This window comes from Solanum lycopersicum, chromosome 2, assembly GCF_036512215.1.
Source record: "Solanum lycopersicum chromosome 2, SLM_r2.1".
NCBI lineage: Eukaryota > Viridiplantae > Streptophyta > Magnoliopsida > Solanales > Solanaceae > Solanum > Solanum lycopersicum.
Window position 1 is genome coordinate 40,330,984 of NC_090801.1, and position 65,041 is coordinate 40,396,024.

At 35.3% G+C, this 65,041-nt stretch overlaps 2 protein-coding genes and 1 long non-coding RNA gene across 4 annotated transcripts; 1 reads left to right on the top strand and 2 right to left on the bottom strand.

Moving 5' to 3' along the window:
• Nucleotides 1–42,084: 42,084 nt before the first annotated feature.
• LOC101249130 (uncharacterized) lies at nucleotides 42,085–45,681 on the bottom strand. 2 transcript variants are annotated; one of them, XR_011214538.1, is made up of 5 exons: nucleotides 45,409–45,652; nucleotides 44,490–44,724; nucleotides 42,559–44,005; nucleotides 42,377–42,467; nucleotides 42,085–42,279 (listed from the first exon to the last, which is right to left on the bottom strand). It is a non-coding gene; the product is annotated as an uncharacterized lncRNA (long non-coding RNA). The 2 variants fall into 2 exon arrangements; XR_002026792.3 differs by lacking the exon at nucleotides 42,559–44,005 and having other exon boundaries at nucleotides 42,377–42,422; nucleotides 45,409–45,681.
• A 1,285-nt stretch (nucleotides 45,682–46,966) lies between these two features.
• On the top strand, nucleotides 46,967–48,277 carry LOC101249413 (tetrahydroberberine oxidase-like). Its single transcript, XM_019212145.3, has one exon. It carries the CDS (start codon nucleotides 46,967–46,969, stop codon nucleotides 48,275–48,277), a length of 1,311 nt encoding a protein of 436 aa, XP_019067690.3.
• A 1-nt stretch (nucleotide 48,278) lies between these two features.
• Nucleotides 48,279–60,239, bottom strand: LOC101249691 (uncharacterized). The gene is made up of 9 exons (XM_004231607.5): nucleotides 60,043–60,239; nucleotides 58,718–58,777; nucleotides 58,509–58,644; nucleotides 56,679–57,958; nucleotides 54,749–56,250; nucleotides 53,452–53,582; nucleotides 52,590–53,359; nucleotides 49,998–50,110; nucleotides 48,279–48,872 (listed from the first exon to the last, which is right to left on the bottom strand). The coding sequence occupies exons 2-9, from the start codon at nucleotides 58,754–58,756 to the stop codon at nucleotides 48,581–48,583; spliced, it is 4,263 nt and encodes a 1,420-aa protein (XP_004231655.3). The 5' UTR covers nucleotides 58,757–58,777; nucleotides 60,043–60,239; the 3' UTR covers nucleotides 48,279–48,580.
• Between the last annotated feature and the right edge of the window lie 4,802 nt (nucleotides 60,240–65,041).

Consider the following 65,041-nt stretch of genomic DNA (forward strand, 5'->3'; position numbering starts at 1 on the left):
TTAATGATAAAATTTTTATGTTCTTTTAATCGTTAATCGAATGAATTTTAAAAATTCAAGCAGAGTAGAAAACCATAAAGGTTTTAATCTCCAGAAACCTCAAATACAGAAACTGTTAAATTTCTTAAGATTGTTATTCTTACAATAACTTGTATTTATAAAGTTAATAAACAGAAACAGAAATAAGATGAAACAGAAAATAATATAGAATACAAGAATTAATCCGAGTCCACAGAAACTACTGTGTGTCCTTAAGAAATTTAATCCTCTCACTGTACCCAAGGTTATGGATTAATTTCTCCCAAGATAAAACAGATTAAACCTGTTAAAGAAATAGCGGTACCTCAAACTTCTTTAACTTCAACGAACTTAAGAACAGCAACAAGTCACACAGACTCAGTCGATCGACACTTTGATTTTATTTGAGAGAAAAATAATTGCAGAGAAAGAAAAATTTTCAGTGTTTGAAAAATCAAAAATTGACTTCCTTTTATAGCCATTTTCAGCAAGGAACATGTCTGTTCAGTGAAATCTGTTCAGACCCATTTTATCCAGAAAGTTGTGTCTTTTGGAAAAAATAACAACTTTTCGAAAAAATGTGTCTGTTAGGAAAATAACTACTTTTTGGAAAGTAACGACTTTTCGGAAAAGTAACAACTTTTCAGAATATTACAAGAGATAATATTAACAGGATTTATTTGATTTAACAAAAACTGATTAAATAAATTTTGTCCAAAAAATTTATCAATCAATCCAAAGCCAAAGCCAAAGCCGAGCGACGACGACGGCGCGAGGGACATCTTCTTCTTATCTCTTTTAAGAAGTAATGGAAGTGTTCCTTCTATAAGGACAACAATTTCCATTTCTTTTGCCGATATGGGAGAAGTGATTTTTCATTTGTATTTTGCAAATGACTATTCATTTTCCCTCCAAAGTAGTTCCCTCACTTTTCATATTCTCTCTTTTCTTTTCCCATTCACACTTGCTAAAACCCAACAATTATAAAATACTTTTTTATTATAATTTTAAATTTATTTTACAGCAATAACGATAATATTTTAGTGTCACAAAGTAAAGTTCGTTAAAGTTATTTTGCGGTAAAGATAAAATTTAGAAATTTGATACAAAATTTTATCTAATTTTAATAATTATATTTATTTTAACGACATCAATACGTGTTTATAAGTTTATTATTACATATGATTTTCACATGTATAAATAGATATTAGAATTTTGATTATGATTAATAAAATTTAATGGAAACAAGAGATTTGGCTATACTTTATTTTTCTAGTTCTTGATTACAAAATGTAAGCATCTATTATTTTTGTTATCGATGAACGGTTAGATGAATTGTACCTTCTGAATTATATTTTTCTTGTTTTTCTTATTTATTTTATTCAAAAAGACGAGTAACCTATATATGAGTTAGTACTTCTCACTTTTTTTTCTTTACAAATTTATTACATAAATTAAAAATTATAAATATCATAATTTAAAAGAAAGATTAATAATGTAAGGGTAAAAGAAATGTTCAAAAAGATAATTCTAATAATAGAGGAAAATGTTTGATTTAATATTCAAATTATTTTTTGTGTTATTCAATATTTTTGGTGGTTAGAGGTTTTTTATAATTGTCTCAAGTCATTTATGACCTGTAAGTACTGACAATTAAGTCATTCGGTAATTCATTTGACTTTTATTCAAATTTTCCTGTTTTGGAGCTTCTGATGATCAAATATTTCACTTCGATTAAAACTTTAAGCAAACGACCCCAAAATGCAATTTTTGATGGTTCTGTTAATGAGCTCCCCATAGTCACGGGCTGCCGGGGCTCATAGTGTGCATGAAGTGCAACCTAAATCATCCTTGGAGCTCACAATACAGTAAAAGCAAATTATTTTTGAACAAATCATAGCAATCCGTATATTTAAATAATTTTTCTTTTCAGTTCTTAAATTTCATAAAATAGCTTACATTCCTCAAGAACCATATCTCTACAGTAAAAATCAATGGGTTTAAAGTATATATCACTTTTAAATCAAGAATATAAGAAAAGGATACATTTTCTCATTAAAAAAAAACAAAAACAAATTTCCAAAGTGAAAAATAACATACTTCCTCAGAGCCCCAAGTTTGATAAAATCCACCGTAATCAGTTTTAAATATTAAAAATTCATCTCCTTTCATTTTCGACTCCACCTGTGATCAAATATAGATGTCATGAGCATGAATACATATCAATCATAAGTAAATCATTCACTCGCAATACAATCGAATCAGATAACTATTAGGGTAAACATATGTTTCAGTATAGTCGTACTAACTTGAAACTCTAGCTAGTCCAAGTCCACGACCTCATGCCCACAATCACAATAATATCACAGTAAAAGCTCAAAAATAAACAATGAAGGCACACAATCACACAAAACCAACGGACACATATAAACTTAAGTTTTAAGACTCCTAAAAGCATTCTAAGAATCCTACAACGCAAGAACAGAGCTAAATCCAACCTAAGCTAAGGCCTTACAACATAAATTCTAGTTTGAAGTCTAGTGTCACGATCGAGGACTACCTCTAGACATAACACGATGTACAAGACTCCGAAAAGTATCATACAAGCCTCAAACATATCATAACGTAAGAGCAAGGGAAAAAATGCGGAAATTTAAAAACATTTCTTTATAATCGAAGTCCTTTATAAAATGAGAGAGTCTATGACACGAGTCTCAAACCATCTATAATACTTGGATTAAAACTCTTGAATACAACCTTAGAGACATATCATTTACATAAGTTTAAAACATAAAAAGAAAGACATAAAAAATATATGATCAAGTCCTCAAGTACGATTAGGACTCACCAATCTTCTTCTTCTTGATCTACTACGGTCCTAACTACGAGGATGGAATCTAATATCTCCAAACCCTACATTTACAGAAATTGTAGAAATATGGTTAGCACAAAATGTACTAAGAATGAAAGTTATGCATAAAAATACTTGAAACATGCATAAAAAGGATATTTTATTTTAAATCATGTTTTATGCCATTTTTTAACATCATCTTTGAAATATTTGGACAATGTAGCTCATAGACAACTCATGTACAATTCATCATAACATAAGAATATCAACATAATCACAAGCGTAGTCTCCAACATAAGCACAATACGTACTCCAATGTTTACAATAAATGGTTCACATATATAAATACATACCAAGATCATGTCATCATAATAGAGCTATCACATAATCAACCTAAGCTATACTTGTGCAATGCATAGATAGGATCCCATAATCCTATCTACACTAAGTATTGCTTTTAGGGAACCATAATCATGCATAACATGCCTTGACCTTATCGATAGCCGACACTCACAGACAAGGAGACATTCATGACATTCATGTTCATAATTTGTAATAAGTAAAGTCACTATTAGCAACAATCCATTTCATCCATATATAATTCATACATCTTCATAGCATAAGGAAATCACACCATAACCCCTTTATAAGTCTGCTAGTGCAATGTATAAATAAAGTCCCATACCCCCACTCACACTAAGTAAATCTCATTAAGAAGTCATAGGTATCATTCATGTTCACCATTCATATAAGCTACCTTTAGCTCAAAATCATCATGTCATAACATAACATAGCACAATCACCCTCAAAGACCACTTGTGCAATGCATGAATGAAGTCCCATACCCCAATCCACACTAAGTAGAACTTCTTAAGGAACATAGTACATATATCATGTTCTTATCATAATTCATATTCTTATCATATATGGAAATTTAGCCTTAACCGATATAGACCATGTGAGCAACATGGAATCCAATGTCTTAATCCCACACCGTAAGGAGGTGTCCTACTTGCCTAAGGTAGAACTACCATAATTAGCTTTTAGATGGATCCACTAGCTAATGACCTATGCGGGATTTCTACTAGAAACCTAAACTTTCTAGCGTAAAAGATCTCCATCTCATGAGATCACTTACATTGAAAAGCCGGACATTCTAGTATAAAAACTTCTATCTCATATTCATAGCCACTTGGTTCTAAGCATAATTCCTTTTATAGTTCATATTAAGTCTTTTCTTAAATTCGTATTTATGGAAAAAAATCACTATGCACTCAAACCAACATCAAATCATAGTAGCTCAAAGAATGACCTTTCAACCTTAAAATCATCATTATGTGAGTAATCACATCATATTCATAGTGTGTCCGTGAGAATAGTTTTTCATTCAACACACAATTCTATCATATTCATATACAGACCATACACAGTCATGTGTAAATTAAAGGGGCATATAAGAATTAGCCCTTCAACAATATCTTAGTCACATCATAGTCATATTCATGAATGGGGTGTGTGTGATTGCCCACTCAATGACACAACAACAACATTATCATCATAGACACTTCACTCTTCAATTGTTCATAAACATGCACGTAATATCACCATCATACATAATTCTCATTATTGCATTCAAGGACGATATACCATATAAATCAAAACATCTAGCATTCATTACATTAGACATGAACATATTCATAACTTAAGTAGTTCATTCATTGCATGTATAAGCTCATATTCTTATATTGTAGGTCATGTGGGTAAAGTCCTTCCACAATCATGTCATATGCAACTCAACATACATAATAGGATCTTTCTTGAAGCCTTGACAAACTTGGCTTATTCACTTTCCCTTAAATCCCTAGGAGTCATCTTCATGTTACAAGCCTTACTCTCGAGCAATGTCTCCCATGATCATCAAACATACCTAATTCTAAAGGTAATTTATCCACATGCCTCATACTTGATCAATGATAGTCATACAAGAGACATATAGCTCAATCTTAATACCACACAACCATGATCCCTCATATAAGACCTAATTAAGTTAATTCATATCATCAAGCTTTACTTATAAGAAATTAAGGTCTAGGTGATCTAGTCTAAGACAATTCATCCATAAGTCCACCAATCTTATAGGGTCACATCTAAACCCTCAATTTGACTTTTTCATGACATAACCCTACACTATATCAATTTCATCATAGGATATTAGGTTAATCAATTATACATGTACAATTATACTAAAATCATGAAATTACACCAATATTAACCGTTATTCACATAATTTGGTCAATATTAAAAAATTCCCACATCATGAAGTCAATTTAGTGAAATTTTCATCATAAAACAACAATGCTCCATCAATCCAATCTTAATTAAGCATAATAAACTATAACAGACCATAAATCAAAAATTGAAATCATTTAGAAGAAGACCCATGATGTAGATCGAAAACCCTACGTTTGAGGGAATTTGGAAATCTTAAAAACATAGTCTGAAGGTGCTCTTTGGGTGATATTATCACGACTGGGGAGCACCCCCTAGATGTAATCGGCATCATCGTCCTCGAAGAGGACTTGGACTAGCCGTTATCATTCGTCATAACATATCATAGGTCTGAAATACAGAAAATTAAAAACTTTGACATAGTGAAGTATACTTAGACTTCTTACTATCATATATGGAGTTTACATAGACTCTTCGCTTATGAAGTTTACATAGACTTCTCGTTTAAGCAATATAACAATCCATATGATATAGTCTAATAATTTGTCTCACATTAAACAATCTAATAGAGAATTACAATATTGGGCATAACCCTTAATTCAATACAATATGCCACATATAGGCTTACAACAATAGTCTCAAATGATAAAGGAAGGAACAAATGTCTTTAGACATAAACAACATCATAGCTAGAATAGAAGAATGGCAACATCCTTGGACTTGAGAACCTACCAATAACTTGGGAAATAAGTCCAAGTCTTCCTTCAAAGTGGCCACATACACTTCAATGGCCTGAACCTACATTGTTTGGGGAAAAGGGAAAGAATATGTGTTAGTACAAACCACATGTACTAAGTATAGAAACATATGCAAGTAAAACCATTGAAATCATGCATAAAAGGACATTTTGTTCAAAACCATGATAAGTCACTTTGAAAGCCTTTTATGTACATGCAAGAGCAAATACAAGTCAATAGACATAATATCGCTTAAGATAAGTTCATATCCAATACAAGACCAACATCATCATAAAGTCATATAAACATGATTAACATCATATTAAGGTCATATAAACATGAATAACTCCAACACAATGTCATAACAACAATTCATGTACAAAGCATATAAGACCCTTACTCACAATCCCATCCCAAGCTTACAAGTGCAATGATCATGTGAACCCCCATAACCCCACATAATCAAGAGAACATAAGCAATGCCTACATTTCATATATCTTCATATCATGCATATTCATCATCATATATATCAACTTAGACCAGTATCATGTTCATCAATGAAACCAACATCATATAGGATCATCAACATGTAAAGTCAACATAAGCATTTTATTCATATCATAAGTGCATAAGAACAACCTCTAGGACTCCTCTCAAGGTCAACTTGTGCAATGCATAGGTAAAGTCCCATACCCTTACCTAAACTAAGTAGAACCCCTTAAGTCACCCTAGTTAGTGTTCACTTTATTACTTTTAATCATTCATTTTACTTTCGGGAACAATCGCCTTAACCGATAGTAGACCATGTGAGCTAAACATGGAATCCGGTGTCATGAAACCCTACAGAGAAAGAAGGAGCTCTACTTGCCAAGGTAGAACTAAAACATGAACGTAGCATTCTAGGTCGCTCCACTAGTTAGAATTCCTATGTGGTCAACATAGTTAAGGAACTAGGATATATTTATTTAACATTCTACATTCCCATTAGCCTTGGAGTCTTCATCTCATGAGAATCATTGTGAACCTACCTTCCCACATTAGGAAGGGACACCTCTCATATCTAGTTTGCTCGATGCTACGCTAAAGTCCCTTTTGAAATGTCTTTAAGCCTTTCTTATTCATCATATCTTAATATATGCCATAGGAGACTAACCCCTTATATAATCATGTCATTAGCTCATTAGGTATTGCATGAGAATTTCCTTTCAGAACAACCCTTCATGTAGTGAGATAATCACATCATAGTCATATCATAATAAGGCACACAAGTGATTCATATTCAACCTTGTATCATCATACCCTTAACATGATCTCATAATTCAACATATTCATAATATGCCATTACGTTCATCATATCATCATCTTCCTTATCTATTCACATATAATACTTCAATTGAACATCATTATCAAGTATAAACCATCATCATTGAAGTAAAAAACTTATAATTATAAAGTCTTACCAAATAGCCTCCATAAGCCTACTTCAAGATCTTACCATCAATCAAACAATATTCATCCATCAATCCACATATTATAACCATCTAATAGTAATCTATATAAGAACTAAGTCAATTTCATTATCACTAATCAAATCAACCTCAATTCATAACCTAGAGTTAGAGAAAAGGGTTCAATAATGAATTCTTCCATAGAATTAGGTCAAAGACAAAGAACTGCAACAATTAACCCATAAACAATAGTGATATATCAATATAAACCAGAGGAATTCAATACAAAATCAATTTAAAATATCATTCACGAAATTGGATGAAAACCCCTGTTTTTGACATTATTGGAAACAAACTTTGAAGAGTCTCTTGGGGAAAGAGATTCCAAGAGTGAATAGCTTCCATACCTTAGGATTCCTTCAATAATGATGGATAAAAGATTGAGTATTGAATCCCTAGTGAATCTTGAAACTTGGTCTTCGATGGGGTCTTGGAATAGAGAGAGAAAGTAGAAAGAAGTTGGAGAGGATTGGGTTTGGGAAATAATGAGGTGTTGGGTTAGGTTAATGAAGGTTACTCTTATATAGTCCACCGACTAACTTAATTACCCCTTAACCCTTAATTAATTAAATAATTAATTAACCAACTAACATACTAAACTAAAAACTTACTAGTGAACTCGACCATCAAACAACGAACTCCCGTCTACGGGGCGTCGACCAAACCAGAGTGCCATACTGGAAGTCCGTGGTTTGATTCAGAGAGTCCCTTTTCTTCCACTTTGGGAAAATGTATAAGTCCCTAACCACGACCATCAATGACTCATAATTTGGTTCGTAGACTGCCACTGTCAATTGACAACTTTTAGGGTCAAATGCAAGGGTCCTCAAGAACCCCTAGGATGATCCTTGGGGAGTCATACTCAGACATTTTGACCCTAAACACACTCTTCTATATTTTTTACACCTTTTTACCAAATTTGACTAAATTTCGACTCTTAAAACCCCTTGAAACATGCCAAGGCACATTAGCTCACCTTTCACAATTATCCGAACGTCATGATCATTTCTTAAATGTTTTGACTCTAACACTTCTTAATTATTTCCAATACATTAATTTAGACTTAGAAACAATGTTGTAGAGTTCAGTTCATCATGTGAGTCTCTAGACTAAGTCATGGACTTTCGAATTGTTACAAATATCTTCCAAAATATGAAAAACATCCAAGCCTTAGGTTGATTTTCACAAGAAATTGGAGAAGAAGCTGCTCCTTGAACCCTAATTGACCTTGGTCTTGCTCCTTCAATGGATCTTTTAGAGAGAGAGAATATTTGGAGAGGAGGTTTCTAATTTTGAGTCTTTTGAAATAATGAGTTGTAAAAGGAGTTTAATACCTTTAAAAACCTTAAAATACCTTAATAAATCAATGGTAACCATCCCCCACCCCTAAAATAATTAATTAGAAATTTACCAAAATGACCTTCACTAGGAAGAGTCTTGGGTAACAAAGCAGTTTTGACTCACGTAACCCTACCCACGGATCGTGGGTGGGTCCACAGGTCATACTGTTTTCTCGTGGTTTGGTTCTACAACCTGTATTTGGGGTCCTTGACCTACAGACCACCCCCATAGGGTTTGGATGGACCTACGGGGCATGGGTCCCATCGGTAGGTCATAATATTTTGTACAACTTTTTGGTTTCTTGGGGTTTAGGCCTTAAGGTCCTCCTCAAGGACCCCTTGTTTGGTCCTTGGGGGTCGTACCTCGACGTTTACCCCAAAATCCATCAACATAAGCTTGGAAATACATCCTACACATTTAAACTCCATATCAAACTCACAAACAAACTCGTTAGGCTCTAGTTTCACCTATAAGTTTCTGTGGTGTTGCATTATCTCCCTCATAGGAACATTCGTCCTCAAATGAAACTTAAAACACTTTTCTAAAATTTAAGACTCAATACTAGCAACCCATCATGCATAAAACATCAAAATAATTCACATAACCGAGAAGGAATCATCACTCTGTCTCAATATACACAATGCAACACAAGTAAGTCTGCATTACATCTAATAACCCATTCATGCATGAGATTCTCATAATTAGTCATGTTCAAGGAGGAATCACCATCTCCTAGTCATAATATGCTTAACATACTTTCATGGAGCTCTTATGCAATAAGTTCTCTAAGGCATTTTTATTCAAGGAGGAATTTCTCAGCTCCTAACTAAAGCATGCTCATATATTCTTCTTATGAACAACACATAAGCAGATAACAACATTGCTAGCTAGGCACACCTTCTCTCCCCTGAGAGTAAGCCTATACCAACTCTTTTAAACTTCATTTGTCACAATAACATAGGAGAAATTATCTTTTGCAACTAAAATCAAGCTCAACACAACATTATGGGCTCAATATGCCAGCCATTTCATCAAAGCATAACAAAGTAAGCTCGTTAAATCTATCTCATGAAGTCAAATATACCAATATCAAACTAAATGCACATCAACATGAGGAACATAGATCATGAAAAAAATCATTTTTCTCATTTAAACATGAATTCATCATAAACATGCATAACACAAGGAGACCATCAAACACCAAATCACACATCACTCCATAACATAAAACAAGCCCAAAAAATGGAACTCTTGGTCTCAAGCTAGAGTGGGAATAGAAGGAAGGGATGAGGACAGCGGGACTCTTAATCAAATTTTCAACTTATAAGAATGATCTCCCCCTTAAGTGTAAGCCCCTTTTCTAAAACCTAAAATACTACTCTTTTTAAACAAACCCATAGCATCACTCAGACTTATTATAACCTTATCGGGCTCCAAAATCATTAGAGGTCTAATGACTATGTGCCCAAAGCCTATAAAGGTTAACAAGAGTAATTCGATGGGACAAGGGAATCATGTGACACATATAACATCTAATTAAACCTATGAATACTAAGGACAACATAAAAGTTCATCATGTTCAATTTATTAAGTCATAATGGACAAGTACTACCTGAATAGAAGTAAGTGTGAAACACATACCGGCAACAACATTAGGAGGACACTCTCTTGAACCTCTAGCTTGAAGAGCATCAGACCGAAATTTTTTTCGTCTCTCTTCCCCTAGCCATGAGTGTCAGACAATCTTTCATCTTGTGGTCACTTTCACCATAAAAATAACAACCCTTCATGTCATCCAAATACTTACCATATGTATTTTTCTAAACCTAACAAAATAGGCCTACTCATACAAGATTCATTACTACTCACTTCTTGAGTTTTAGGGCTAGATAATCTCTTCAACTTTCTCCCTTTCAAACCGTTGAGAATGAATCACAAGACGATCAATATTCATATCATTCTTAAGCATAAGCATACTACATTTCTCTGCTATCAAGTAGGATACACCCGACGCAAACTTACTCAACTTCATCCTAGGGTTGGCCATTATGGATGGAGCATATCTTGACAACTTAGTGAATACCTGACTATACTCCTTAACACTCATCATACCACGACGAAGGTTAATAAACTTAAGTATATTAGCTACCTATAATTGAACCCATTCTTAAATCTCTCCCATTCCAAGGGCACGTTTCCACAGGCCTCACTCCTTTCCATTGACTAAACCACATTAGAGAAACATCCTTCAATCGGTAAGCTACCAATTCCACCTTCTCTAATGGAGTTACTCCTACAAATTTTAACACCCTAGAGACCTCATCTATAAACTCTAGAGGATCTTCCTCCACCTTTGACCCATATAATTCCAGAATCTCTGTCCCGACTTAAGTCAACAATTGAAAACCACACCTAATCTTTTCATTAGACACATACTCCTTTACAGGGACAGTAGGAGCTTGGGGAGGAGCTTGAAGTAAAATTCTTGCTCCATATTATCTTCCTCATTCCCTTTAATGTAGGCCTTTGAAGTAGACATATCCTGAAAACCCTAGGGCAATATAGGATAAAGACCTAATAAAGTTGAACCCTATGTCATGAATTACAAAATGAAGAAGTAAAGTTTTCCTAATATTCGATAGTTTCCTATTTATAAATGTGTCACGCTTCACATTCATGAATAAGATTCAAATAGACATGGTTTGAGACATCCTAAAACCATCCCAAAAATTTATGCTCTGATACCATGTTTGTCACGAACCAAGGCTACCCCTAGATTTAACATGACATATAAGACTCCAAAAAGCCTAAAACAATCCTTACAACATATCATAACATAAGAGAAAGAGAAAAATGCTAAAAAAAATTAAAAAAACTTTTCTTTATGATCAAAGTCCTTTATATAATGAGAGACTCTATGACACTATGTATAAAGCCATCTATAATACTTTGATTAAAACTCTTGAATTCAATCTTAGGGACATAACCTTTAAATAAGTTGAAAACATAAAAGAAAGAAAGTATATATGGTCCTATCCACGAGAATGGACCAAACATCTCGAAACTCTACACTTGTAAAAATGTAGAAATATGGGTTAGCACAAAATGTAGTTAGTATGGAAGGCATGCATAAAAATTCTTGAAACATGCATAAAAGGGACATTTTATTTGAAATCATGTTATATGCATTTTTGAACATCATCTTTGAAATAGTTGGAGAATGTAGCTCATAGACAACTCATGTACAATTCATCATTAAACTAAGGATATCAACATAATCACAAGCATAGTATCCAACATAAATACAATACGTACTTTAATCTTTACAATGCATAGTTCACATACAAAATTACATACCTAGATCATATCATCATAATAGATCTATCACATAATCAACCCTAAGCTATACTTGTGCAATGCATAGATAGGATCACATAATCATATATATACTAAGTATTAGTTTTAGTCCACTATAATCATGCATAACATAACTTGACCTTATCCATAGCCAACATTCATAGACGAGGAGATGTTCATGTTCATAACTTGTAATAATTAAAGTCACTATCAGTAACTATCCATATCATGCATTCATAATTCATATATCTTCATAGCATAAGGAAACCACACCATATCCCCTTTATAAGTCTACTTATGCAATGTATAAGTGAAGTACCATACCTCACTCACACTATGTAAAACTCATTAAGAAGTCATAGATAATGCATGTTCACAAGCCCACTTCTGCAATGCATGAATGAAGTCCCATACCCCCATACACATTAAGTATAACTTTTTGAGGAACCATAGTACATAGCTCATGTTCTTATCATAATTCATATTCTTATCATATAGGAAAATTTATCCTTAACCGACATAGACCATGTGAGATATATGTAATCCCGTGTCTTGCCCCCATACCAAAAATGTGCACCTAGGAAAATCAATGACTTAATCTAGGGCTCCATGATTAGTTCAATTACTTGAAAAGGGTTATAAAGATATTAGAGGTCCTATTTTATGCTAGTTAACTTAGTTTGGGAAGATAGGTGAATAATGAGTTAAAAACGACCATGACGTCCGGTGAACTAGTAACCTAAATTAGTGTGGTGCTAGTGGTGGTAGGATGGATTCAAAGAGGTGTCTAAAGGGTTGTTCATTAGCAGATGATGGGAGTGGAACAGGGGACTAAGAGAGGGTTTAAGGAATCAAAGACAAGAGAGGAGTGCCAACCTTGAGGGGCAAGCCAAAGCCAAAGGCCAAGGCTTCCCCAAAAAGGGAGGCTACTGCCTCAAACTTCATGGGCAAGACCACAGCTCGTGGTCATGACCACGGCCAAGTAGGGGCTCATGAATATGCCTTGTCCATAAAAAGAAAGAGGGCATCTTGGACTAGCTACTGTCCAAAGCACCACGAGCCACTTCACGACTCGTGGAACACTTGATGAAAGAGAAGACTTGCTCGTCGACTTGTCTTGGACGTTTTGAAAATGGGTAGTTTTGGAGGGGCTACTGCCTAAAGCACCATGAGCCACTTGACGGGTCGTGGTGCCTGTTAACCAAAGATGGAAGGGGTTGTGAATTTACTTAGAGAGTTTTTAGTATGTCACGTTGGAGGAGCTACTGCCAGATACTTTTCGAACACCACCATGGGCTGTTAAGCACTTCACGGCTCGTGAAGTGTGGCGTGAAGATGGATGGGCTTTCACAGCCAAGGTCAAGTTGTACTTCACTTTTGAAAGTCTAAAATAATGAGGGGGTATTTTGGGTATTTTAGGGGTTGACTATATATTGATTTGTAGGTCAATTATCACTCAACTCTCACTTTAAAACACAATCCCAAATTGAACCCGATTACTCCCACTTATCTCTACATTCTCTGTCTATCTCAACATCCATTCAAGAAACCTAGAAGCTTGAAGAATAAGACCCAATCTCCAAGGTTCTTACTCAAAGTCTTCTAAGGTATGCATTCTTTCACTCTTGGGATTCTTTCCCCAAGAGGTCCATTCAAAGTTGATTTTAAAATCACACAATTATAAGGGTTTCTCTACAAATGAGTTTTCTTCTAAATTCAAAATTAGGGGTTAATTGAGACAAATTATGGTTACTTAGGGCTAGTTAAGTGTTTATTGGTGTGGAATTAATGTTGGTTAATTGATATTTATTGTTGTTCATGTTCCTTCCCTAATTTCCCCAAATCTTGAATCTGCTTATGAATTGTTTGGAAGTGATATGTATTGATTGTTAGAATTGTATTAGTTATGTTATTTCAATCATGGATTGCCTATTGTGATATATTGTTGTTTTTGGGTCTCTTTCCTAAAGAATTCATGTATGTCTCCCTAACCCTAATCCTAAATCTTACTATCATGTTATTGTTGGCTTATCCTTGGTTATGTTGGTTAATTGCATATGCATGATGAAGTTATGAATGTATGTATGTTATGAATGTAATAACTTGTGAGATGATGATAGGGGTGCTAATATGTGGAATTGAAGGTAATTCTCTAGTACACCTTATGATTATGTTATGAAGTAATGATCTCACATGACGTTGGTTTGATGAAAGGACATTCTCATCACATAACCTATGAGACTTGTGCATGTTATATAAGGGGTCAATCCCCTAAGGCCTATCTTATAAACTCATGCTTAAGAAAGACTTAAAGGTTCTTAAAAAGGAAATTTAGCTTAGCACCGAGTGTAATTGACAATGGGAGGGGTCTCTTCACGAGGGAGCTTCCCTAGATGTTCTCATGAGGTTGAAAATAAAATGCTACTTAGCATAAAGTGGGTTTCTAGGAACAACCTCTTAGTTCTTTCACAATGTGCCCCCATAGGAAAACTAGAGAGTAGATCCACCTATATACTATGAAGATGTTGATGTCCTACATTGGCAAGTAGGATGCACTCCTTTCGGTGTGAGGGGATAACACCGGATTCCATGTTTAGCTCACATGGTCTATTGTCGGTTAAGGTAAAGTTTCCCGAAAGTAAAATGAATGAGTAAGTGATAATGATAAGATGGACACTAACTAGGACTACCTAAGGGATACCACTTAGTGTGGGTAGAGGAATGAGACTTTACCTATACATTGCACAAGTGGACCTTGAAGAGAGTTCTAGGAGGGGTTCTTTATGTATATATGATATATGTGATGTTGCTCTTACATGATGATGGTTTCACTTGTTATACATGATGTTGGTCTAAATTGTTATATATGATGTTTGAATAAAATTATGAAGTTACTTGATGCAAAGATAACGCTTGTGATCTCTTTTCTAGTTGACTTGGTTTATGTGACGTTATGGGGCTTCATATAGACATTCCACTTGTTGGATTGGATTGGGGTTGTGAATTAGGTATTACGAGATTTTGATGAAAAATATTCTAAATATGAATTATGGATATGACTTTCTAATGTTGTACTTTTAAACATGAATATTGATATAGTTCATTTTTGTTTTGTTATTGACTTGAATATGATTGAATGTGCATAAAGGCTCTTTAAATTATATTTAACATGTTTACACTAAAATGTCCTTTTGTGCATATTTCCTAATGTTTTGCATGCACATATCCATATTTATTATGTGGTTTGTACTAACCCATATTCTCTTTATTTCTACAATTATGTAGGTTCGGGTCATTGAAGAGTTTCAAGGCCAAGGCTCAAGAAACTTGGATAGATTCCGAAGTTGGAGAGTCCTCAAGTACAAGGATGACCTACTATTCTAGCTTTAGCTATTTGACTATGTCTAAGACAATGTTCTATTTTCTTACTTAGAGACTTTATTGTAAATTCTATATGAGACATATTGTAGTAGTGTAATGGCTATGTCCCACACCTTGTGTTCCAATATTAGATGGTTATGTCTGAGATAATATTAGACTATATTGATGAATTTGACTATGTTGGTAAGAGTGAAGTTTATGTAAACTTCATATATGGATAAACAAGAAGTCTATGTATACTTCATATGTAAAGTTTTAATTTTTCCTTATTTTTCTACCTATGAAGTGAAATGATGTATGCTAAGGGCTTCTTTAAGGTCTCGAAGAGGACGAAGACGTCGGTTACGACTAGGGGGTGTTCCCCGGTCGTGACAAAAAAGAGGTGTTCTAATTGCCTAAGGTAGAACTAACATAATTAGCTTTTAGGTGGATTGATATACCGTGGTTTCACGGTATAATTAATACTTTTTCCTTAAGTTTAGTGTGTCCGAAAGCCCTTTTTGTGCTAATTTTGATATAAGTTTCTCTTTGTTTTGCAGGAAATCTGTCCAAAGCTTAATGCGGAGATTTTGAGAGAAAAATACAGAAGAGACCACCTACGGAGCTTATGATGGTCCGTCGTGCATGTGACGGTCCGTAGGTGGCAGCGTAGAGAAGCTGCTGAAGGAAGATGGGGAAGTCTGACCAAGTGTGGGATTACGAAGCTTGTGACGGTCCGTCATGGCTATGACGGTCCGTCCTGCAGGTTCGTCGTGAAGATCAGAGAAGTGATCCCAGTACCCAGATTCCAAGAGTTGAAGTATTTTGAAACGAGACCCTCGAAGGACCGTTGTGCCTATGACGGTCTGTCACACTGGCCATCGAGGGGAATGAAGAAAGCAACAGAAGAATTGCACCAAGTATGGGACGACGGAGTTCACGGCGGTCCGTCATGACCACGACGGTCCGTCGCGTGGTCCGTCGACCCAGCCGCGTTTTGGCAGATTTCCAGTAATTAGAATCCTTCTTTAATTAGGTTTTTATTTTTTTATAAATAGTTCGAAAAATCTCATTTTTGAGGTTGGACTCTGTGAGATTAAACATCATATTATTAGACTTTGTGTTTTAGTGTTTTGATTTTTTAGAGTTTCTTACAAGTATTTTTTGGTGATTAATCAAGCAAATTTTTCGGACTTTATTCTTTCTCATTGAAGTAAGTACATGAATTCTTGTTTAACATATTTGAATATTGTGTTTATGTCTATGAGGAACTAAACTCCATAACTAGGGTTGTGGGAACCATAGGCAAATAATGAGATAAACCCTAGCTAAAATAACAATTCTAGAATAGTGTCTTGCATGTATTAATAATTCTTTCGCTTAGAAGTCTTTTTAACGGATGATCAACGTTAGAACTCGCCTTAATGCTACTTGCCGGACCAAGGAGGTAGATAATAGGAAAAGAATTATTAACATAGATTTAGTGTATACTATCTAATAGGCTAGTATTGATTGATACGAGGTAATAAGTTAGTCAAATATCGAATACGATGCTTAATATGAGGTAAAGATAAGGGTTAGGAAAGCAACACACGCAGCCGGACCAAGGTGCGGAGTGAGATTTTCTAGATGCCGGACCAAGGATTTAGAAATACATAACTTATCACTTTGCATGCAAGATACTAGGAAAGAATTGTTATAGTTAGAATTATCAAGTTATGAACCTGCGGGGAACACGTAAACCCTAGTTACTTTGATTAATTGATTAAAACCCAAAATTAAAAGCTGTTAAGTGTCTCTGTCAAGTTCGTTAGTTATTTTCACTTATTAGGAAATACAAACCCCCCTTTCTATGCTTTTACTTTCTAAGGAAGTCATCAACCGAACAATAGTAATAACAAGTTGAAGTTAAGTCTAGACTATTTTCCTCGTGGGAACGATCCCAACCTCATTAGTTGGGTTATTTACTTGACGCGACCGCTTTACTTCTCATTTGAGAAGTAAGTTTGAGCGTATCAAATTTTGGCGCCGCTACCGGGGAATTTAGCTTTTAATTAACTTGAACTTATTACTAAAGTTTTGTTGATATTTTCTTGATTTTACTTTGTTTTATTGTTTTTGATTTCCTCGCAGAACTATCCTCCTTGTATGCCAAATACACGAAGAGGAAGAGAACCCTTGTTTCCCTACGATCACGAGCTAGAGCGTACACTGCGCAATATGAATCGAAACTTGGGAATAAATGATGAGGATCCAAACCAGAACATCCCAAATCCAGTGGATGTTCATGGTCAGATGTTACTCGACGCTCCGGGTGAACATCAAAAGAGGGGACAAAATCCCGTTCCACGGCCCCAAGCATACTACAGAGGGTATGATAACATCGCAGACTCGGATGGGCCACTTGTCTTGCCCCCTCTACCCACAGGCCACACTTTTATGGTAACTAGTAGCCTGATGCAAATGCTCACTGCTAGAGGTTTGTTTTCAGGGCTACCTTCTGAGGATCCACATGCCCATATAGCTAAGGTAAGGGCAGTGTGTAAAAGTTGTGTGGGCAGGCCTGATTTGGATCTAGATGTAATAGGTCTCAGAGTGTTTCCTCTCTCACTGACGGGAGAGGCTGCTATGTGGTTTACTGAGCTCCCATACAACTCCATCTTCACTTGGAACCAACTACGGGATGTCTTCTTAGCACGCTACTATCCGGTCTCCAAGAAATTAAACCACAAAGACAGGGTGAATAACTTTGTGGCACTACCAGGAGAGTCAGTTAGTAGTTCTTGGGATAGATTCACCTCATTCTTGAGAAGTGTCCCAAATCACTGTATAGATGATGAGTCACTAAAAGAATACTTCTATCGGGGACAAGATGATAACAACAAAGCGGTGTTGGACACTATAGCAGGTGGATCTTATGGAGAATGTCCTTATGCTGAGATCGCTGAAAAATTAGAAAAAATCTCCCGGAATAACAAAGCTTGGAGTACTAGGAAGTCTGATACAGGGAGAAACACCTTCGCAGTGCAGTCCACTCACAACCCAGCCACAGATGAAATTTGGGAAGAAATGGCTCAGATGAGAACTGAGCTTGGGTTGGTACTAAAACATGTCACTGGGGGTGCAGAAAAGATAAATGCGGTCACTTACTTGTCGAAATCACCGCCACAGAATGGTGAATGTTACTATGAGGAGGATTCCTATGCAGTCAATGAATAAATGGGGGGTTTCCGACCAAGCGCCCAAGGCTCAAATCAGGATAATTGACGCCAAGGTCAAGGGAACCAAGGTCGGAACTACGGTAACTACAACCGTGAGGGTCATTATGTCCGAGATGGTAACTATAACCGCGACAACAACTTCAACAGGGGTAACTATGGTAACAGAAATGACAGGAGTGGACCCTATGTTCCTCCTCAAAATCATGAAGTTACTCCTAGGGATGGTGTAGATAGTATGGCGCGAGTTGAGGATATGTTGCACAAAATGATGAGGAGGTTCGATGCTAGTGATGAGCACATTAAAGAATTAAGGGGTGATTTAGCTAGTATTGGACAAAAAGTTGATACACACGCAATTTCGATTAAACAGATCGAATTGCAAGTGGCCCAATTATCTGCGACAGTGAACACACGGCAACCGGGCACTCTTCCTAGCAACACTATCCAAAATCCAAAGAATGATGCGCACTGTATGGCAATTACTACTCGGGGTGGTAGGCAAACCATTGACCCACCCATGCCATCTGCTGAGAAAAATGTGAGAAAGGATAATGATAAGGTGGTAAAGGGTAGTGGTGAAGCAGATGAAAGTAACGGAACAGATGCAGAAGTACCCATCAAGGTAATTCCCATGCCTAGGCCACCACCACCCTTCCCTCAGAGATTAGTGAAAAAGACTGAGGATGGTAAATACCGGCGCTTCATAACAATGTTGAAGCAGCTCTCTATCGATGTCCCTTTGGTAGAAGCTCTAGAACAAATGCCCGATTATGCCAAATTTATGAAAGATCTGGTCACCAAGAAAAGATCGGTCACGTTTAAAGATGATGACAGATTGCAGCATTGTAGTGCTATTGCTACAAGATCCCTAGTACAAAGGAAAGAAGATCCGGGTGCGTTCACTATTCCTTGTACAGTTGGGTCATTGCATTTTGCGAAAGCATTATGTGATCTGTGGGCAAGCATAAATCTAATGCCCCTCTCAATTTACAAGAAGTTGGGTTTGGGGGATCCAAAACCCACTGCGATGCGGCTACTGATGGCCGATCGGACTGTGAAAAAGCCCATAAGGATACTCCATGATGTGCTAGTAAAAGTGGAGTCATTCATCTTTCCAGCAGATTTTGTTATTCTTGATTGCGAAGTCGATTTTGAGGTGCCCATTATTTTTGGGAGGCCATTCCTTGCTACAGGTGGAGCCTTAGTTGATATGGAGAAGGGACAGATGACATTTTGGTTGAATAATGAAGAAGCAACCTTCAACATTTGTAGGACCATGAGGCAGAGCGGTGAGCTCCAATCGGTATCTGCCATATCCCACAAAGAAAAGATGAAGAAGGGGACTGAACAGAAAATTGCAAAACAAGAGTTTATGGTTGGGGATTTAGTACTTCTAGACAATTCTGGGGTGCCTTGTCTTCCGGCAAGCTCAAGTTTAAATGGACTGGCCCTTACTTGATTACCCAAGTATTCCCTCATGGGGCAGTTGAGTTAAAAGCCAAGGAGGGAGTGCGGTTTAAGAAGAATAGAGATAGAATAAAACTCTATTTTGGGCATAAAGCATCGGGGAATAAAGTGATAGAGGCATACCATCTTGATGAAGTCTGAGTAATCGAGTGTCCCCAGTCGTGCCGCGACATTAAATCAGGTGCTTGTTGGGAGGCAACCCAATACTTATCATCTTTTTAATAATGGTAGCATTTTTTCTATTAATGGGTTTTAAATTTGCAGGCACATCACCAGGAAACTCTACAGAAAACTACTCCGCAGTAGCCATTGACGGATACAACGACGGACCGTTGCGAATGCAACAGACCGTCGTATGCATCCGTCACACCAGGTACGTACTTCTGTCATTTTTGAAATTAGGGCACACACGACGGGACCTACGACGGGACGTCGCAAGTGCGACGGACCGTCGTCGGGGAAACATCGCGCAATTAATGAAATCTACCCGACCCGACCCGGCTGGACCCTTTTCAAAATCTGACCGTTTATACTCCCCACCCCTCCATATTTCACCCATTACTTCCTTATTCCCCTAATCTCCCCTCTCTTTTCAACTTCCACACTTTCTCTCATTGATCATTGCACCCAAAATTCTCCTAAGCCTTATACTTATCATCCACTAGTCGGTGCTGCTGCTGTAGGTGTCTACCTTGCCAGAATCATTCTCCGTTTGTTTTCTTCTCCATTTCCAAGGTATGTGTCTCTACATTTATACTTATTTATCTTGCATTTTGGTTTTGTAGTTAGTCTTAGCTTAGTTCTTAGTCGTATACTATTCCCTCTATATGATTATGTCTAAACCTAGGCTCAAAATGTTCGTATGTGCCATGTTGAAAACCCTAGGCATAGGTGATTTTGCTTTGGTAGTTTCCTAGGTCGTTGGGATAGACACATATAGGTCCACAACATTACACGACCATGTGGGTTCATCGGGGATGCGTAGGGTACCCCCAGTTCAAACACTGCTACTCAGAACGAGACCCCAATGACGGACCGTCGCACACATGACGGATCGTCGTAGGGTCCGTTGCACAAGCCCTAGCACCCCTGCCCAACGACGCCTGTGATGGACCGTTGTCTTCACGACGGTCCGTCCTGCACAACCATTCTGGTTGTCAGAGACCCTGTTTCTAAGGGTCTCTCAAAATTTTCTAAGTGTCCTACGACGGTCTCTTACGACGGACCGTCATACCCACGACGGTCCGTCCTGCACGACCGTCATGATGGTCAGAGACCCCTTTGATAAGGGTCTCTCAAAAAGTTCTAAGTGTCCTACGACGGACTCTTACGATGGACCGTCGTACCGACGATGGTCCGTCCTGCACGATCGTCATGATGGTCAGAGACCCCTCTAATAAGGGTCTTCCAACATTTTCTAAGTGTCCTACGACGGACTCTTACGACGGACCGTCATACCAACGACGATCCGTCCTGCTTGACCGTCATGATGGTCAGAGACCCCTCCTTCAGGGTTCTTTCTATATACATAGACCAAGTACAACACGACGGACCTCATGACGGTCCGTCGTATCCACGACGAGCCGTCATCTAGTCCGTCGTGTGATACAGTTTCACTATCACTAACACACTATTTTAAATGTTTTATGTTGTATGGGCTTGCTTGTCTTGTCTGACATTACTCGTACTAATAGTGATCATTTGCAGGTACTATCTACTATGGCACCCAAGCAAGACCGAGCCTACGCACGCGGGCGATCCAAGTCTGTTGCCCCGTCTGCACGCTTGATCATCGGGTCTGATGATGAGCGGGACCCTGAATATGTGCCCCCAGGCACTTCCGCACCTTCCCGTGCTGCACGTGCCCCCAGAGCCACACCCAAGACGGTGGCGTCCGGCGTAGTCACTGCCTCCCAGTCTGATGAGGAGCGCACACTGACCGGCACACCCTCTGGGTCGGCCACAAATGAGGAAGGAGAGTCTGGTTTCTTAGGAGTATCCTGGTCCGAGGAAGCTTCAGGCTCTGCTGAGGTTCCCGCACCCGCCACTGCTGCAGCATCGGCCTCGTCTGATGAGGCTGACAGTTCAGACTCTACATCCGGCGCACCAGCCCAGGTCCCCACCCCAGCCTCTGACCAGCCAAACAGGTGGTGCGTCGAAGGCCAGTTTCAAGTTTACTCCGACGCCAAATTCCTGACTGATAAAGGAGTAATGACTCGGACACTCACCTTGGAGCGGCGGGTACTTACAGGGAGTCTCCCATCGATGCCGGAGATCCACAACATATTCACCAAGCATCACTTAGAGTGGACAGCCCGTCCGTTTGGACGATACAGCGAGAAAGTGGTCCGAGAGTTCTACGCATCCTACGTAGCAACTCTCCGATTACAGATCGATAGGCGGGCTGCTCCCGCTAAACAGGCCCCACTGGAGCAGGTTCGAGTCCGGGGCGTGCAGGTCGACATTTCCCTGCCAGCCATCCGCCGGTTCCTATACGGCGAGAGTGCAGATGCTACGCGGACTCCCCACACTGCCGAGTTTGACTACCGCTGGCAGAAAGTGAAGGATGGCCAGTTCTTGCGCAAGCAGGCACTGAAAGAGACCACCAAGAGGTGGATGGCCCTGCATCTATCAGTCGACGGAGAGGGTGCAGATTGGGTCACTGAGCCGAAAGGGGCCATCAAAAAGGACAACCTCACGTTCGTCGCGAAGTTCTTGTGACTGCTCGTCCATCACTGCCTTTCCCCCACAGCTGCTGATAACATCGTCACTTGGGATCGAGCAGTGTTGATAGCGGCGATGATAGCCGGATTCGAGGTCGACTTCGCATGGATTCTCCAGGCAGTCATGCACGAGAGGGCATTCAAGGTCACTACTACATACCCCATCCCGTGTATGATTTTTGCCCTTTGCAAGACCGCAGGTGTGCCCATATGGCACATAGATCAGTTGAAGACCCCGCAGGGCACCGTTGACGTCGGCCTCATCAGAGACGAGGCCAATGAGTTGGCTCCATATCGAGGGTTCCGTCCAGAGCTGCCACCACTTGCTGATGATCTTGCGGATACGGTGGCCCAGGCCCGTACCACTACACAGGCGTCCACTGACACTACCCCAGTCGAGTCTATCCCGGGTAGTAGCCCAGCCCCGAGCTCCTCTCGCACAGCTCCTCTACCGTTACCGGCCCCGCTTGCTAGGGTCCAAAAACTAGAGGCACAAATGGCCACCCTTCTGCATCATATCCAGCCGTGGATGCAGAAGTCTATTGCTGAGTCTGAAGCGCGTATGGAGAGGAAGATGCAGCAGAAGATTGCTGAGGTTCACCAGCGCCTAGATGCATTTGAATTGAGAGTGTTAGCCTGCTCAGCCCCTCCGGTAGATGTGTCGACTCTTCAGGCTGCAGTCACCAGTCTTCGTGCAAACATTGACACGATCCTAGAGGCGAGAGTGCCGGAGCCTGTCGAGCCTGTTGAGGACATTGTATTGGTGGCCCTGTTTGCTACTTCAGAAAATCCCCCACCTTCTCCTCGATAGAGTGCCAAGAGGCGTAGGGGTCGATCAGAGGATGAGGCGCGAGCAAGGAAGAAGGAGCGCCGAGAGATGGAGGCCGCAAGGAGAGCCTCACTTGCTGAGGCGGAGGCACACCAAATCAGAGCATCGCAGATAGCGGCTGGGGCGTCTAGCTCCCGCACTGTAGAGACAGCAGGAGGCACTACTGATGGTGCGGTTGTTGCTGAGGACATCACTGAGGGTGTCCAGATTGCTGAGGACACCACTGAGGGTGTCCAGATTACAGAGGATGTGGGTTCTGGGAAACCAGACCCACCAGCTTGTTGATCGACGTCGCTATGCGCCACAGGTTTGCTTCACCTACCCCTCTAATCTTTAGATTTCTTTATGCATTGGGGACAATTGCATGCTTTTTTGTTGGGGGTGGGGTAAATGGAAATTGAGTGTTAGGGTGAAGTCTGAGTAGCCCAACTCACTATCCTCTTTTGGGGTTTTCTTGTCTGTGTTCTTTTTCCCCAAAAGACTGATTACTTTTTCTGTTGAACCGGCACGTTATATCTTTTGTACATAGTTTAACTCTGTAGCATGATGGCTAAAATGATATCCCGATAAAACTGGAAAAGTTACATGACTAGGCGTAGTAACTGATAATTGTGTGGCTCTAAACATGAAATAGAGTTACACCATTGCATTACCCTAAATCTTCAAGTCAAACTAGGTGTCTAATAATCTGGTATAGTGATGGGATGTCAAGTGAGTGTGAGGAAAGTTGAATAGTCCACTATTGGTACTGAGCTAGAACTTGCCTGGTTAGTCCTGCTAAAAGTAAGATGTAACAGACAATTAGGAAAGGATCATAGGCCCTTATTCAATATAGCCCATTTCTAGCCTAAATAAAAGAAACCAAATGAAAGTTATCCTTCTTTGATCCAAATAATTTGAGCTTAAAATTGGACCTTTCTTTTTCACCCCAACTGATCTTTTCTGGGAACAATATGTTGGCCCTGGTCCCTCCTTGGACATGTGCACCTCAGCTTATGCCAAAAGCATAAGTTGAGGGTGGCTAATGCATAAACAACCTTCGTTATGGACCTGACCCGACTTTGGGTATTGTGTACCTTGACTCATGGCAAAGCCATGAGTTGAGGGTGGCTGTTTTGAGGAATGCTTTGGAAAGTGGGGTTGAAAGAACAAAGAGAGAGAAAGAACAAAAGTAAAGTGACTCAAGAACTCGTTGAAAGAAAAGGAAAGAAAAAGAGAAATATTCAAGAATTACAAACAAGAAAAGAAAAGAGTTTCTTACACAAATGAAGAAAGAAGGGAAACAGCAAGGTGAAAGAATAGGAGAAACTGGGCGAGATAAAGTGATAGAAAGTGGAAGGTTTAGCCGATATGTCAAGGAGGGCAAAAAGTCACTAAAGTATACCTAAATATACCCTACCTGACTCTGAGCCTACGTTACAAGCTAAAAAAAGTCCTATCGTGATCCTAAGGGTTGTATAGCGAACTTAAGGCAGTGAAAATAAGGGCAAACTTATGGCAATAGGTATGAATGAGTGTGACTTTGTTCTGAGAGCGAGTGTTGAAATGTAATCCTTATACTCAAACTGAAATCATTGTGTGAAAAATGAGGATTTTTGTTCTAAAGTGAGGACACTAGTTGCTATACCGGAATTGTTAGCACCTCGGTGAGAAATTGAAGAGGATAGGTGTTAGTGCATGGTGAGTCTGTGTCATGTTCGAATCCCACAAAATTCAAGCCTAATAGTGATAGCATGCATAGATTTGATGAGATTAATCGGGATTGATATCCAAATGATTGCAAAGGATAAAACATGAATACTATTGTACAAAGATTGTGTAGTGAGTCATACTGCGTCGCTTGAGGACAAACAACGAATTTAAGTTGAGGGTGTTGATATACCGTGGTTTCACGGTATAATTAATACTTTTTCCTTAAGTTTAGTGTGTCTGAAAGCCCTTTTTGTTCTAATTTTGATATAAGTTTCTCTTTGTTTTGCTGGAAATCTGTCCAAAGCTGAATGCGGAGATTTTGAGCGAAAAATGCAGAAGAGACCACCTACGGAGCTTATGACGGTCCGTCGTGCATGTGACGGTCCATAGGTGGCAGCGTAGAGAAGCTACTGAAGGAAGATGGGGAAGTCTGACCAAGTGTGGGATTACGAAGCTTGTGACGGTCCGTCATGGCTATGACGATCCGTCCTGTAGGTTCGTCGTGAAGATCAGAGAAGTGATCCCAGTACCCAGATTCCAAGAGTTGAAGTATTTTGAAACGAGACCCTCGACGGACCGTTGTGCCTATGACGGTCCGTCACACTGGCCGTCGAGGGGAATGAAGAAAGCAGCAGAAGAATTGCACCAAGTATGGGACGACGGAGTTCACGATGGTCCATCATGACCACGACGGTCCGTCGCGTGGTCCGTCGACCCAGCCGCGTTTTGGCAGATTTCCAGTAATTAGAATCCTTGTTTAATTAGGTTTTTATTTTTTTATAAATAGTTCAAAAAACCTCGTTGTTGAGGTTGGACTCTGTGAGATTAAACATCATATTATTAGACTTTGTGTTTTAGTGTTTTGATTTTTTAGAGTTTCTTACAAGTAATTTTTGGTGATTAATCAAGCAAATTTTTTGGACTTTATTCTTTCTCATTGAAGTAAGTACATGAATTCTTGTTTAACATATTTGAATATTGTGTTTATGTCTATGAGGAACTAAACTCCATAACTAGGGTTGTGGGAACCATAGGCAAATAATGAGATAAACCCTAGCTAAAATAACAATTCTAGAATAGTGTCTTGCATGTATTAATAATTCTTTCGCTTAGAAGTCTTTTTAACGGATGATCAACGTTAGAACTCGCCTTAATGCTACTTGCCGGACCAAGGAGGTAGATAATAGGAAAAGAATTATTAACATAGATTTAGTGTATACTATCTAATAGGCTAGTATTGATTGATACGAGGTAATAAGTTAGTCAAATATCGAATACGATGCTTAATATGAGGTAAAGATAAGGGTTAGGAAAGCAACACATGCAGCCGGACCAAGGTGCGGAGTGAGATTTTCTAGATGCCGGACCAAGGATTTAGAAATACATAACTTATCACTTTGCATGCAAGATACTAGGAAAGAATTGTTATAGTTAGAATTATCAAGTTATGAACCTTTGGGGAACACGTAAACCCTAGTTACTTTGATTAATTGATTAAAACCCAAAATTAAAAGCTGTTAAGTGTCTCTGTCAAGTTCGTTAGTTATTTTCACTTATTAGGAAATACAAACCCCCCTTTTTATGCTTTTACCTTCTAAGGAAGTCATCAACCGAACAATAGTAATAACAAGTTGAAGTTAAGTCTAGACTATTTTCCTCGTGGGAACGATCCCAACCTCATTAGTTGGGTTATTTACTTGACGCGACCGCTTTACTTCTCATTTGAGAAGTAAGTTTGAGCTTATCATGGATCCACTAGATAACGACCTATGTGGATGCATAGTTATGGGATAAGGAGATTGCTACTACAAACTCAAACGTTCTAGCTTAAAATGTTTCCATCTCATTACATCACTTACATTGGGAAGACGGACTTTCTAGCGTAAAAGATTCTATCTTATTTTCATATATACCCGATACTAAGCATAATATCCTTTTAAGTTCATATTAACTTTTTAATTAAATTTGTATTTATGGAAAAATGCACTAGACACTCAAACCAACATCATATAATAGTAGCTAGAATTCATTAGGTGAGAATGTCATTTCAACCTTAGAATCATTATTATGTTTGTAAACCTTTCACGTCATATTTGTAGTGTGAGAATAGCCTTTCATTTAACATACAACTCTATCATAATCATAAACATATCATACATAGCCATGTGTAAAGGTGCATATGAGAATTATCCTTTAAACAACACCTTAGTCACATCATAGTCATATTTATGCATAGGGTGTATGTAATTTCCCTCTCATTGACTCAAGAGCAACATTATCATCATAGATAGTTCACTTTTAAAGTGTTCATAAACATGCACATAATATCACCATCATACATAATTCTCATATGTTTCATTCAAGGACCATAAACCATATAAATCAACATATATAACATTCATTACATTTGATATGGACATTCATAACTCAAATAGTTCATTCATTGCATGTATAAGCTCATATACTCTTAATGTAGGTCATGTGGGAAAGTCCTTCCACAATCATGCCATATGCAACTCAACATACATAATAGGTTCTTTATTTAAGCCTTGACATCCTTAGCTTATTCACTTTAGCTTTTACCCTTAAAGTCCTAGGAGTCATCTTTATGTAACAAGCCTTAATCTCGAGCAATGTCTCACATTATCATCATATCTACCTAATTCTAAAGGTAATTTATCCACGTCTCATTCTTGATCAATTATAGTCATATAAGAGACATATAACTCAATCTCAATAACACAACCATGATCCGTCGTATAATACTTAACCAAGTTAGTTCATATCTTCAAGCTTTACTTATAAGTAATTCAGGTCTAGATGATCTAGTCTAAGGCAATTCATCAAGAAGTCCACCAATCTTAGAAGGTCACATCTAACCCTCAATTTTCCTCTTTCACGACATACCCCAAAACTATATCAATTTTATCATAGGATCTTATGTTACTCAAGTATACATGTAAAACTATACTAAAATCATGTCATTACACCAGATCAATCATTATTCACATAATTGGGACAATATTCAATAATTCCCACATCGTGAAGTCAATTTAGTTAAGTGGGGGAAATCATTGGTCTATGGGGAATTTTCATCATAAAACAACAATCCTCCATCAATCCAATTTTAATTCATAATAATCAATCATAATAAACCATAAATAAACAATTGAAATCGTTTTGGAAGAAGGTCCATGATGTAGATTGAAAACCCTAGGTTTGGGGAAATTTAGAATTCTTAAAAACATAATTTGAAGGAGATCTTTGGGTCATATCTTCCCAAATATGAATATAATACATAACTTAGGTTGATTTACACAATAAATTAGAGAAGAGATCTGTTTCTTTTAATCCTAATTTGACCTTGGTCTTGCTCCTTCAATAGAGTTCTTAAAGGGAGCTTTGGAGTGGCAATTTTGGCCACATCAAACTAGGGTTAAAGAAGCAGATCAAATTTGGGGTTATCTTCAAAAACCCAAGAACTTATTAAAATGGTGATTTTTTAATCCATTTTTAAATGTTTTTCACTAACGAGTTTCGAAAGCCATAAACATCATTTTAAGGTATTATCCTTTTGATTCAAACCTCCATCTTGAAATTGGATTTTGAGTTGATTAACCCATTTATCTTTATAATTGGTGTGAGAATTGTTGTTTCAATGAGTGATTATAAATACTTGATCATTATAGATTTTGTGGATTTGAAAGTGATTCGTAAGGAAAAGACTCAACTCTTGGAGTGATTTTTGATTGATTTAAGGCAAGTGATCTCTCAAACCTTGTTTCAAGTAGAATTAGTGTACTTCCTTCGTTGCTTGTGTGTTGGGAGTAATAGGGATGAAGTGAAGGGTTTAATTGTCCATTTTTTTTACATCTAAATGAATAAAAGGGGGTTGAAATTAAAGATTTTATGTGATGAACATAACGATGTAAATTATCTTATTGTGACTCTTGTTGATTGATTGATGAAATGTTTGAAAGCATGAATGTGGATTTTAATTGTCTAAATTGTTATCTCTCTCTTGTGGTGTGATATTGTTTGTATGCATTGATTGTGGACACTGTGATGAGACATGTGATAATTTATGATGTCCAGGTCTTTACCGGCAAATGTTATGACACCGAGCTCCTTTTTAGTGAGTGTTATGACGTCCAGGTCATTTCTGACAAGTGTTTACAAAGCCTATGGAAAATGGTTTCAACTAGTGATTTGATATAAAGTTGATGGAAAATGGTTCTGCCTAGTTATATAAATTCGATGAAAATTGGTTCCGTCTAGTGATATAAATCCTACGAAAAATCTTTCCGACAAGTGATACAGTGTCGATGGGAAATGGTTATGGTGAGAGATTGATCATTGTGACTTAATGCATTTGATGTTTATGCTTGACTTACTTGTTAATTATGATTGACGTAGTTGTTGTATGTGACTGAACTGCTTGACATGGTATTGACTTATGCGATTTGTTTGATTGTTAAATTGTGAATATTGAACTATAAATATAGGGCCTTGTGAGCCGTGTATTGTAGAATTATTAGATTGAGTTGTGCAGGTTGTAGTTTGATGAGGTTTGATTGTATTGTAAAGAGTATTCATTTTCTAGCTAGACGCCTTGTTTATTTGGTTTCTTGATAGGTACCGTGGTTGATGCTCACCCATTGGTTCTACATTGTGTAGGTTACGATCCCAGACCGGTGTGACCATCTTCTTCTTCTCATATTCGAGGCTCGTTGAAGCACTTGAGAGGAAGCTTCTTGTCATCCTAGTGGGCCCTCGTTTTCGTTTCTTGAAGTTTGTTCTAGTTGAGAAACAAAGATTCAGACTTGTATTTATCTTTCTAATTATCTATTTAATTAGTGGTTTATACATGCTACAATCAGGTTTTGGGGGTATTGTTTAGAATGAGTAAGTTTTTCGCCTTTGTCTTCTTATTGCTTTATACTTCCATATTTCTTTCATTTTTGTTGGATCGAGACTGACTTGTCTTTGTGGAAAAAGACAAGTGCTATCACGTTCATTTTTGGATCATGACACCCAACATCTTGCCTAACGTCTCATACTCACATAAAAAATATCGAGACCCTCACCTATATATGTAAACCCAAAAGTATCTTCTAGGGTTTATGAAATTGACGAAAATACTATATAATGAAACATTCTCCATTTCTTGACCAAAGTCAACTCTTTCAACAAAAAAACCTCCATAGGGGGAAACTCATCCAAAAGCTTTTTTGATCACCTTGGGAATCATGCCATCCATCCTAACACACCAAATACACAGATACAAGCTACGAGAAGGGTAAAAACATGAGAGTAAACAAATGAATGCGGTATTCATTTAGTCTTAGTTGCTTATCATAGTTGTAGGTTGACATTGGTTATGCTTAGTGTTCATTTAAATAGTTACTTTGGATAAAGATTGAGATCTTTAAATTACTCTTTTAGTTGCTTGTTTATTCACAATTTCCTTCATTTCCTTAGTAGTGATGATCATATTATGAAATAATATTTTAGTAAGTCCGAATATTATTAGGCCCGAGGCCTTAGTTGGAACCAACTATATTTCAGGTAGTTTTCTATGCTCTGGAAGCAAGGTAATTCTGATTACGTATATTTGGTTATTTAAATGTTATTGTTTGGATACTGGTGATGACTTGCACTGTATAGATACTCATTTTTACGTATTTTGTGATATGATCATAGAAATTGTATAAATGATTATGAACTTTTTACATTTAAAATGGTTTTGATGAGAGTCATACCTCCTTTACCACTTGATAAATATATATTTTTAGATTAAAAAGCATCGAAGATTGTGCTTATTATTTACTTGATTGGTCAAAGAGATTGCAAATTGTTTTTATACTGGTGTGATTTTCGATGTATCTTTGATATCATGATAGAGAAGATGTGTATTAGTTATGAAGCACTTGGATCTGGACCAGACAATATACCAATTTCTTGAGTCCTCTATGGATCTCTATCTGTGTGACCCATTGAGAAAGAGGATGGTTGTTCACATGGGTACTACCCAGTATAAATGGGTAGAAGGTAGGTGTACATTCTTGGTTACGTGTCACTTAATATTGATGGAGGTATTGATTTTTATTGCATATATATATGCTTCTATTACCTTATAATTGGTAGTTGTTTGTTGTTGTGTACCTTTCAGATTTATAGGGGTTCGGTTAGATTATTATTGATTATGATTGTGTTGTTTGTGATAATATGATGGTTGATTTATATGATCGACTTATCACCACTTTGTATCCATCGATATTGATGCTTTTAGACTAAGTTGGATTGGATTGACCTATTAATTGTTATGATGTTTTGTGGTGGATATGGTTAGTATTATCCTCGATAAATTTATTTTTGTGGAATAATCTTGTTGTGGTTAGGTAATTGGGATAGAGCCTCCAAGTATTTTTCTTTGCCTTAGTTACCTGCATCTTTTATCATATGTTCCTTTATCTCATATCACTTTTATTTGTGTTATCTTTTATTTAGTGCTTGTAATGTATATTCCTTCTCTAACTACTATTTTATGTTTGCTTTATTTTTGGAGCTCAGTCGATCTATGCCTACTAAATACCACATGTTAGGTACTCATACTATACTTATGCACCCTACAAATCATATAGTACGATTTCTCGTCATGGACATGTGCTTGTGCGAAGAAGTTGTGGATCGCAGACTTGGAGTGAGTTTCTAATGTTCAGAGTTAACTTTCTCCAAAAAAATTTTCCGGATGGATTAGTATTTATTTTTTATTCGAAGACAGTTCTATATATTTGTACCTATCTTGCACTCTTTTAGTAGCTCGACTACCGAATGATATGGGGCTGTATTATGTATATTTTGATTCTCTCTCCTTATTTTATTTTGATATTTGTTCTTTGCTTTTTGTATATATTTTTTTGTGTGATAGCATGTTACTGTTGGTTCTGGAATATGGGTTCGCCTTACCTATCGATTGGGTGTCAGTAAGTATCATCAAGATCCGAGATTTCAGATCATGACATCAGTTTTTTTTAAATGCAAAAAGAAATAATTTACTCCCTCCGTCTCATTTTGTACGAGCTACTCACAAAGGTTTAGAAGGAAATGAAGATTTTTAAAACTTGTGGTCTAAAATGAGTAATAGATATTTGTGTAAATATAAATCATTTCAGTTTGTGTAAAATATGCATTTTAAAGTTAAATTCTTACTTAATATAACAATTTGTCACTCTTTTTAGACAGACTAAAAAGAAAAGTAAGTCAAATAAACTGGGACATAGAGAATACAATATAAATAACTTTTGTAAATCTTGTGATTTTAAATTAAATTGTGTATAATCTATCAAAAAAATGGAATATGTGTAATACGAAAACATGTCATGTTATTGTCGTTGAATTGTTATAATTCGTTCAACAAAGCCAATGGATTTCTTCAATCGCGTGGCACATAATAAAGATAAATTATATTTAATCTTGTGCTATAATTATATTAATGAGACTGTATACATAAATTAAGTTAAATTACAAACATAAATTTATACTAATAAGAATAGATGATTTAATTTGCTTAGTAACTCCATGCGATACCATATCACAATATGGTATCGTGAGATGGAATCAGCGTTTGTACATGCGATTTTACGCTGGTTTCATCAAATGAGATTTGATTCAATATTCTTGAAGAAATCATTATGAGAATTCCCTATCATAATTTGAGATATTTTAATACAAAAAATAATCCACAAGTCTATATTTTATTAAAACAACTCCACATTTTATCTAGTAATCATTTATTTTATATGTAAATAAAATTTATAATGGCATCGTTACTTTTTTAAATTTATTATTTTCACCGACATAAAATTTATCATTCTCACTAACATATAGTCACTTTAACTCACACCAACCGACTGTTGAGTAATATTAATGACTAGAACACTATAATTTATGTTCATTTTTTATTGAATTAAAGTTTAATGAATTTAATTAGATGAAACAGTTACTTAAGTGGAGAACAAAAAGCAATGTAATAATATATATGTGATTTTATAAATTTTTGTTCATTTGGTAAGAATGGATAAAAAATTGAGGATATTTTAATAATTTTACAACTAATGAGATTCTTATGTTTATAAGAAAATATACAACATCAAAATTTCATATCACATGTCCAAACAAAACTTCAATATTATCTCATAATTTCATATCATGATTCCATGTAATGATAGCATATCAGATGACCAAATGGCCCTAAATCATCTATACAACATTGGGTTTAAAGTTGTAATATATAAGCACAATTTGTCAATGTAAAATGTTGATCAATTTAATTTTTTCACCCTTCGAAAGTGTATTATATGTCAGATAAAATTAGAAATACATAATATCTATATAATAGCAAATTTTAAAATTAAAATAATTTGTTCATATATGTTACTCTATGTTATTAAAATTGTGATATTAAGAAGTAAGAAACTTGAAGAACATTTAAGAAATTCGTGTAAAATTAAAATTAATAAATGTATTTTTTTGATGCAAGATAATGATGTTTATAAGATTGTGACCTGCTCTCAAAATAAAACAAAAAAATATTGTGCCATCAGCAAGGTTTTAAACAGCAGAACTATTGGGTTGAAAATTAGCACCCTTAACCATTGCGCCAAAGGAAGAGTTTATATCAAGTGTGTTTAACATTAAATATATAATCCTCAATTCAGAATTTGACCTAAATAGATGGTGTAATTTTTTGGTGAAAAGTGTTTAATTTAACTATCTTTGGATTGTTATGGCTTTGCCCCTGCTAATTAGTAATACCTCAACAAAACCAACTAAAATTGTGATAGCAGTAATATTATTGCTTCATCCTTAACTAGATTTTAAATTTGAATTTGACTAAAAATGTTTTTATTAAAATACCGTTATCGAATAAACTCTGCGGTGCGAAAACCAACAAAAAAGTAACTAGAGTAAATTGAAAGGATACTAACGTATCAATTGGGAAAACACTTTTGTCTCACAAAGAACAAGAGGAGAGGACTTTTGTCACTTCATTTGTTGGAAGTATTAGTCTAATATGCATGTGGTTGGAAACATGTTTATGTGTTGAATATTTCACTCCATCAATACCCACAAATTCTCTGTCTCTACTTCAAATATATTTCTGGTTGAAAAAACAAAAGTTCCAATTAAATTTCCAGTTGAAAAAAGAAAAGGTTTCATGATATTTCTGTTTGAAAAAAGAAAAAAGGTTCCATTATATTTCTAGCACATGGGTAAAGCAATCTAGGATAACTATTCTCGCACCGACAAGAATTAGTCACGTTTAGTATTGGTATCATTTTAATTTATTATATTTTATTTGTTCGTTTTTATTAATTATTGTTTAACTTGGTATACCTATTAAAAAATAATTATTAATATAAGTACTTTACTAGACTATCTCAATTAAATGATGTTTAATATTAAGTCCTATAAAATAATTCAAAAAATAAATATTTAATATTAAGGGTAAAATATAGAATAAAAATAACGACTTTTTTTTTTAAATATGTCAAAAATGACAAGTAATATAAAAGGAAAAAGTAATTAATTAATGATGAATCAAGATGATAAATAATACACATGTATAATATATGGTATATCTATTGCGTTAGAAGTAAAACATTTTTGTTGGATCTTTCACATTTATGTGATATTTCATTGTCATTCATGATTAAATTGATTAAAAGTTCTCTTTGTTAATAGTATGATCTAAATGCTCATTCATATGATGCTATTCATTGAATTATCATTAAATGTGGTGGGATCCATTTGAACTATACTTATGGTCAGTTCCCTCAACTTTTTCCTTATTTTTTTTTGTTTTAAGGCGGAACTCATCGATAGTCTCTGAAAGTTAGCTTTGACATCAATTTTTACTTAGACATTTTAATTAGAGACTATCGATAGTCTCTAATTTAAAGTGGAGTGTAGAACATAGGTAATTTATTTATATATTTTTGTGGAAAAATTAGTTGCTTATTAATAATTTATTTTAAATTTTTTTTTTTACTCAAATACCACATGTCAACTTTTAATTAGTCATCATGTCACGTCATCCACAAGTGCATTATACACACTTCATAATTTTAGTTGATTGACACAATGAATCTCTACTTGAGGTGTTTAAAATGAACAAAGTCTACTTGAGGTGTCTAAGTGAAAATTGATGTCAACTTTATGGGGCTGTCAATGAGTTCAACTTTTTTTTTAAATTAATAAAACACGTTATGACAATTTATTTATGAAATGTTCAAGATTGGAATTGGTCCTAAATATTCTTTTAAAATGAAATATTATTAATTCAGATTGAAAATACATTTATAAAATAATATTTTTAAAGTGTTATATTGCATTAAAAAAGTTATAAATATTAAGATCTAATTAATGGTCTGGTATGATTTATAATATGTTAATTACAAATATTATATAGTAGAAATAATAATAAAATAATTAAAAAGTAAAATAAAAAGTATGAATAGTAATTTTTCAATCCTCAATTTAAATGAAGAATAGCGAGTGAAACAAATAATTATTGGAGAGAACATTCTCTATTTTACTCTCCAAATATAGAGAATATAGAGTGAAATAAAGATATTCAATCATTGATAAATATGATCTTTAAAATGAAATTATAATTAAAAATAAATAATATTCTTTTTTTAAAAAATAAAAATAATATCATATAAAGTAAATGAAAAAGTCAATAAACTCTTTATGCTTAGGAGAAAATTTATCGTGATCGAAAAACATCTTCCTCTAATATATTATATTTTGATTAATAATAATTAATATTCTTTCAAAAAAATTAAAAACATATCATATACAATAAAATGAAAAAGTGAATAGACTCCTTATGCTTCGGAGAGAATTTATCATGAGTGAAAGCATCTTCCTCTACTATATTATATTTTTAAGTAATTGAGATTTAAAAAATTAATTAAAAAATTAATAGTATATAAAATTTATAACATTGAAAATTAAATGAAAAATAAAGGCAAAAAGGTCTGATAGACCTACTTGTATATGTTTGTATTGTGAATCCTTTTACTTAACCTTTCACCAATCAAACCTTTAAACTCAATAAAAAAAATTAGTTTAAGCCCCTCTTACCATGTGTGTAATTCACTCTTCTTTGAATAGATGACATGTCAAATTCAGTCATTAAAATTAATAATAATCATTATTTTCTTTACTAATTGTTATTTAAAAAATTATTAACTAAATTTATTAAATAAAATAAATTAATAAGAATTTATTTATTTCATAAAAGTAAATCAGGCTCCTCTTCTCCGACCTTCACAACCAGCAATCATAAGCAACACTCCACCAGCTGCGACTAAAGCTGGCAAACGGACCGGTTTTTGGCCGGTCCGATCCGGTTCCAATCCGTTTTCCGTACCGGTCCGTCCGGTACCGATTGAATCAGTAAGGAACCGATCTTTTAGTATACAGTACCGGTTCCTGGACAGGTTCCTGGTTTTTTATCCGGTTGAACCGGTTAGGTAAGAATCGGTTCCGGACCGGTCCGACCAGGTAAGAACCGGTTTAGTCAGTTTTTTAATTTTTTTTAAGGTTACCATTTTATATGACCATTGGGCCCTTCTAGCCGTTGGGCTGGGGCCCAAAACGGTCAAATATGACCCCCATCCCCTTCTAACCCATTTACACTATAAATATACCATTTTTTTCCATTTTAAATCACAAATTCAATACTTATACAATCTTAACAATCTCTCAAAGTCTCAATTATAAATCTCTCATAAATTATAATTATTATATTGTGATATTGAGTTGGAGTTTGAATTTCGGAAGCTACAATAGGCATCTATCAAATCCGGCTTTGGTTATACGTCTACTTTTACGTAGACGTTTGGTACATTCGTTCCAACTATCAACTTTAATTTTTATTTGTTTATTAATTTAGTTGTTTTATCTCTTTTATTATATTATTTTACTTGTTTTTCTCATAATATTTAATTGTTTTAAATTTTAACATGAATTCTGAAAAAAATAGTGGTAAAAGACTAATATCAGAATTTTTTTTAAAAAAAGGAGGAGTAAGTAGTTCTTGTTCTAAAAATTTGTCACCTAGATATATATTTAATACTAATGATTATACTTGTGTTAATGAAACTTTTTTTACGTCACCAAGACCTATTGAATTTAATTCTGAAAATGAAGTAGATCATGAGTCTTTAAATAGACATTATACTAATTTTGAAGAAGAATTAGAAGAAGAAGTAGAAATAAATGAGGAAGATGAAGAGACCCCTACCCCGACTAGTCCGGTTACCGAAGTTCCCTCTTTACCTACTTTTTCAAATGTCGCCGTCGTACGTGTTAAAAGATCGTTAGTATGGAAATTTTTTATACAAAAAGAGGAGAAAACTATTGTTACGTGCACTAAATGTAAATTGGTAATGAAACATGTAACTACGGGTACACAAGGGGGAACAGGACGACTAAGAACACATTTACGAAAGTGTAATAAAGAATTTGCTCGTCTAGATGATATAGAAAGAGCTAATAGAAATGGAACACCCATACCCGAAAGTTCTATGGGTGTTGGAGGTTCTAATATGGTTCAAGGTGTATTAAATATGTCTAACCCGGCTAGTCAAATCACACACCGCACGTATAGTAAAGAAAAAGATCGTAGAGAATTAGCTAAAATGGTTGCTGTTTGTGGTTTACCTTTTTCATTTCCTTCTTATCCTGGTTTTGTTCATTATATTCGAGAATTATATAACCTAGATTATGAAGGTATTCCAAGAAATACAATTAAAAGTGATCTTTTTAAATATCAAAAAGAATATTCTCATTTTCTTTGTTGTTTATTTGCTTATTATGATGGTAGATTATCTATTACTTCTGATATGGGACGTAGTCCTAATGGTAACGATTATTTTACACTTACTGTCCATTGGATTGACCATGAATGGAACATGCAAAAACGAATATTAGCGTATACATATGTTGAAGAAACTAAAACCGGTTCTTATATAGCAGCAAAAGTAGGCTCTATTTTACAATATTATGGAATATGTGATAAAATAATGAGTGTCACTTTAGATAATGCTTCTAATAATTTAAGAGCTGTTGATTATTTAAAAATTAGACTTTGTCCAATTGATAATGGTTGTTTTCATATTAAGTGTGCCGCACATGTTTATAATTTAATAGTAAAAGATGGTATTTCTCAATTTGGAGTTTCTTGTGAAAAAATTAGACTTGCTTGTAATTGGATTGTTAAAGCTAAAGTAAAAGCTAGAATTACTGAATTTAAAAATCGTTGTAATGAATGTGGACTTGCATATAGAAAAATTCGAAAAGAAATATGCACTAGATGGAATTCTTTATTTGAAATGCTTCAAGTTGCTTATGTTTATCAAGAACCGCTACAATTAGTTTTTAATGCTCATAATGCGGATCCGAGTTTAAGAATTGTCTTTGAAGATTGGCAAAATACAAAAGAACTGATTGATTTTTTAAATATTTTTTATAAAGCAACAAATGCATGTTCTGGTCAATATTATCCTACTATTTCTTCTGTTTTAGTAAATATTTGTGCTATTTCAATTGAATTTGCTAAATATAAAGGAAAAGAACATTTTAAAGATTCAATTGCTTTTATGATTGAAAAATTCAAAAAATATTTTTTCTCTATTCCTCAAATCTATTTGACTGCTACTACTTTCAACCAAAATTATAAATTAAGAGGTGTTGAAAGAATGGTTGAAAAGATTTATAAAAATTTAGAAATTAAAGATAATGAAATTTTTAGTGTTGAACAATGTAAAAGTAACATGTATACAAAAGTTAGAGATTCATATAATGCATATAAAGTTATGGAAAAAATATTCCAATAGTTGAACTTCATCTTCTAAGCCTAAAAGTGATGATACAGATGATATGATGGATGAATATCTTGAGCTTGAAAGTGATGAAACTAATAATGATTTTGATTTATATTTCAACCAGGCACGGGAAAAGATTAGGCGTGAAGAAGGAGAACTTCAACCTCGAATATTAAATTGGTGGAAGAATCGAGAAAATCAATTTCCGACCCTTTCTCGGATTGTTCGAGATGTGCTAGTGATTCAAGCATCATCAGTCTCTTCGGAGCAAGCCTTTAGTGCGACGAGATTTATGATTGGAGATCATCGATATTCATTAGCAAAGGACAATTTGGAAATATCGGTGTTATTTCGAGATTGGGTCAATGCCGAAAGAAGAAACACCGAACTACCACTATTAAGTAGCCATATAGAAGACCAAATAGATGAAATATTTGGTGAGAATAGTAATGATGGTATGGAAGCAATGGAAGAAGAACGACAAATGCCAATTCCAAAAAATATTTCTTTTCAAATGATACAAAATTTACAAAAAGAATTTAAAAAAGATGCAATTGTTAGTATAATAATTACTATTCAATTCCTCCTAAATTATGTACTCTTATTCTCTTTCTAATATTTGTATTGTATAATTTATTTATTTGAATAAATATACGGCTATTCGCCTTTATTTTCTTTTATATTAGTCTCTTCTATTTAATTCATGTCATTTTATAAATTTAATTTTTAATTATTTTAATAAAAAATTATATTAAAACTTTAAATTCAATATAAACTTTAAAGTTTAAATTTAATTTCAAACTTTAAATTCAATATAAAGTTTAAAAAAATTTAAATTCAATTTTAAACTTAAGTTCAATATAAAACTTTAAATTCAATTTTAAACTTTAAATTCAATATAAACTTTAAAGTATAAATTTAATTTCAAACTTATATAAACTTTAAAGTTTTCAATTGAAGTTTTAATATAATTATATGATATTATATAATAATTAAAATAATTAAAATTAAAAAAAATAAAAATACCGGATGAACCGGTAAGACCCGGTTCCAAACCGTTCAAACCCGGTTCCAAACCGGTTACTAACGAACCGGGCGGAACAAGGTGATTTTTCCGATAAATCCGGTCCGATAAAATCCGTTATCGGTAAGAAAATTCGGTAAGAAAAATTCGGTACCGGTTCGATTACCGATAAAACTGGTCATGTTGACTCGGTCCTGTCCGTTTGCCAGCCTTAGCTGCGACCAAAAAACCTTTCGTCGTCGTGGTCAGCTCCTCGTGTAGTCTCCTTCCTAGTTCTCCCTTTCACTATTTTTTTTCTCCACATCACTAACGATCCTCTACGAACCATCGGAAATGACGTCTCCTCTCCATCCTCTTAGTGTACTAACAAACTTCATCTCCTCCCATTCCACCGAAAAGGGGTCAGCCGTTGCCTCTCTCCCTCTCACACCACTGCAAAACGGCAAGCACCACCATGAAAAAAACGCTTCTTCCACCCTCCACTGATAAAACCCGTGAAATCTGACGTCACGAAAGTGTCAATGTCAAGATCAGCTAAAGAAGATAACGACAGGGCGTGGAGAACAAAGAAAAATGGGGTTGGGGCAGCAATGGGGTGGGGGTGGGGTGGCTTAAAAAAAAAGGTGGTGTGGGAAAGTTTTTTCCTTTTTAAATTTATTATTTTCTTTTCTTATAATTTTAATAATTTAAAATTAAAAGTAAAAATTAAAAGTATCACGTTCACTTGTTTTAACAGGCATGTGATTACACTCTCTTGCCAACTCATCTATATTAATGTCACATAAGGATGGTCAATGGTTAGAGGGTCTTAATATGTTGTGTTTTATTGAGTATACGAGTTCAGTTGACAAAATATTAAATAGAAGAGTGCACAATATAAACTCGTACAAGTATAAGGGTCCACCAAACCATTTCGTCAAAAATTAAATTATGCATAACTTTGTCGTAATATTTTGTATATAAATTTTTAGGCAAATTATGGAAATCACATACTTTAAAGGCAAAATTACAATCTATCCCTTAAAAGTTTATAATTACAAAAATTCATCAAACGGATACATTGATGGAGGGCCTGGATATATTAATGGCCAAGAAATTAAAGCGTTGATACATTAAAAAGAGGGTCGGATACATGTGCTGATACATTAAAAAGAGGGTCGGATACATTAATGGAGGAACTGAATACATTAATGGCCAAAAAATCAAAATGATGAAACACTTAAAAGAAGATCGGATGCATGCGCTGATACATTAAAAAGAGAGTCAGATACATTAATAGCATTTTTACTTAAAAAAAAGAGGAATTTTGGAGTTTGGTGAAACTTACAGGGGATAATGGTAATAAGTAAACTAAAAGATGAAATATCTGTAATTATTCCTAAATTTTTATAATATTGGGCCCGTAATCCATATTAATACCGTCATTTTTTCTAGTATTTTGATAAAATTAAGTCCTTATTATTGTTAATTTTGGGTCAGACTCTTTCCCTAATAAGCATATTATTTCTATTGTTCTTAAACACACTCTTTTCATGATAAAATATCATAACCCAAAACTATAGACCATTGCGATTAGGCCTGGGCGTTCGATCGGTTCTGTTCGTAAATATCGATTCGGTTTTTCGATTTGGCCTAATATGAAATCGAAATAAATTCGATTTGATTCGATTATTATAAATTTAGTTTGGTTTATTTCGGTTTGATTTAACCAAATTTAATACAAAAAATGGTAAAACGGCCATCGTGATAACTAAATATCGACTCAATCGATAATAATAAAAAAAACTATGAAAAGTCAAGACAACATCACAACAACACTAGAAAGTTCAACAAATTTGTGTCCATCACTAAAATAGAGTTAGTTACAAACTAAAGTCATCATTATCTAGATCATTGCAACTTCCAGCAATAAAGAGATTTAGAAAACCAACAAAACATCGCTGCAACTTGCAACCTCCATTGCAATAGCTCCCAAGTTCTAGCAGATAGCAACCAAGAAAATGACAAAACATTGATGGACCTGCGAGAAAACAGAACTGTTCAGACAAATGATCTACATTTCATAATAGAATATATAAAACTATCAAGCAAGTTATGTAAATAAGTTCTTTACTTACTCGTTACTGCACATCACTAGTTGATAGTTGAACTTACAAGCTGCAACTATATATCAATTATACTAGATTCAGTCCCACTACAAACAAAAATCTAAAAAAATATGAAAGAATTTGTTAGTTGTTAAGAAACACAAGTAACAAAATTAATTTCAATATAGTTAATACAAATATCAAATTCTTACCAAGTTCAAGTTGTTCAAGATACTCTAAATCTTCCTCAATATTGATTGAAAAATACTCACTTCTAAGTCAATCTTGAACACAAATAAGCGATTGCACAATTTTAGGAGTTAATGAACTCCTAAAGGGATCAAAAACACGACCTCCAGTGCTGAATGCACATTCTGATGCGACACTTGAAATGGGAATGGCTAGCACATCACGAACCATCTCCGCGAGAATAGGAAATCTCGGCTCATTAACATTCCACCACATTAATATATCAAAGTCATCACTATCTGACTCAATATCTTCCGCAAGATATCTTTCCATTTCTGATTTATTAGCTGAACTTCCACTAACTTCTTTATGCTTCTCAAATTGTTGTTTTGTTCTCAATCTTCCTCTATTTACAAAGTTGCCACAACCACTCACACTAGATATACTTGATGAATTGTCAGATGAAGTGGGTGAATATGGTACATGTAAAGAGCTTTTTGGGGATTTCTTGACATAATATTCAAACAGTTTGTTCATGTATTTTTTCACTTCTGAACATAGATTTTCCCCAACTTCTTTTCCAAGCATATCCACAATTGAAAATGGAACATAATCAAGCTTGTTACGGGGATCCAACACAGATGAAATAAAGATCATCTTGTTCATATTTTGTGGTTCACCCAAATACTTTTTGAAATTTTCATTCATACTTCCCACCATTTCTTTCAAATTACGATCTTCATTTGTCATTATCTCTTTCAAAATAAGATTAAGTTCAGCAATTTCAACAAAGTGTGTATTGCTAGTGACATAATTAGAACCAGAAACCTTCAAAGTAAGTACATAAAAGTTTCAAGAAATTTCACCATTGACCTCACATTTTTCCAGTCAACACTTGAAAGAATATTTGCAGTAGTTCCATCTTCAACACTAAATTCATCTTCAACACTAGTTCCATCTTCAACACTAGTTCTATCTTTGTTTTCAGAAGAATCAGAACCAAAGGTACGAAAATGATTCAAGTATCCAATATCATAAAAACTATATCTTTCAAATGCAAGCTCAAAATGTTGTGCTATATCAAGCATCGAAATATGTAGAGTTCCACCAAGTAGGAACATCTAAACATAATGATTTCATAGAAGTTATCAATTCAGATTCACAACATTCTTTAAACTTTCTAAGTATTGTGGGAGATTGTTTAATGTATTTCACGGCTTGTCTCACTAGCTTGACAGACTTACCAATTTCCTTCAACCCATCTTGCACAATAAGATTAAGGATATGTGCCATACACCACACATGAAGATGGTCACCATCCATAATGTTAGTTCTCCAATTGCTCAATTCTTAAGACATTTCTTTCACAGTAACATCATTAGAGCTAGCATTATCAACTGTAATAGTAAACACATTATTCTAACCCCATTCAAGCAAGCAATTAGTAATGCAAGCCGCCATATCCACGCCCTTATGACAAGAAATAGGACAAAAAGTTATTATTCTTTATGCAAAATCCAATTTCTATCTATAAAAAGGGCTGTCAAACACATGTAGTTTATTTTTTGTATAGAGGTCCAAGTATCTGTTGTAAGACAAACTCTTGGACGTGCTTCTTTGAAAACCTTCTTCAAAAGTCTTTTTTCTTCAAGGTATAGTTCATAACAATCTCTCGTCACAATTCTATGAGAAAGAATACGAAATTGCGGCATTGTAACTCTCATGAAGTTTTTAAAACCCTCTTTCTCAACAAAACTAAATGGTAGCTCGTCAATAATTCTCATTTTGGCTAAAGCTTTCCTACTTTGTGCTTGGTCAAATTTTCAAGTGCTAATGACCCCTTCCTTTGCTCCCGTTGAAGATGGTAGAAAATTAATTAGATTTTGACCTTTATCTACGGTGACACGAGGAAATTTAGGACATGTTCTCATACGAGTATTCATTGATAACGTACCATTAGATGATGTAGAAGCTGCATAAACTTTTGCACAATACTTGCATTTGGCTTTACTAGCTCCATTTTCATCGGTGAACTTTTCAAAATGCTTTCAACAATTAGGTCTAGGTTCCATGGTTTTTCTTTTCTTTGAAGTATCAACATCAACTTCAACCTCACTGGGAGATGAGGTGTAAGGTATGCTCTCATTTGAAGCTCCACTTTCACTTCCCTTACTTCCAGTTTGTGCCATCTATACAAAAGTGAAACAAACAACAAGAACAACAATCAACAAAGTTACAAGGATCAGGATTTCGGCATCTTGATACATTACTTCTCCATATTTGGATTAAAATAAATCATTGGTTTTTTCCCCTTTCAATAACTTAGTTCACGCATATTATAAATACACCACCCTCTCATAATAATAAATTGACTATGTACTTGGTGGCATACTAATTGAAGAGGGATATATCTACAATTAATTAGTAGTATAAGTTATATTTTTTTAAAATGTTCAAAAAATAAAAAAAGACATATTTTGAGTGTCACTAGGAGTAATATATATGTTCAAGAAAAATAATACCTTTTTTATATTTTGATGTACTTTTACGTTTCCCCTTATCATTAATGACATATTTTATAGTAAAAAATATAATAACATGTCTAAAATTACACAGTTGAAGCAGAAATAGATTCACAATTTCAAAATTGAAGTTTATAAAAGATTTAGGTAAATTAATACTACAATAATGATTTGTTTTAAATTTTTCTCCATATTTGGATTTGGCAACAACCTTGGAATTCTATTTTAAGAGGAATTTTGAAGAAGCCGTTATTTGTGGAAGTTTGGCACATGGTTATCTTCTTTCTTTCACTACTACTATTATTATTATTTATATTTTGGATGTGTTTTATAAAGGCATAAGAAACTTACGAGTGATGAAAACGAGAGATGAGAGTTGAGAGATGAATAAGAGTGGTGGCTATGGGCCTGTGGCACGCCGGCGGGCGGCGACCGACGACTGGCGAGTGCTGGTGGCGGCGGCGACAACTGGCGGCGTGACGGACGGACGACGGTCGACGATAGAGGGTAGGTCGGTGGCGGTGGACGTGTTTGGTGTTTCAAAGAAGAAGGTTTCACTTTCAGACTTCACTGTTAATTTAGGGATTTATTATTTAGGAAAATTGGCTTGGGGCTTGGGTAATTGGGTTATGGGTATTTGGGTTAGGATTTAAGAATTTGAATAGTTGGGCTTGGGATGAGTAATAGGAATTTATGTAGTTGGGCTTGGGAGGATTAGGATTTAGGAATGGGTTATGGGGTAACAACAAATAACAATTATGTATATATATATATATATATATATATATATATAATTTCGGTTTTTCGGTTAATCGAATTTTTAAATCTAAAAACCGAAAACAGAACCAAAATACCAAAATATTAAAACTCAAAATCGAAACCGATCGAAATAATCGAAACCGAAATTAAAAATAATTCGGTTCGATCAGTTTTTTCGATTTGAACCATATTATGCCCAGACCTAATTGCGGTAACATCAATAGTACGTTGATTGTGTGCCTATGTCATCTTTTAACAATCGTCTACTATTTATTAATTGGATAAAGGATAAATATATCTTCGAATTATTTAAAATGATATGCAGATACCTTCCGTCATATTTTTGGTATAATAGTGTCTCTATTGTCCAAAAATTAGAACATATATACCCTTTATACTAACTGACGTACACGTGTCATAATCTTATCCAACGATCCAATATCAAATTGATGGATAAGATTGTGCCACGTTCCCTATTTAGTCTTCCGTTAAATTGAAGGGCATATGTGCTCTAATTTTTGGACGGTAGGAGCACCAATGTCCCAAAAATATGACAGAGGGTATCAGTTTACTATTATGATAGTTGAAGGGTATATTTGTCATTTTTTCTTTATTAATTCATGCACGCAACACACGCAAAAAAAAAAAATTAATGGAATTCCAGGTTCAGTCTTAATACCCCAAATCAAAAGCAACAAACAATCCAAAAAAAATTAAAAGATTAGCATTAATTTTAACTTAAGGTTATTTGAATTAATGGGATTAGCTAGGTTCAATGAAAGTATTAACTTTTGTTTAGATAACTTAACAGTTACACAGTATAAAAAAATTAAAAATTCAAACTGAAAAAGGAAACAAGGAACAACTTTTTTTTAAAAGAAAAATGGTCACTCTTGATTCAATATTATTGTTTGTCCTATTTTTTCTTCCTTACATAGTCACCTGTCGTGATGTTACCAATTTATATGGATTATGTCTCTCTAATGAATCTGACAATCAACCACACAATAATATTATTCATACTGTATGGTCAAAAAACTACAAATCTATTCTTGAATCATCTATACACAATGCTAGGTTCAATAATTCCAATGTACCAAAACCATACTATATAATTGTGCCACAAAATAAAGAGCAAGTGAGAGGAGCTATGATTTGTTGCAAAAAAATAGGATTTGAGAGTAGAATTAGAAGTGGTGGACATGACTATGAAGGTCTTTCATTCATTTCTTACAAACCTTATTGTCTAATTGACCTATCTAGTCTCCGAAAAATCGATATCGACGTAGAAGAAAAGACTGCATGGGTAGAAGCTGGAGCTACAATAGGGGAACTTTACTACAACATTGGTAATAAGAGTAGAACTTTAGGTTTCCCAGCAGGAACTTGTCCCTCAGTAGGTGTTGGAGGTCATATAAGTGGTGGTGGACAAGGACCTTTGATGAGAAAACACGGCCTCGCAGCAGATAACGTGCTCGATGCCACCATCATCAACGTTAATGGAACGATTCTCGATAGGAGAGGCATGGGAGAAGACCTATTTTGGGCTATCAGAGGTGGTGGAGCAGCTAGTTTTGGGGTGGTTCTATCTTGGAAGTTACAACTAGTCGAGGTACCACCCGTGGTCACTCTCTTCACCGTTGCTCGAACTCAGGAGGAAGGTGCTACTAAGCTTGTGAAAAAATGGCAAAAACTAGTAATGGAATTCCCTAAGGAGCTTTTCCTAAGAATAAACATAAACCCTAAAAAGGACTCTTTAGGGAGACCATCGATACTAGCTTCATTTAACTCGTTGTATCTAGGAAAGAAGAGTCATCTTCGGAGACTAATGAGAAAGAAATTCCCAGAATTGAAGTTAAAGTCTAAAGATTGTGAAGAGATGAGCTGGATAAATTCAACAATAAGGATAGATAGTTATAGAAAAGATTCAAGAATTGAAGATTTATTAGAAAGGAATAAAGAAAAGAAACTTACATTTTATAAAACAAAATCAGACTATGTGACAAAACCTCTATCAGAAAAGGCATTACAAGGATTATGGGATGTGTTCAAAAGTACAGGAGATGGACTTTTGATTTTGACTCCTCATGGTGGAAAAATGAGTGAAATATTAGATGATGCAATTCCATTTCCACATAGAAAAGGAGTTTTGTATAACCTACAATATTTTGCACTATGGCATCATCTTAATCTAACTGTAGAAAAGATAAAGTTTGATTGGGTTAATGGTGTTTATGATTACATGGGGAAGTTTGTTTCAAGCCCAAGAACAGCATATCTAAATACAAGGGATTTGGAATTGGGAAGAACACTAATTGGAAATGAGAAATACTCACAAGCGCAGAGTTGGGGTGAAATGTATTTCAAAAGAAATTTTGAGAAATTGGCTAGGGTCAAATATAGTGTTGACCCAACAAATTACTTCAGAAATGAGCAAAGTATCCCACCTCTTGCTCCATAACTTTTTAAATAAAACATTGTAAAGTTTCTCCTTTGTTTTTAATTAATTCAAGGTTCAAAATGTTGACAATTTTATAAAATACTAACAATCTCATATTCCACATTGTCTAAAATGTGAACAATCGGAACAAAGGCATTGCCCAACAATATCCAAAAGCAGATGTTGCAAAGGTAAGCCTTTTCTGTACAACTCCTCAACTACTGCAAATTATCTTTATCAACAAAGACACAAATGGGCAAGTTTTCAACTATTGCTCTCCCCCAAAATTTTGTTTGTCAATCATGCACATTCTCCCTTAGCCAACTACGACAATAAACTAGCCTTGAACAATAAGCGCTGCTCGCTGCTCAATAAAGAGAACCACTTTCTTAGACACTCAGTTGGATCACATGGATTTGCAGCTGGTGCAACTTCAATGTTACTTTCAACAAGTTCCTCAAAGCCGAGTGGAACGAGCCCAATTAAAGCAATTCCAATGGAGAACTGGAGGTGGACACCCATTCTTTTGGAGTCGCGTTGCGAAAGTAATGCACAGAAAGAGTTTCTTAACCTCTGAATCCCAACATCTTCATATCCAAAAGCTTCGAGTCCACGCCTGTAAGAGATATCATATATAAATGTTGGTTGAGCATGAACTGACTAAAACCAAAGAATATAACGCCGCTATAAACATAAAACACAAACACAATTAAGATATAGAAGCAGTGAGGTTATAATAACAAGCCCTCCATCCAAAGGTCAATTTATTTCATCCAACTGATGGTTCTAATATAATCAAATGCCGAAAAAATCAACTTGTGGTATTCCAACACTGTTCCCCATCAATTTCATTCCAAAAGCTGGTTACAAAATCATCCATACAAAAGTAAATTCAGATACCCCACTGCTATGTGAAGTTTCATCTTTTCTATTGCTGATACGGAGTACTCTAGCCAATACAGAATGAGTTTGTTCATTCATCATGTCGCTGACTATAAGGCAATAAAAACCTAATTTTCTTGATATGTACAAATATAATATAAGTAAACTATCCATAAATGCGTCTTTTTTTAACTTTATCATTTCCTGTTTATGTCCATAGCCACGTCTTAAAGCTTTTCTCCATTGGAACACCTATAAACATAGATAGGTTTATGCTAATTCTGTCTACCAAATCAATGAAATACTGAGGTTAGTGTGAGTCCAAAAGAGATCAGGCCAATAATGTCCATTAAAGTTCTTATTTGCATGAGTGCTATAGCATAGACCAACAATGGGAACACGGTTGGGAACAATTTGAGTTCGTTCGGTTCCCAGAGCAGATGTACTATGATCAATCAGAGTACATAACTGACAACATATACATGTTTGGATGGATGAACTGGTCAAAAAGATTTTTGGATGGCCAAACAAAAACTTATAAAACGCATCCAATATCAGCAATGCCACTTATATTGAACTATGAAAAAACTTCAAGATAGGGAGAGATATAATAAAGATCAGGGTATTATCCCATAAGAAATGCAATGATTTGGTTCATAACAAAGGCTGCTTCAATTTCCGATAGAAAAAGAATACATCATATATGATCAGAAAATGGTAAAAACACAAGTATGCAGCTCAGGCCATCAAACAACAATCAAAATGTCAATAGAGCCCCCTCTCATATTTCCCCATTTAAGAGATAAGCACTGTGTACAAGATGAATGCTGAAAATAATTTAACAAGTTTGGTCAGTTACCTTCCAAGTTGACCAAGAAGAGTAGTAATAGCAGCAGCATTGTGCTCTGTTGAACAATATTCCAATAAATCCAATAGTGGACATGCAATTTTGTCAAACATCCAATCCCAGCTCTGCTTGAGAGATAAAAAATAATAGAATTAGGCAGAAAACTTCTGAGGAATGAACTGAAAAGCAGGAAAGTAATTACCTACCCAAAGCCCCCTTCCCCCCACCCCCACCCACCCTATTGCCCACTAGAACCTAACAAGAGAATTATGCAAGATATTATTTTTAAGGAAAATGTTTCTCCAAGAACATCCTCCATTGAGTAAAAGATCCAACAAAAGATAGAGTGAGCATAAAGAAGATTCAAATACAACAATATTGGAGTTAAGAGAGTTAAGAATTTGGGTGGAGAAGTAGTACGACTTCAATTGCTCCCATAAATGTCTACTTGAGGAATCAATTGAGAGAATTTCATAACCACCATGCGACCTAGTCAACAACAACATATCCAGTGTACTCCCACAACTATAGTCTCCAGGAGGGTAGAGTATATGCAAATTTTACCCCTACCTTGGAAGATAGAGAGGTTATTTCCGATGCATATCAAAGCAAATCGAAAAAGAAATAACACAAGTGAAGAGATCATGGGAAAATACTATAGAGAGCATGAAAGCATTCGGAAACAAGAACAGTTTCTACAACAAAAAGTGTGATAATTGAAGTATAAGAGACGTCAGATAGTAACAAAAGTAGAAGGAAAAGAAACTACAGGAGAACTACACCTTTCAAGCCCAAAATAAACCACAACCAACTAAGTATAGAGATAAATTGCGTGAGAATTAACTTAAACATTAAAGGTGACGAAATATAACTCCTATCCAATTAAATGATGCAATTCCTAATAAGATTCACCTGAATACATTTTGATTTTTAAATGAAATCCATTTGTATTTTCTTTCGGATTTTCCATCCTTCTGCAAATGTTCAGGATGCAAAAGCACTTAAGTGGACATGTTTGTAATATTAGTATCTCCTTTTGAGATATTAGGAATTGGAGTGGATTCAAAAATCTTTTAAGAAAGTGTTAACTCCTTTTCCATCCAACTCCAAGGTGAAAGTGGGCAATGGGAATAAGACCACATTCTGGAAGGAAGAATGGCATGACATGGGTAACCTGGAACTTTTGTTCCCTGATAATTACATTCTAGTTCCTTCTCAACGAAGGACCATAGCAAAATGGGGACAAGAAAGGGACGGATCAACTTCAGGAGACAATTTAATGACTGGGAAGTGACGAGGGTGGCAGAATTTATCAACATCGTCGGAAATTTAGTGGACTCCAGACAAATGAGGATGTGTTATGGTGGCAAGGTGACAGTAGAGGCATATTTAAAGTAGGGGCAGCTTACAGGTTGATGGAGCAACCAAGTCAACAGAACCCGACTTGCATAGAAACAAATTTGGAAGTGCAGATTTTTTATAGTGTCATGCTTCATATGGCTGCTAGCCGAGGAAGCAACTCTGACTCAGGATAATGTAATGAAAAGGGGGGATAACCTTATGTTCTAGACGTTTTCTATGTGGGGAAACCTGAGAAACTGTAAACCATCTGTTTCTACACTGCAAATATACTCAAAGTTATGGAGGGTGTTCTTTAGCCTCAAAGGCATTTCTTGGACAATGCTTAGGAGAGTCACTGAAGCTCTAAAAAGCTGGGAGGAGGCAGGTGTACATGCTAAAGACAGAGCTAGATGGAGAATTATCCCTGCTTCAATATGGTAGGAAATATGGAATAAGGGGAGTTCTAGCTGTTTTGAGAGTATGGAGAACAGTGTGCAGAAAGTTAAACTTAAAGTGCATTTTGTCATTATGTTTTTGGTGTAACCAATTTTACTCAAATGAAACTCTCTATAATTGATGTTTTAGACTGTATAGACAGAACAGTGCAGTTTGGAGTTCATCTGTATATAAGGTTTCAGTACAAGCCATGTATTGTTGTGTTGCCAAGTTAAAAAATAAATAAATAGTGCAGTAATTATAACTGTTAAAAAATCAGCACCCACTACTGAATGAACAACAACAAACTGATTTTGGCTCTCCCCTTGCAAGTGGGGTTCCTAAATATGGATACTAGAAAATGATGGAAGACAATGTGCAAAATGTTGATACATTCTACAAGAATGCACAAAAAAAACATACTACTCATTTGAAAAAACTTTCTGCAAACTTCTCCAAGCAAGAGGACAGCAATACTCGAAATTATGTTTTTTCTTTGGATAAGGTAACATAATTTTATCAAAATTAGCAAGTCACAAAGAAGTCAGTAGTATGCAAAAGTACTTACCAATGCATTGTGATAAGATTTTTTGGGAGGATTAAGTCACTAACTATTGATAATATATTCAGCCGGAACCTCTTAAATTTATAAAAGAAATGACACTGTTGTGATATAGCAATGTCATTCATTCAAGAAAAATTATCCCATAATAGCACTCAAATCTTCATACTTTCTTTAGACCTAGATCAAGAGAAATAAAAGAGAACCAGAAAAGAGGATAGAAATTCACAAGATTACAGAGTATACTAATAAAATAAGAATCATACCATGAAACCTGCAACAAGCTCCACCAGTGCAAGGGTATCAATGAACTGACTTGAATCCCCCAAAGTAACATAGGCTGACTGTACTAAATCTACATTATCTGTGGATTCCTCATTTTTCTTCCCATCACATTTCATTCCATGTCTTGATGAGTTCAATGATTCCATCAAATCCAACCCCACAGCAGAGCAAGAATAACTCTTAAGACTATCCAAGAGTGAGGATGCCACAGCATCCATGGAAGCTGCACCCTCTGAAAATGGACACTTACAAACTGAACAAATCTTAGGCAAAGACTCAATTGTAGATGCAACACTGGAAAGAGGATTAGGAGACGATCTACTGTTGTGAATAAGCATCACCAATGACTTCACTACAGTCATAGATAAGTCATACTCTTTGAGGGTAATATATTTAGAGCCACATAGATAGGCAAATATATGAAGAATATTTAGAGCATCAGATCTCAGCGTCCTTAAAATGTTGCAGGAAGCCTCACAAACAAAACCAATATGGTCAACCGCAGCACATACTGATGCTAGAATAATTCCTCCAGTTAGCAACAACTGAGTAGGAGCTGGTTGCTTGCACAAATTTATACTACGACCATCCAAAATAAGATTGATTCCTGAATTGGACGCAAGCTTTGAATCAGAACTTAAAGCATGCACCAGCAATTTTCCATGCAAAAGAAAATCCTCCATAAGGGTAAGTACATCAGACAAGTTGCAAGATTCCACAAGAATTCTTCTTGAATCTTCATGCGAGAGTTCTGCAAATACGGAAGATAAGGAGTTGCTTAGTACATACACGATAAAGTTTTCCAGGAAACATCTTAATCTAAATAGACTAAGGGCCAAGAACCTGTATATATATGCTGAGCAACAGAATTTATAAAAAGGATCAGGTCTCTCTCCCAATCATCTCCAAAGGATCTCTTTGCAGTATCAGAAATGTAGAGAAGTAAGAGTGAAAAGAAGACACATGTCTTCTCCCTGAAAAAAGTGGGAAGGGATAAAGTGTTAGCTCCTGTTTCATTATGAACATATCATAAGCATAGGAATAACACTTGACATGGACAAGGACGAGAATGCACATAAACTACGAACATCCGACAATTTGGCCGAAAGCATCTTGAACTCTTGCAAACAGCTTAAAATATGTAAACACTCCAGACCTCTATATGAAATAGGGCATCTAGAAAATAGATTAGGAAAACCAATCCAGCATAATTTATCAATAAAATTCTAAAAACCTCCATACATTATCATCACAACCTAATAACAAGAATAAAATTCAACTTCCATCTTGTAAATCATCCTTTCTGATCAAAATCAATGTGTGCCGACTGCCAAAAGAACTAGTGTTTTTCAATTGTTACAAATTGGCACAGTTTATGAGCTTGGGATGTCAAAAGTTTGTGATTCAAGAATTCAGATTAAGCTTGGACATAATCAACAATGTAATACCCCATTCTATAGTTGACTAGAAAAAGTTAATACTGTCCATCCAATTGATGCCAAGTACTTCAACATGTGAGCTAACTAAGCCTTCTAATTTCTTAGTACCAGTTGGAAGTAAAGTTGAGCAGAGTAACATCATTGTGTCATATTACAAGAACAAACAATATAGATACTAGTAAGGTACTTCTTTTTGGGATAAAAGCACATGATTCTCAGATATCCCACAACCATGAAGAAACATGAATACCAAATAAGGCACGAGCATAAAACATATGGTGTGAGACATCAAAAAATTTAGTCTGTCAAGTGACAATTTTGAATATTTCATTCATGGCCATTTGAACTAAGGCTGGATCTTATTATCTCTTCTCTCTAATACGTTCAGGCCATGGGCTAAATCCTGCCTTTTAACCCTCAGTATGTGTTTACAAATTAATGTATAATTAATAGGTTGGGCAATTATTGGGTAGTAAGAACACATCCTAATAATTTTTTTTAAAAAAATTGTATAACATAATTACAGAGCAACTCCCTGAGTCATTGGTTGCACAAATGTACTTATATAGTAATATTTAAATTTTAAAAGAAAAGTGAAGTAAACCTTATTTTAGACTAACAAATAAATAATTTTAATATATGTATATCCAATATGCAAAGTAAGCACGAAACCCAACTTAAAATAGCATAGCTTAGCTTACTCATTTGAAATTCCTTGAAGATCTAAAAGAGTGACCATAATACTCCTAAGAGAAGTATCTGATGATACTGAGCATTGAGCAAGACAATGGCTGGTAGCATGGTAAACACTTGAAATGCTGTTCTCATCATTGTTATTTGAAAAGATGACACAATACTTGGCAAACCCATCCTGTAATGAGACGACTCTCCTCTCCGATGAAATCTGCAACCCCTCACTAGTAGGAGCACCTAGGTCTGACCTGCACAATGCTTCCAATGTATCTGAATAGGAACTGCAGGATAACTTGCAAGCTGTGTCAAGGTTTAATCTCTTAGATGAATCAACATGATCTTTTTTCTCGGGTAATGATGATTTTTTTGAAGGATCTACGGTAGGGTGTTTTAACTGGTTGGAATTGATTTCCAAATTGATGACATCAAAATTGCCAGATGAAGCCACAGTCCCCCTTGCATTTGAGAATCCCTCATATAAAGGTGTGTTAATCGGGACAAGTTCCACACTGTTGTGGTACTGAATCTCAGGAAGTGTAGGCGATAAAGGCATTTCAATGGCTAGACGATAAGACTCTTCATCTGTATCATTATCCAAATTGAGAAGCTTCATATAACCACCATTGAGAAGTTCATCAATATGCCCCAGATCATTGTCTTCCCCATCCTTGTAATCCCGGGCAGTTTCTGGAAGGCTATAAACGTTCGTAGATGGATGTGCCCAGACATCAGACTTGACACCAGCACTGTCGAACTTTGTCTTTGCCACACTATCACTGTTTAAAAGCTGCAGGCCTAGTTCACAGGATGTTTTTCTCTTCTTTGTAGATCTAAAATGTTCGCTGAATGAGTCATATTGCATGTCAGCTACCAAATGCTTCTTCTCATCATGAGTTCTATCTGTTCTACTATTTAACATACCATCATGTGAAGAGATATTTTGTGACAGCTGTCTTTGCCACTTGATACACTCGGAATTCAAGTTTCCATTATATTCATTGGCATCAATAGATCTGCTCACCCTCTTATGATGTGAGGCTCTCCTCTCAGTATAAATACAACTGATAGGACTCTTGACACTACTTTCAGCAATTGCTACAACATTCTCGTTGCACTTTTTTCTTGCATCTCCAGATAAGCTTGATATGGTCGGTTCTATGTCCAATTTTCCTTCAGCTGATTTAGCTGATGTTGTGATAGAGGCACATCTTTCCTGTGAGCTCACCAATAGCTTATCAGAAAAAGATGCTGAACTGGAATTCATGGCAGAGCTCTGTAACACATTTTTGTTGGAACCTCTAAGCAAAGGCTCCAATTTAGAGTTAATACCTGATATTGATCCAGGGTTGTTCCCTCCACACTTAAGAAGCGAAGGTACACTACGTTTTATCTTTTGCTTAGACGGATCAGACACTACAGCAGCTAACTGCACCGAATCATTTCCAAGATGGCAGAGCATATCACAAGCTTTCAAACCAGAATAATTGTTTTTCAAGTTGAAGCTGCAAACCTGCACATCAGGAAGATCGTATCATCAGAAACCATATAAACATAGTTTGCATCAATTTAATTGGAGGAATTGAAGGAATAAAGACAACCCAAAAATAAATTAAATGGGTGCTACATGAAAATGGAGCAGGTATAGAGGACTGAGCTCTTCTGCACATATCATATACTATTTTTTCAAATTTTGCTGAACATTCTGCAAGAGTGAGCATGACTTCAAAAATAGTAAAAAAACAATTTTAATGAAGTACAACGAAATCTTGAAAATGTTAAGATAATTGTTCAAACAGTCACAATTTCTGTTTCTACCAACTCCAGTTCTGGAAGAAAATATCCCTATAATTTCCCTAAGGTTTCTTGAGAAAACATAATCGAAAACACCCTCCTTACTATATAAGAGCTTTAACAATACCAAGCACAACAGAAACAAACCTTTTCCAGGTCCTGCTCATCATCTTGTAAGAAGCAACCATCCAACATATTTAGACGCCTTAAGAAGTGAACAACCTCCTGCTTTATGCTAAGTAGATGTTTCTGTTGTGCATTATTATGAGTTTTTTCTAACTTAGCTACTTTTATGGCGTGCTTCACCAGCTTCTTTTCAAACTTCAATTGCTTCTTCAACAGCTTAAGTTTACCAGTTTCAACATGCACATTACTATCAGACGCGTGAAGAGGACAGTCGGCTAATGACCTTGTAGAAATTGACTTTTTAATTTCTTTCTGCAGTTCTTCAACCTGTTTTCTGTAATTTTTAACCACTTCAGATAGCTGATCAGCACGATGTTTTTCTTTGGATGCCTTCTTTTTATATGCTTCTGCAGCCTTTCTTTGCTTTTCCACTTTTTTCATAGCTGATTTTACACGCTTTTTCTCAACCACCACTTTATGTTCCATTTCCTGGAGCTTTCTTTGGGCTGCATCAGAATTAGGAGCAACATCTCTATCCACTGCCACTTGACCAAGCTCAGATGATAATTGAGCAGTTCCTGCAGTTGTCCCTTCACTAGATACGATGTTAACCATTTTACCAGATGACACGAGTTCACCAATCTCCTTCTTCAAATTATCAATTGTTTGTCTATCCTGTTCCAATTGACGAAATAGAGCAGTAGCACAACTTTTTTCATCCATCACCCTTCTGTGGTTGGCTTCTGCAATCTTTTTTTGCTCTACAGTTTTCATCTCTGCTGCATCTGCACGTTTTCTCTCTTTGGATGTGTTTTCTCTTTCTGCCTCCAGCTTCTTATTAGCATCCTCAAACTCCAAAATCACCAAAGCTAACTTCGATTTCACTTGATCAGCTTCCTTTTTCAGATTTTCCAAACTAAGCCTATTTGCTTCTGCTCTTTTCCTTTCAGCATCAGCATGTCTTTTCTCTTCATCAGCCCTTGTTATTTCACCCTTCAATTTTTTCCTCAAGTCGTCTGCCTTTTTCCTCTCCAACGCAGCCTTCTTTTTCTCTGACTCTGCTCTCACTTGTTCTTTCTCAACAAGCTCCTTCAGTTCATTTACCTTGGTTTCCCTCTCAGAGAGATTCTCCTTAAGCTCTCTAATTTCTCTACCTCCATCATCAGCAACCAGTTTTTTCTTCAAGGAGAAAATCTCATTCTTCAACCCTGCAACTTCATTCTCTAAAGAAACCCTTAAAGCAGATTCCTTTATTTTTTCCTCCTTTTCATTGTTTGCCCTAACTTTCTCATCCTCAAGATCTGGGAAAAATTAAACAAAATATAGCAGCAAATCAATGGGTGTCAGTTCCAAGAAATCAAACAAAATAAATTGTCAAATCAATGTATGTCTCTGACAAAAAAAAGGCATGCAATCAACAAGGAGCACAGACTCTCACTACCAAAGTTAAACAAGACCAAAGAATGTAAGCTTCTAACTATACAATATTGTCGATTGTGTTTAGTATGTAGGTATGCACCAGGTTTCTATGACACCAATCAAGATGACGTGTTTAAATTCCTAGGCACTTTCTTAAGGCACCTTTATGAATTCAACAGGCAGCCAGTGTACACTCAAAAGTATTGGTAGCATTTTCTTTAACCAAAGTGGAGTCCCAGCGAACTTGCACGCCTGGACTAATTCACCAGGCAGTTTGGCATGGTCAAACTCCTAGACATTAATCTCCAGTATTTTACTTCTTTTTATTTAATAATTTACGAATTTCTCAGTGCTTCTCTTTAAAGTTAATACTCAAAAATCTCATATTCAGAAATTAGAGGGGTTGTGAATCTAAAGGTTAAGTAACTATACCTTTCCTGAGAGACAAATTTTCTGCTTGCATTTTGGCGACTTGTACCTCATAAATGTTGAGACCTTTACGAAGAGCATTTCTTCGATCTTCAAGTTTTGTGTACCCGTCTTTCAATTTACTGTACTTGTCTTTCCACTGCAAAGACAATCAAAAATCAGCCAAAAATCAACAGAAGAAGTAAATAAAAATGTTAAACCTGAATACTTACAGCAATGCAGCAGGGATTTGTAAGGTCTTCTTTTATCATTACATCATCCGCGATTGATTCCTTCATAGTTCATATTAATATTAGCTTAAAATCAATAATCTCAAGAAACTTAGGAAAGTAGGGCCACTAAATCCCTCGACTAAACCCTAGAATTCAAAAGGTTCACTCAACCGCCATTACAGCTAACTTAAAACCCCTTCGCTAAACCCTAATTTTGAACTTTTAAACTTTAGAAATGGCCGGACACAACCATATAATTATCAAGTCAGTTCAGGTTTTATCATCCACACAGACGCAGCAGATATCAAACTGGGTAGGGTATGCCTTTATCGCTGAGGGCTGCTGAACTCGCACAGTTATCAACTCATATAAGGAGTATTACTAGTAAAAAAGCACCAGCGCTGAGCACATGCCCAATAGTGCACTTTAGATGTTTCAGCTCATATAAACAACAATGAAAAACATCATTTGACCAAATACTAGATTAACTCCAAAATCTACGTTGGAAGTTTGGTAACTCAGTTACCAACAAATAAGATACATCCATTTGTTCTATACATTCTTCTCCGAGTACCATTTTCCATAAATTTTTACACAACCTGATTCTTGTTTTTGACAAAGAATATGTCTGTTGCACATCTCGATAAAAAGAAATTCATCTTTAATATACGACCTTCAGGCAAAAAGTTGTTCCTATTTCTTATTCAATAAAGGTTGAATTTAATGTTTCCCGTCAGCCACAATTGTATTCCATTTGCAGCAATATAAATTTTCAATAATAAAGATGAATAAAATGACAAACACCAATAAACATACTTATATGTATATAAGTTACTACCAATAATCTTAAAATTACTCATATTTATCTAATCAAGACTACCTAATACTTTATACTTCTATTTTCCTTAGATTACAATAAATAAATCTCCCACTGTTAATGAAAAATTCTAATTCCACAGTCCCAAAAACAAAACAAAAAAAGAAAATAAGGGTACTGAACTATTGAAGGAGAAAATAGCATAAAGTAGTGGGACTTAAGTTTACTATAAGAATATGAAATCTGCTTTAAACCCAGTTCCTAAAACCCCTAAAAAATGATATTGGCGGAGAAGAAGACACTCATATTAATTCCATAAATAAATATGCAGAATGAGGTTCACCGCCATTCAGATAATTGCCATTTCAGGTGTATTTACTACCGTTTCTGGCTGATAAAATTGAAAGCACACATATGTTGGGTGAAAAACAACATCTTTTTGCAAGAAAATTGAAATACAACAAAAAATCATATGCTAAAAACAATATGTATGGAGAAAAGATAGTACCTCAAGTCATAGATGTGCTTCAATACAAAGAATTCAATTTTCTACAGACAAACCGAGTAATATGTGGAAAGAGGAATTCATATGAGCAATGTCATCTATTTGAGGGAAGGGCAAAAGTTAGGGTAGCTATTGGCAAAGTTTAAAATAAGCTTACATAATAGGGGTTATAGGAGGTACAAATATGTAAAGTAAAATACCTAAATACCCTTTGTAATTTATGTCAAATAAGGATAAAATGGGAATCACCCAAATTTATTACTGAAATTTCTAGAATATATATATTCTTATGAAACTAAATAAAATAATGATAATAAAGTAGAAAAAAGAGAAAATACTTATTACTTTTCCCGTTTAAAAAAAATGACAATATTTCCTTTTTAGTTTTTTTAAAAAAGAATGACTCATTTCCTTTTTGACAACACTTAACTTTAACTTTAAACGTGGTATGTTTAAGATCACAAGATTAAAGGTCATTTTGGTTTATTTGACATAACTTTAATTTATAACCACAAGATTATAAAGTCTTATTTCTTTTCTTAAACTTCGTTCCAATTCATAGGTCATTCTTTTTTAAAATGGAGGGAGTATATCTCTTGAAAGACGACAAAGAGAAGAATGTTGAGCATGAAGAGGCTAAGGAAAGCATTGATGGTCCATTGATAAGGATAGGGGGCAATATAAAAGATGGCACCCACCCACCAATTATAATGGTATATATGTCATATCAATGTGTCAAACAAAGCAAGAAAAGCCAGATAAGAAGTTACTATTACAAATACTTTTTGGAGCCTTATCCGAAGATAACTCAACCACTGAGAAGGACCAACAAAGCAGTATGAAAAAAACAAACAATATATATGCTCAAAGTCTGGAAGTTGTAGCATTTCCTGATAACACCACAGGGATTGCTAATGCACAAGTTTTAGGAAACATGCAACTCATAATGGAGGGAGTACACAACAATATCTGTCCACAATTGATTGGGTTTCAAACTAATTTGATAGTAAATCAAACATGAAAAAAGTTTGAAAATGCAGCAATACAATACATGAATTAGAGGAAGAAGGTATGGAAGGGGTTAGCAATAATAAATTGGGAATTAAAGTGGCTCACAATGATGTAGTACATGCAAAAGAAGCAGAGTCTATTAGAAGAACAAAGATGAATGAGGTTTACATAGTTTAAGAAAATCTACATGGTGCTTTTTGAAGAGCAAATAGATCAAAAAAAGAGGAGAAAACTGGATAATAAACAATACATATGTGCAATACCACTTCAAATAGTAGAAGGGAGTATTCCACTTATTGAGATATCAAGGTAAATTATGTGTACCAAAGGTGAATGAACTCCAAGAGGCGATCATGGAGGAAGCTCATAGCTCCAGATATTCTATCCATTCGGGTTCCAAAAAGATGTATTATGACTTTAGAGAGGTTTATGGTCGAGTAGTATGAAGAAGGGCATTATAAAGTTCGTTGCTAAGTTCCCAATTTGCCAACAAGTTAAGGTAGAGTACGAGAGGCCAGGTGTTATGGTTCAAAATATTGAGATTCTGAAATGGAAGTAGGACATCATTAATACGTATTTTATTACAGGTTTACCATGGTTTCGCGTGTAACATGATTCTATTTGACTGATAGCAAATCGAATGACTAAATTAGCACACTTTTTGTCGGTAAAAACTACTCATTCACTAGAAGATTATGCTAAGTTATATCTTTAAGAGATAGCTAGACTTCTTGGAGTTCCCATGTTAATTATTTCACGTAGAGGTGCACAATTTACTACACAATTCTGGAAGTCATTCCAGAAAGGTTTGGGTTCGAAGGTGAACTTGAGTACTACTTTTCATCCTCAAACGGGGAAAGAAGAGAACACTTCTATTCAGAATTTATAATATATCTTGAGGGCTTGTGTCTTCACAGATCCTATACTATGTTAGGAAAAGAGACTTAGAGTTTGAAGTAGATAATTGGGTATACTTGAAGGTTTCACCCATGAAGGGTGTTATGAAATTTGGTAAGAAGGAGAAACTTACTCCTTGGTATATTGGTCCTTATAGATTATCCAAAAGAATTGGTACTGTAGCTTATGAGTTGGAGCTACTGCAAGAGTTAGCAATTGTTCATCCAGTGTTTCACATTTTTATGTTGAAGAAGTGTACGGGAGATCCTTCACTTATTATACCTACGGAAGATATTGGTATTAAGGATGTTGAAGAAGAAGGAAGCTCACGATTGGAATATGTCAAAGGAATAAGTCCAACGCAAATGGTTGATGTTTCTAGAACAAGTGTTGATCAAGAAGAAAGCTAACGAATGAAACATGTCAAAGGAACAGGTCCAACGAAGCCGACCGACAAATTTGCAACACTGTTGTAGAAATATAGTATCACTATGATTAGACTATTTATATTAATTAGGATAATATTCAACTAGGATTAGATTAGGATTAGGATTATAGTACAATTAGTATTTAATTATTTATAATTGTTTTATTATTATAGTAGTAATAGGTATTGTAGTAGGACTCTAAGTATAGTTAACTTAGGTCTCTACAATTCTCTCCATATATAAAAATATGTACTTAACACTATTTTTCATCAATACAATCCTTGATTTCTCTAATCTTAGAAGTGAGATTTCTACAAAGAATTGTAACAACACGGGACCACCCCCTAGTCGTAACACGACTTCTCGGAGGTCTTATACAAGCCCTTAGCATACTTTCATCGCATAAACATATAGCGGAAAATTCAAAACTTTTCCATAATGTAACACAAGACTAAAAGTCAACTCATTTAAAAATCATTAATATAAATTAGGACACTAAGTCTTATATTGCCATCGTGGACACGACTTTAATATAATAGGGACACGACCCTATTACATGAACTTAAAGAAACTCTTCACATAAAAACGTCATTGAATCATTAAGGACACACTCGAACTCGGGAATAGAAACCCAAGGTCTTCATTCTAGGAAAGGTCCATAAGCCACCACCACCTACACTTTGTGTTAAAAGAGGAAGAAGAATGGTGTTAAAAGAGGAAGAAGAATGGTGTTAGTACAAGAATGCACTAATGATAACGATGCAAAAACATGCTTTAAAAGATAAATTTTGTTGGAAACCATGCATCACGTCTTTTTAGAAAAAACTTCATGAACATTGATACAATAGGCACAACATAGACCACATACATCGTCATACATATGGTAACCATTCATAATAACACATAAAGCCGTTTATAACATTTTGAGGCACATTAAATAGATACAATACATTACCTTCCTCTTATTTTAACTCCTTTCCTCAAGCAACCCTTAAGTACTACTTAGTGTAATGTATCACCTTAAGGTTACCAAAGCTGAACTTTCATATAACCTTCATCAATCAAACCACATACCTTCATAAAGTAATAAGCACATCATAAGACATAATCTTCACATAGGAACCATAACCTAAGACAAACCATAAGTCACACTAGTGCAATGTGCTAGTAGCATCCCATAATATTACTCACACCAAATGTTCCTAGGAAGCCACCCTAGACTAGGCATATCACACTCAGTAAGTCACAACATCTTCCTTTAATATTAGACATAAGACCAATATACTTCATAGCACAATATAAGAACTCCTTCATTTATTACATCTTTTGTTATAACCCACTTAGTTCATATCATTGGTATACCACCCTCACAACCCCTTAACAAACTTACTTGTGTAATGTACAAATGGAGTCCCATTCCCCCACATATATTAAGCAAACCAATTAAGAAGTCATAAGTGTAATTAACATGCATAGTCATAATTTATGTCTTGACTTCAGCAAAGTCACTTTAACATGCATTTATTTCAACATACGTAAACCATGGTCCTTATTTCATAAAAGAACCTGATCGTAAACTCCCTTAAAGTACACTTGTGCAATGCATAAGTAGGGTCCATAATCCTACCTACACTAAGGAACTCATCAAGAAGTCATGACTAGATTTCATATACTTATCTTAGTTAATTTCTTAACATTCGGGAGACATTGGCATAACTGACATAGACAATGTGAGCTACATGAAATCCGGTGTTCTACTCTCACACCAAAAATAGTAGGTACTACTTGCCAAGGTAGGACCTACATACATAATAGCTATCTAGTGGATCCACTAAGCTAAGACCTATAGGGCACTTAGTTATAGAACAAGGAGATTGCTACTAGAAACCCAAACTTGCTAGACGTGAAGATTTCCAGCTCATGAGACAATATCTTGTGATCCAGGACTTGCTAAATGTGAAAGTTCCCTTGTGGAAAGCCGTACTTGCTAGACGTGACCCCCACTCTCATTTTTCATGTTCACTCGGTGCTAAGCTCAAACTCCCCTTTTGAACATCTTTAAAGCCTTTATTTAACATTAGTTCATAAAGTACACTTTAGGGACTTAATTCTCTCATACATCATATAGCACAAAGGTTGCTATGATGAGAATGACTTTTCATCATATAACATACATTATGTAAGAATGTCCTTTCACATAATCATATTACATTCATAACATAGTCTAGTTTTGAGTACAATTGAGGAAATCTTTCAAAAGACTCACTTTCACTAGACTATCATAAGCCTTATTTATTCATACATTCATGTGTGTATACATATGTGAGAAATACTTTCACATTAACACCTTTAGAAAACAAATTTTCATACTTCACTAGTCAAATACGTTTAATGATTAAGAAGATGTAAAGGTGCATATGAGAATTATCCTTTCAATTAACACCCTAAATATATCATGCTCGTAGATATGCATGGTGTGTGTGTGTGTGTGTGTATAAATTGGTCCTCGTAATGACATAATAGCAACCACATTTGTATTGAGGGAAACTTCTACTCAAAGGTTCACAACTCATTTGGAATATCCCTGAAGTCATGAAAAACTCACATATAGAGCACTTTAGGAATTCTAGACCACATACCCACATTCCATCATAAAAGATAAGAGC

What these genes read in the sequence shown, in the direction of transcription:
- LOC101249413 (XM_019212145.3), top strand. Translation starts at nt 46,967, where the DNA reads ATGATTTGTTGCAAAAAAATAGGATTTGAGAGTAGAATTAGAAGTGGT.
- LOC101249691 (XM_004231607.5), bottom strand. Translation starts at nt 58,756, where the DNA reads ATGATAAAAGAAGACCTTACAAATCCCTGCTGCATTGCT. An exon ending in AAATTTGTCTCTCAGGAAAG is followed by an intron (nt 57,959 to 58,508) that starts GTATAGTTACTT and finishes AATTTTTCCCAG; the next exon opens with ATCTTGAGGATGAGAAAGTT. An exon ending in TGCTCAGCATATATATACAG is followed by an intron (nt 53,360 to 53,451) that starts GTTCTTGGCCCT and finishes CCGTATTTGCAG; the next exon opens with AACTCTCGCATGAAGATTCA.